Source organism: Borostomias antarcticus (genome assembly GCF_949987555.1).
Source record: "Borostomias antarcticus genome assembly, chromosome: 3".
Classification (NCBI taxonomy): domain Eukaryota; kingdom Metazoa; phylum Chordata; class Actinopteri; order Stomiiformes; family Stomiidae; genus Borostomias; species Borostomias antarcticus.
This window is the reverse complement of record NC_140236.1, coordinates 30,099,289-30,171,377: the sequence shown is the minus strand read 5'-3', so window position 1 is coordinate 30,171,377 and position 72,089 is coordinate 30,099,289. Positions and strand designations below refer to the sequence as shown.

Below are 72,089 nucleotides of genomic sequence, written 5' to 3'. Positions count from 1 at the left end.
GACTGACCAGATCACATCGCAGAACACTGGGCCATGTAGGTTGTTGACTACCTGGACCAGGCTCTTATCTGCCTCTCAATCCTCTCTCAGCTCCTTCAGGGATGATGTTTGTGACACACACACACACACATGCATGCACACACAAGTCTTCGAGAAACACTCATGTCACTGACTACAAATTTGTATGCTCAAACACATGTATTGCCAACATGCATGTGCACATACTGTACAAGCAAGTGCATATGCAAGCACACACACACACACACACACACAACTGTAGACACATTCCAGGCTGCTGTGCATATGTACACCCCTGAGACTGACTGTAAAATCCAGCCATCTGTGCTAAAGTGGAGGTGAGCAATGAAGAGGGATATGAGAGAGACGTAAAAAGAGAAGGGTAAAGAGGAATGACAAAACAGGAAAAACTGTCATTCATACCAAAAAAACTGATGATCATCTATTATACTATGTGAAGTGCCTTTGATGATTGTGAATCTCTTACATTTTAAATATTTCATTGGTTCAGCCAGAGAACAAAATTAACAACCACCTTTTTTTTTATGTGATTAAATAGTTTGTGTATTACGCTCTCTTCGATGTCCACCCTACAGTCCTTTCAGATTTGCAATGCGTTTAATTTGACGGCTACAAATTATTCTGAAAATAATGAGCTGTAATTGCCATAGCTAGCTGTTGAACTGTTGAGTCCTGTCATTGTTCTTTACTGGCCACCATTTCACCGGTAGATCAGTCTGGCAAACTGAAAGCAATCTACATGGTGGTTAACGAGGAGTGTGTAGGGACAGGATGTGTACTCTCTCTTCCCATCGTTATCAAACACAAAGCACGCATACAATAAAAGTATTGCTAACACTTGATTTTATTGCCCGGTTTTAGATGAGGTAAATACATAGGAAAATAATTGTATTTTTATTGTTTTAAGCACCAACTACTGTGACTTTACAGTAAGAACAACACATTTACTGTATGCTTTTTTTAAGTTTTGCAAGTATCTGATACTAAGATTTTAAAAATAAAATAATTACGATATAAATACTTCTGGGTCCTTGGTATTTTATTTTGAATAATTACTATTCAAAATTGGGCAGTAATATGAAGCATTACCTGTATTTTGTAGTGTATCTTATATATACCGTACTGAAATAAAAATGTATCGAAAAATGTTTGCTTTGCCTTTTTTTGACAATTGTAATTGTCATTTGTAAAAAATACTACTACTACTACTACTACTAATCCTACTACTACTACTACTACTACTACTAATAATAATAATAATAACAATAATACTACTACTACTATTAATACTACTACTACTATTAATACTACTACTACTACTATTAATACTACTACTGCTACCAATAATAATAATAATAATAATAATAACTACTACTAACAATAATACAGAAAATTTCAATCAAGATATACGCAGTACATTTATTTCTAACGTATGTACCAGGTTTCACTGGAATGTGAACAAATATTACACGTGTATTCTCTGTCCTACATTTTTTACCCCACCCACACATGCCCGCCCGCCGCAAAATCTTACCCAGAATGCAACAAACATTGTCCTTTGAATGACCCCATCTGCAGTGATGTCACAATGTCGCCGCAAGCGGGGTCATATATAGGTCACTTTTATCCAATCAGAATCATCTGTGCTAACTCTGTCTCTGTCACTGGTGTTAAGCACAAGTCCGCCAACGCCATTGGTGTAGCGCTTCTGAAGAAACGGATGTAACGACAAAAAACAGTCCTAACATGGCCAGCCTCCCGCTCGCTAGGCTAATGAAAGATGTCCCACTTTTCTTCCATCGTTTTGCTTCAATATCCTTTGTTGGCGAGAAACGCTTCGCTTTCCCGCTGTGTTTGCATCATACTCAAGGGCTGTTTTTTGGTCTGCTGCTTTGTTTTCGTGACACGGCTGGCATCTCGTAGTGTTTACAGGTCATTGGCGGTACGAAGTGGTGTAGCCCAGTTTGTAATGAGTCCGTAATGACACTTTGGCGACGACAAAAACATCTCGCTGGTTGTCCAACTAACACAGCTGCGATGCTTAAAAAAATGTTAACACATTGGCCGACACCCCCTGTTGTCCAAGCATTTGTTCTCGGCCCTAGCCTTTGTTTTCTTGTCACCTGCCATTAGGGAGGTTTGCGCCGGACATGTTGGAGAGCAAGGAGACTGCGGAGAGCCAGGGACACCTGTCAGTGCAGAGCATGTTCATGCTCCATACAGCCCAATTAACTTTCAACTGATGGCCCTATTGTAGGAGGAAGCACCTATACATCAGCTGTGTCAATTCTCAGCACAGGCTATAGGATCAAGCGACAGATTTATTCGGTCTTGCAAAAACCGCCGTTCAAGGTAGGACTCTGTATTTGAAAGGTGCTCAAATTACTGTAAAAATATACATTGCAAGGACAATGATACAATACATGACCAGTCAGTCCCTTGTTATTTCTTTCTTTAAAAATGAGTTTGTTTAGAAAATTGTGTCAGCAATCAGCATTCCAACATGGGATATCTCCTCCGTTTTTTAAATCCCTGTAGAAAGCTATGGGGCCAGATTTAAAACTGGTTTGAAGAGGGTTTGAAGTAGTTGGTGCAGGACCTGATGCTCTTTATTCAATCGTCTGTTTTTGCTGTTATCTGTTAGGACAGATGAAGGTGCACCTGAGAATGTGTGTGTGTGTGTGTGTGTGTGTGTGTGTAAATTTTTGCACCAAGGTCTGTGTTCATATTCAGTTCTTTGGTGTTCATACTCAGTATTTCCACTGCCCTCACACAGTCGTCTACCCCAGCAGAGGGTTCTCTAACCCCCCTATCAAGGACGGCGAGGAGGACGCAGCATGATTGCTTTCTCACCCAGGAAGTAATCACATCGGACCTGCCACCGCTCTGATTAAGACTGATAAATATCGATGGTCGACTAATGAGATGTCAAACAGAAAATACCCCCCCCCCCCCCCCTCCGTTCCCACCGATGCCCCCGACCTCCACTAAGCAATGTCATGACTGCCTTTCATAGGTGCACCACACGGGCAATTAATTATCCTTAGTACATAACATTACGCAGATAGGCAGAGACGGAAGTGGCTTTACCTCAAGCGAAAACTCACCAACACATGCTTTATGGAAGGTAATTCTTCATGATTATGGTTGTAACGTGGATATATTAATATTATCACTGATATCTCAAATCCCATTTTTCCCAATTTACAGCACAACAGCCCATTGTGGACTGATCAGAAAAGTGTCTCAAGGTCAATTTGTTAATTACAAGATAATATTCCATGTTTACCTCATATCAATTGAATGAGAGCACATTCGACCAGATGTCCCACGCAAAGCTTAATGTCTATGAGTTGCTGAATTGCTGAATCGCTGTAGATTAGAGTTGGATACTGGGTGCATACTAAAGGATAACTGGGCGGATTTTGAAGCCGATTCGTCTCTCCTGATAATTGTGGGGATGTTTCCGATTCTACGCTGGTCTGAACCGATTATCTGCCCAAATGATCGTGTGGGGGGCTCACAGGCCTCGTCTCCCTGATTTCAAGTCGTACATATCAAACATGTTTGATATTAGGGACAGACATGTTTGATATTAGGGACAGTCATGTTTGATATTAGGGACAGACATGTTTGATATTAGGGACAGTTTGATATTAGGTGCAGTGCCCACTATTCTTACGGCGCCACTTCTACGGCTTAACAGCCACGGCGGGTGTAAGAAGGACATGCCTGCTATTAACCTTAGAGCTACATGAGATAACTCGGTACTTTGGCAACCTCTCTGGTCGTGATAGAATCGGCACTGTGTTTTAAGAACCACACTTCCCACAATCCCCCACTCACTCGCTGTAACGATGGGAAAAATTGATAAGAAACGTGCGTGGAGCAGACTGGATTGGAAGATTGTAGCTACTTTCTGGAAGGATGGCTTCAATGCAGGTAAATACTGGTATTCTTTTATGTGCATGTAGATTTCGTTTCACGGGGCGAAGTGTTTGTTGTCTTCCTGATATTGTGACACGCAAAACCTGTCACTTCCATTTCCACCACAAGATTTCCCGCCAGTGTACTAGCCAGTACACAGAAATTCTAAAATAATAAATTCACAGGGTCTCATGCAAGTCTCATGTCACTAAAATTTTTGGGGTCTTGCTAAGGCCAATTCATACACTAAAAGCAAGTAAAGGTGAATATTGAACTATAAAAAAGTTATCTCATTGAGCTTTAACCCAAATAAGGTATTTATTCAAAATGCTTGAAACCGGTAGTTTCGGATGCCGTACGAATAGTCACTGTCTTGACCATATTGGGGAGACTCCGACCCATATGATGTTTTTCTACCCAGCATTTGACAGTAGGCTAACCTTCGTACACGGACAGTGCACAGTAGGCTAATGTTTCACTCTCCCCACCACCTGTGTACAAATAACATTATTAGCTTGTAGCAGTCGATTCTACAGTAAAGGTTTTGCTCTGAATTCATGTTTGATTTGATTGTTGATCAAAGTGATGATCGAGTTTCTGTGAGATTCCAAATCCCTGGAATTGTCACTCCTGCATGTTGACTGAATTGTCTGTGTGTATGATATTAAAAAAGCAGTTAAAACTGATGATTTTCACACTTTCTAGTTTTTATGCTATTTGCATAAGTGGGCATTGGAGAAACATGGAGAAAGTATTAGGCCTACTATGTTCTTTAGTTTAGGCGTGTTCAATTTATCATCCTATTTTCAACCAGTACATTCTCCTCTAAACACACCTCCCCTGCTGCCCTATCCATGCCACGTCAGAAAATGTCTGCTAGCCATAATGAACATTTTTGCTACTGTATGTTCAACTCCATTCGCCAAAAACATTAGTGATCGGAACAGTATCAAGAATTTAGTTACAGAAGAAGAAAACAAACACAATTCAGTCAATCTGCCCCTTTTCAGGACACAAGACTATTTCTGGTTATATTCATTCATATATTCATTTAGCTATAGTTGCTACTGTATCATAAGGTAACGTTATCAATAACGTTAGCTAGCTAGTTACAGTAGCTAGCAAACAATATTATTAAAGTCAGCATCCTTACCTTAGCTATCGATACTTGATATAGGCCCTACTAAATTAGCTAGCTTGTGAAAATTCTCAAAAGATGAGTGCATATGTGTATCATGGAGGTAGCTGGGTGCACGGTCTGTCAACCATAGCTAATTAACAATTCTTATTACCACGCCCAGACAGTTTGGATGAACGTTTGTAGTGGGAAATGTAAGCATTTTAAAAATCTGTTTTGAAATCACTGAATAATAAAAAAAGCACATTTGTTTTGTTGTTGCCTCTAGTGTGCACCCAGCAGGGAGATCACACGGAATTTGATTACTCTGATAATTAATACAGCACCCTGTTTCCAGCACACCAACAATATCTCCACCCCCCCCCCAACACACACACACACACACACACACACATCAACCACCCACACATACTGTACACACACACACATACACACACACACACACACACCACCCACACATACACAAACACAGGCCCAAGAGACATTTGTTGAACGATGATGAGGGCGTGAACTCAATGGGGGGTTGGAAGAAGCATGGTTCATTATCTTGCAAACCATCTTGTTTGTGCGGGTGCATGTGGCTGTGTTCCATTGTAGAGTATGAAAGTCTCTCATCTCTATTCTTTCATATTAATTGATTTTACTTGTATCCTATCAACCTATTTGTTGCTGTGCACATTAGGGATATGCAACACATATCTTTAAAATCATCAATCCTGCACATGAAAGAACCCTGCTTGTTTGATACAGCAAACACACCAAATACATGTATGTATGTATATATATATATATATATATATATATATATATATATGTGTGTCCCTCAAGATTAATTTCCACTGATTATTCATCTTTGACTGAGGCCTCTCAGCACATGCCTGTAACCCAGTCAGATGTGTTTCCTTGGCGGGGATAGCCACCAATGGATGGAGAGACCCACCAGAGAAGGAGAGACCCACCAGAGAAGGAGAGACCCACAGCTGCAACCGAACACCCAACAATGGGAGGCTTGTTCTGGCGCAGAGAATGCAGGGTGCCCTCTTTGGTGAATCAAGAAGGAGGGGTTTAAACATGTGGTTTTTCTTTTTCTTTTTTGGAATACGATAATCCCTTGTGTGTTACCCTGAATAGAAGAGAGGGACCCAGACCTGGGTGTCGATCGGAGAAACGCTTGTTTGTTAAGGACATGACACCTATGTAGATGCATATCTTTTGCTGTATATAATTGTGTATGAGTTTAGCAGGTTTTGAATGAAGTTCCAATGCCTCTGATACCTTGTAGGATATAGAAAGGGGCAATTTTGAATGTCCTTCAAACTCATAAGGAGATGCATGTATTAAAATCATCCTTGGTTCATGGCAGGTCATAAATAAAGGGAGGAGCATGTCTTTAATGAATACCACCCCACCGTCCCCCTCCCTCCCTCCCACATTGTCAAGTGTGGGAAAGATAGCATAATGAAACACTACATAATAAAATTATAATAAGACCAAAGATTTGTGACTCTGCGGTCCATGGGCTGACATCTTGCAGATGACTGCTGGAAAAGCAATTAGAAGACTTTTATGACACACATCTCCTCACACATGTAGACAAATTTCCCTGATGGATTAGTGCATATTTCATTGTGTTCAGTCTTGGCTTTTGGTTGCTGTTGCAAGCTTTCACAGGCCTTGACCCTCCAAACGAACACATGCACATGTGCACACACACGCGCACACACACGCAGATGCACACACACACACACAACACAACACAACACAACAAAACACAAAACAACACACACACCCTTACCCTGGTCTTTGTGGGAATTCTTCACCAATTAGCGAGCTGGGCTTGTGGAGCGGTAATTACAGCTTCCAGTTTGTTGGTGTCTGTGCACAGCTGAGCTCAGACAGGTCTGATGCTAAACGTTACGCTATTTGTCCGGCAATTATGTCCGGCCCCCATGTCACCGTATAGACGTGACCAATTAGCAACACCAAGCAAAAGAGAAAAGAAAAGGATTATAGCAGAAGAGGGGGGAGAGGGAGAGGGAGAGGGAGGAAGAGGGTCTCGGGGGAAGGAGAGAAAGTGGACGTTGGAAAGGGAGAGAGGACGCAGGATGTGTGGAGAAGCGCTGGTCCAGAATGTATGATCATGCCTCACATTGATCCTCTTTGCCACCAACTGATGTGTTCATGCGTTAACAATGTTTATGCAAATGTTGTGAATGCAACAGCAGGGTGAGAAATGAATCTTTATTGACATTGCAATGATTCTCCATCTCATTATGATACAGGCTTGTTGAAATAGGTCCAACGCAATCAATATGCCCAAGCTCAGGGGAATATGAAATGATATCAATACCTATAGGGGAGTATACAGTGCCTTTTTAGCCCATACACCTCATACTGACATGCCATGCCATACGTAAAACACTTTCCTGAAGGAGTGCTGGCAATTGGTGTAATCAAAACATTTCAGTGTTGATTTAAATAGCCTATTCTGCTTCCCTGTATTTGGTCCCTTTTTGTCTTTTGTTCTTTTTTACAATGGTTCCTACAGTGTCCAAGCCTCTATAAACCCATGGTTCTTACAGAGGACACTAATAGCAGCCAGTTACAATTGCAAATGAAGAGCTAGACAGTGCCAGGCCTGTGTGCCTGAATTCCCCTGCACCAGAGCGTCCAGAGCTCTGTGAATCTATCCCAAGAAGAAAGACAAAAAGCTTGGCTGCAAACTAAGTGAAGTCTGGTGTACTTCTCTCCCCTTTCTGATCCGAGATGAGAAATGTATTCTGCCACTGCAAAAAGACAAGAAAAAAAAGAAGCCTAATCCTCTATTGAGACTTTTCCAAGCGCATCTAGTGACGGGTGTTCAAAAATATCTGCTCTGCTCAGACACCGAGACCGGCCGAACCAAGTTGTGTTTTAATTGGACAGGGAAGGCGAGAGGGAGCCAGGGGAAGAGGGGGGGGGGGCAGGGGAGGAGAGGAGGGGGCAGACAAGAGGAACACATGATCCAGAGCACTTCCTTTTTCTCTAAATCAAGAGTATTAACTTTGTTTAGGTGTGGAGAGATGGCTGGGTGGATCGTCTGTCAGGAGTTCTTCGTGCATCTCAAGAGTATTAGGGACTTTTATTTGTCATATTACATTGTATGTGTTGGAATTTGTTACCGGAACTTGAGGCCAAACAGTTAAGCTTAACTTTTGTTTCATCCTTTGTTTCATCCACAGTTTGTGTTTGAATATGATTTGTATCATTTTATTTTCAATATTTTTTATTTTCATTTCACAGTATTATTTTATGTCATATAATATTCCAATTCCTATTCCCATACCTTGGTAAAATCACTGAATGGTTTAGTACTATATTGAAGGTACTATATTGAAATGACAATTAATTAGCAGATGATTAATGCTATATAAATATAACTTTTTCTATGGATCAATGCCCACTGGTCGGGTGCCTCCAGCTACAGTACCAAAATAAAATATTTATACCAGAGTATTTAATTATTCTAAAACATATTTCACAGACTGTAGTCAGGCTAAAATATCCTGTGCCATTTCCAAGAAAATGGAAGGATTCAGCCTTGACCAGTGTGGAACTGAAACACAGGCAGAGGGATGTGGGCGTGTGGGAACTCACTGCATGCTCCTGGTGCACAGGGCTTGGGGGCCATTTTGAAAAGTTAGGTCTGCGAGTGTAGTGTGCTTATTTTAAAGCAGATTCCTGTCTTGAATTTGAAGCCCTGTTGCCACTATAAATTCTGAACACACAATTTTGAAAACATAAGTGCTACAAAATGTGCTTGTGTAAAATGTTGGGAATGGTTAGGGTAGAAGCAAATAATAAGTTCAGTCTATTGATGGATTCATGCTATACAGTATGAAATTGTGTTTGGAAAAAAACAACCAAATGTTTTACTGGTAAAATGAATGAAAAATCAAAATGAATTCATCTCACCATACAAAGACAGAGACAGGAAAGTGCATCACATTTCTTAAATAATTTAATTGCAAAAGGGCCTTTTAAAAATATTTCTACAAGAATGCATCTTTTTTAATCAATTTGTTGTTTATGTCTGCACCATTAAATACATCTCAATGCTTTCAAAGAGGAATAAACAATAGCATTTCCCAACGGTTTCTTCCTTCCCTACTATACATGTACAGTACTCTTAAACATCTCACTCCTTTTCTTTAGGGGTTTTGAAAGTGACGAGAAGACAGGCATGTTAAGTGAGATTGTTTTTAAAAATTCGGTATATGCTTTTATAAAACAGTGACAGATGAAGAACAAAAAATGCAAAAAGAAAAAAAATCAAGGGAAAGAGTTAAGGGGCCAGAATCATGGAGCTGGATGGGGGCTCAATGGGAGAGACCAAGGGAATGCTGGGAAAGAATGGAGCATCTCTATACAGAGAGAAGGGCTCGTTGGCACAGAGAGAAAGAGAGAGAGAGAGAGAGAGAGAGAAAGATACTGTATCTAACATATGGTAGACTGCTGATCGGAACGATTTCCGTGAACATGATAATACTAGAATATTTATCCATACACACGCACGCACGCACACACACACACACACACACACACACACACACACACACACACACACACACAGGAACACACTGATTTCATCTTCATGTCAGCAGAGAAACCGGTTACAGCTACACGAAACAGAGAATAACCATTGATTCTTGACAACTGAAGGTTATAAACATGAACCATCTGGGAAGAGCAACTCCCTAAAGTGTGAATAATCCATTGGAAGAACTTTCCTATTCTTTCAGAGTTCATCTGCAAGCAGTTGTATCAGAATGTGTAAAAGTGTAAGAGCTCATCACTCACGGTGCTTGTGAACTGAACCCAGGACCCAGTGCAGCATATGCGCCTCGTCAATAGTTCATTCTGACTCTGCACTGCCATTTTTCATGAGTGGGCATGTCTGCCATCTGATTGTATTTAGACCAGTATTTTTTTTGTTTGTCTATCAACTTGTTTTTTGTTGTTTTTTTGGCTACGTGCTTGTTTGTAATAGTGGAGCTTGTCTGATTTTGCAGGGAGATTTCAGTCAGTGAGTTTGTGATTGCACACAGTATTCATTTCTTCTCTTCCCATCTCAGACAGATGTCTTCATCATGCATCCATAAACACACAAAAGCGACGTCCATTTTGTGGAATAGCGAGCGAGCTTAACTATTTGTAGACTTGCTGTAGAGTCAATGCTTGTTGAATTAGCATTTGAAATTCACTCAACATGAATCGGGAGATATCAGTACTGTTTATCGTAAGCCATTACGTCAAATAACAAAGCCAAGCCTCAAAGCCGAGCCATAGATGGTGGCTGAGCGATTATGACAAGACTTAATGCACGGACACTACATCACTCTACCATTACACACACAACTAATATTATTCACATATTGCATTGATTAACTCCTACCCAGACACACCAGGGTCCGTCTGGATCATCTGTAGGGCCAGCACTGTGGATAGCTACCACCTCCTTCCCCACTTTTCAACACCCCCACGGTTGGTACACCATGTCCCTCAGTCTACCCCCTTTTCAGAGAACACCAATGGTACGGTCTAGGTGATGCAGCTGCTATCGTTTACAATGCGGGCTCCAGGTTTTGCCTGTCTCCAGGCCAAGGTTGTTGATCCTGCACTACACTAATCAGGACAGAGCCAGCACTGAGACAGGATGATTGCAGGATGGACAGGAAATAAAGACAGATAATCACGGGCCGGCCGGCCGTATGTCTGCGCTGACTGTCAATGTATTTCCTGGAAGCAGCAGATTGGCTGCTGCGTTAATCAGCCTGATGGGCTTGGACCAGTCAGCCACTTGTCTGACAGCAGTGGACCGGGCCCAGCCACTGAGGAGCAGGCGGAGACCTCTGAAGGAGCTGCCTCCCTGGGTCTTTCGAGGTGAGGGGCAAACTGCATGAGGGGTCAGCAGTCGGGGAGTGAGTCTGGCTAGGAAGGACTTGAGATATCCTGATATTATTCTAAATGTCCAGTAACCGTCGGGTACGTTTGAGGAATAGGCAGGGAAGGCAGGAAGTGTTGTTTGATAAAGGTGCATGGAAGACGACTACCGACAGCTTCACAGGGCTACACAACATTATTCCTCTTTAAGTAAGAACGAGAGTAGGGCTGGTACAGCTAGAGATCCAGTCTTGGTCGTAAATATAAAATATTGACCTGAAAGCGCACACACTCGACACGCCCACTCGCACACCTACATACACACACAAGGGAGGGGGTGGGAGAGAGAAACAATGAAGTTGGAATCTGGAGCATCTAAACTTCTTCTGGTTGGATCATGGTACAATTATTCATCCCTCCTCTCTACCACATTATAGCACTGTTTTTTTTTACACCTCTCCTGTGTCCCTCACCCTGTGCCTAATCCACTCAGAAGCATACATCTCACAACAACAACAGCAACAACAACAACAACAACTTTTCAACAGTTTCTCAAAACACCATTCTGTTTCATGTTATTTATCTTATTTTTTTTTTGTTACAAAACATGTACAGGCTGTTTAGAACAACAACAAAAATACAATATCCAATTCTATATGCAATTTCTTATAATCAATTCACAATTGGCTGAATCTTCTTGGGTCTCATTTTCCTCTTGATTGTTCCTAGTATGCATCCACAGTTCAAATGGCCTACAGTCCCATGGGGGATTCAAATAAATACATTGTGGGGGCCTTGTGAAATTAAACTAGAATTTGATTATTTGTAAATCCAGATAATAGTAAAAAAGAAAGAAAGCGTGGTGTCTTTCATGGTTGCTTTCAGTTTATTTATATATATATATATATGTATATATATATATATATTTCCAAAGTTTTGGATTTGATAAAAAATGTTTATGTTTGTCCACAGAATATAGTGTAGTGATTGAGATATAATTGTTCCTTGTCACGGGTCAGTTCATGCGTAAATTCTCCACGGTGGCGGGTAGCTGAAGCTTTATTGTACAGTATTTGTGTGCAACTTCTTACGCTCGCTCATTCATACACTTAGACTAAAACACACGCACTCATGCACACACATCAATGCACACAAAAAGGCCAGGCGGTCTTTGTGTTTGTGTTGCCACAGTCCTTGTCTCCCCCATCACATAAAGCGTCCAGCAGGAGTACTCAGAGTTTGACCGGCCATTTTGAACCACAAATGTCCCAAAAATGTCAAACAGAAAAATCAAGATGGTGGGTTGATAAACAAAATAACAGCAATTATCATGGTAAGAAAACACAGTTGATGAGCCGATATTCCCAAGCTACGGTGCTATCCTGATGTGCCTCAGGTCTCTGTAAGAGGTCAATCCGAGATGTTGGACCCGTTGGCCAGTTCAGCTGCTCCCATTTGATTTCTTGACCTCTGTGACCCTCTGACCTTTGACCCCTAGTCCGTCTGCCTCCTCCTAATCCCTCTTGGGCATGTGCCCTTTTACATAGCACACCTTCAATATGAAGATGGGAGAAACACACACACACACACACACGATACACAACAACTCCTGGCATGGGAAGGACTTTCCTGTACCTCCTCAGTGTCCAAAAAAACATTTTTTTTTGTGTGTAAACGCTAGTTCACTTTCTTTTTCTTTTCTATTTTTGTACTCAGTGTCCATTCTTTCATTTAAATCTGAAGTGTCTGTTGGGGGCTTTAAGGGACAGATTCTGGGGGGTTAAAGGAGGTCAGGGAAGATGGCTTTCACATGTTCAAGTTCAAGATGAGGGTGGTTCACTCCCAGGCTGACTTCACAAAAACACACGTACGCATGCAAACGTCGCCCCACGCTAGTCCTGGTGAGGCTCGCATGGGATATGGGAAATATCTTTCTTCTTCAAAAAAATGTACAAAGGAATCCTGATCAATGTCTCGTCGGATGGAAAGCAACACGGACTAAGTATACGGGGGGAACAGGGGAACAGGAAATGGTGGTGAAAGAAGAAAAGAACATAAACTAGTCTGAGGCACTGCAAGCCAGTCTGATTGGCAGAGATGGTCAGGCAGCTAGGGTTTCCCATTCGCTCTCTCTCTCTCTCTCTCTGGCACAGTTCCTCCCCTTCCTGTCTGGATGCCTGTCTGGGTGTCCATGTGTCCGTCTTAGACCTGGACAGGGAGTGTTTGGTTCATCTGTAGTCTCATGTCCTGAATGCTACCCAGGATCTTCTTCTGGTGGCCGGCCAACGTCACTCCTATCCGAAGCAGGTCTCTGCGGGGAGAAGACGAGAAAGAGGTGGGTCAGTTATGATGAAACGAAAATTAATGTCCGCACTGAGACTCACAAAGTGCTGCCAACCCAGAGCACACTTCAGTTAGCTATGTTCACCGCTGTGGATGATAAAGCGACAGCTTCCTCCTTCCCAGTTTCAGTCATAAACTACCATAAAGGCCACTCGATACCATACTGAATTCAAGTGCACATCTCGGCATGTTTAAGTAACAGCAAACACAAGTATCCCTTATGTGGGAACAGAAGCAGGTGTGCATCTCCGCAGTCGTCCATTAAATGGCTTCCTGAGGTCAGGTCAACAAAATGGTTGACAGTGATACGAGTGCACTGATAGCTGGGCCTAATGCAACATACTAACTTGACCTGGAAAGTGGGGAGAGTGGGGGTTGAAATGGGAAGTTAATAATTAATAGAGCTCGGTGCTACTGTGGCACAGCTGGTGCACTTCACCGCAATAACAACGGTGCCAGACCACCAGAATGAATTGAGACGCCGAGAATAAGCAGGCAATCATTTATGAAGTGAACTGAAACTAAGCTGACTAAACTAAAACCATATATTAAAAGTCTCTAGTCCTAAACAATGAATAAGCAATTCATGCAGCAAATAAGGTCGGCTGTTTGGGTCGACCTTTTAAGTTTCCTAATTTGCTCGCTTCGTCGCTTTTCACAGGAAAGCAACAGCTTGGGAATGAACATGTGGACGGAGAAGATGAAGTGTTGTCTAGCAGATTTGAATGAGAAAGTGCACCTGTTTGGTGGGTGACGGTAATCTAATCGTTACAGTGGTGTTGGTTTAACACCGTGGCCTCGTGCATTGCGCTGTTAGGAATAATATCACGAGGACCTCTCTTTTCCGCTCTCCTGTTTGCCTTCCCCTGCCGATAACCGAGGAGAGAGCCAACCAGAGCAGGCGTCTGGGAGAGCGATTAACGAACCACCAGGGCCCCCGTACACACACGCACGCACACAGAAACACACACACACACACATACCCGTACAGACATGCACACAGGCACACACACACACACACATCAATTGAATTTCCCTCACAGACACCATGCCCTCTGCTTGTCTCTGAGGTCGTTATGCCTATCCATTTGCACATTCGCTCATTCCATGGGCAAGCACCCCCCCCCTCTCTGTCACACACACACACACACACACATACACACACACACACACACACACACACACACACACACACACACAAACACACACACATACACACACACACTCACACACACACACACACACAAATAAATAGTGTTCCCCCTCTCTGTTCACCGTTCCTATCACTGCAGTGACAGAGGATAAAATGATAATAAATGAGAGACATCAGGGGAATTACTGGCCATTAAGGACGAGAGACCCACTGCAGTACGTCACACCTGTCCAACTGCCCAATTGAAACAAATCACCCCCACCTCTGTCTCCTATTACTGTTCTAATGAGGGCGATATATTTATCATTATTATCCTAATTCATTTATTTGATCATAACTGCCACGGTTTCCATGGCTTCCATTCCTCCATTTCCTCCATTTCCTCTTTGTGCATACTGCAGGATGCTGGGTAGCTAACAGTGTGTGTCAACTGCAGGTCATTTTAATGAGCTGTGCCGTGAAACACACGGAGGCAGAAGAGGCTGCATTTCTGTTTACTATTTCCCTGATGCAAGCTTGGCCATGGTGTGAATGGTTGGTTGGCTTGGTTGGCTTTTGTTGGCGCCATCTTGAACCAAAGGAATCAATCAATCACAACGTTGATCCCTGATGGCATTTGGAAGTCATCTGAATCTGATTCGTCGACCCCACCCCACGCTCACGACGCCGTCGTCGGAGTCATCTGAGTCATCTGAGTTGTCTGAATCTGAGTCATCTGAGTCTAAGTAATCTGAATCTGAATCGTCTGAATTGAGTCATCTGAATCTGATTCGTCAGCCCCCCCCCCACTCACTCTGCAGTCATCTGGGCCACCAAGTCGAAGGAGGCGAAGCCAGCATTGAGGAAGTTGTCGCGGTAGCGATTCATCTTGATGGCGTCCAGCCAGTCTCCCACGGTGGTGAAGGTGGTGTAGTCGGGGACACAACGGTCCAACAGGGGCTGGGACGCCCTACAGGGGGAGGGGGGGGGGGGGGGGGGGGGGGGGGGGGGACAGAGAGGGAGAGAAAGAGAGAGAAAGAGGGTTAAGGTCAAGCCTCGCCTCCACCACCTGAACCTCACCCCCAAACCCCCCCAGACGCCACCTCTCGTCCCCCCAACCCCTCCGCTGTAGGGGTCAGCCCCCTCCGACTGACACCACCTTCAGTTACCGTGGAGACGCAGCTGGAGGCTTGGCGGTGGACGGTGGATGTCGGCACACACCTGGTTGGGTAAGTGTGTGTGTGTGTGTGTGTGTGCGTGCGTGCGTGTGTTCATTATGGTGTGACGAGCGAGGTCAGTCGATGGGTGCAATACAACACTGCAGTGGTGGAAGGACATGTACTGAAGAAACCCAGAGACAGCGGAGAGATATTTGAGGAATGTAAACAAACCGCGTGAGTGTGCGCGTGAGTGTGCGCGTGTGTGTGTGCGTGTGAGTGTGCGCATAAGTGTGAGTGTGCGTGTGAGTGTGCGAGCGTTTTTTTTTTTTTTACAGAACCAGTACCAGAATCCGTCCCTGATCAATAGCTTAGATATAGGGGGCCACCTTGGGAGTTTAATAAAACGTAGACTGTGGAACTCAGATGGAGAGACGCAAACGGGTGCAGCGAGGAGGGAGGAGGGGAAGAGGAGGGGAAGAGGACAGGGGGGGGGGGGGGGGAGAAAGAGAGCCACTGTCTCGCTCCACTCTCTGCTCTGCTGATCCTTGTCTCCTTTTTGATGGCATTAGATTCATTAACAATTAAAGGGGATGGGAGGAGGGGGGGGGGCGAGTTAATAAGACAGATACAGAGGCTCCATTGAGGAGTGGGGTGCCTGTGGATGGATAAGAGGGAGTGATTTTTTAATAAGGACTCTGCTTCAGGGCCTGCGGGCTTGAGCAGTTATTAAACCCAAACACAGCCCTCTTTTAGCGTTAGCATTGTTAGCTTATGAGCATTGTTAGCTCCCGCCGAGGTCTGCCTCTGACAGGTCGTCAAGGCTGCACAGTGTTTCTTGCCAAACGAGAAAGCCGGAAAGCAGTGAAGGTAGGCAGGTTCAGGCTGTGTTATGATTGGAAGCCGCCTGGACACGGATGAGAAGAGGCCTAAAAGTTTTCAGTGTTACTGTTTCCGAATAAGCACTTTGACTCTGGGGTAGTGTTTGCAGAGAGTAGGTTTGAGCCGATATGGGTGACTGGGCCTTTATGGGTCATTGTCTGTGTGTTTATGGAAATAAGTGTGAGGGCACATATAGGAAAACGCACACACACACACACAAATAGACACACACACACACACACACAAATACACACACACACACTTCGTCACAGACCCAGACAAGCACATATAGAAAAACACACACACACACACACAAACACACAAATACACACACACACACACACACACACACACACACAAACACACACACACACACACACACACACACACACACTTTGTCTCAGACCCAGACCCCCCCACCACCAACAAACATGTGCGCTCGCCCTGGAAGAGCAGTGCGTGTACACCGGACACAGACAGAGTCCAGTAGCAGGTCTCTGACCGCAGCAAACATCCATCTCTCTACCTCCACGCCACCCCTGCGACAGCCACATCCCTCACTCCTCCCTCGTTAGGGCTCGGCGGGAGGCCACCTCTCCGCTGTCCCGTTTAAAATCTCGTTAGTGGCTAATTAAAAGCGCTCCGTCTTTTTTTTTTCTCCCCGCGCTCGCCCTAATCTAGATAATTATCCGCTCTTAATCTTCTCAGCCGTCACCGTACAGGCAAGTTGGGTCCAGGTCCCCCGAGAGACCTCCACCACCCAGGACCGTCTCATGTCCTCTCCCCCAGGATATGTACCCCCGAGGCAGGGACAAATAGGTAGGTCACACCCGCCCCCCCCACCTCCAGCCTCAAGGTTCCAGGTAAAGCCAGTGTGGAGGAGTGTATCCCAGTGCTAAATGTAGAAGTGAGATCACTGATCTACCTCTTTTGCCCTCGGGTGCTTTATAGAGCAGTGGCAATATGCATCAGCATGGCATCGCATGCTAATGTTAGCTAGGTATACGGTGGTAGAGAATCAGACTAGCTGAGTCATTGCAACTCACCTGCGATAAATCAATTTGGAGTTGATAAGAGTGTTTATTCAGTGGAGAATGTTATCAGCGGTCTGAAATATCGGCATATCAGGGAGAATTAGCACAGTCACGACACCTTAGTCACAAGGACCAAATGTGTATGCACAGCAGCTTAACATTTACTTGGCTGTGTTCAGCTAATAAATCTCACTCTAAGTGATACTGAAACCTCAATACAGCTCTCGGTACAAAACATTTAAGGAAACTTCCTAATAAGTCAAACCAGAGGGAACAAACTCTAACTGTATTCAATGTTTTTTCAACGCTACAGCCCTCAAGGCTCGAGGATCACCAACGGTGGAATGTCGTACCCATGCTATGAAACGACAGAGCAGCTGCCATAGCTGCAGCCCAGTAGCTGATGCTACCTTACAACGCTAGCTTGTCCAAGCGGCTAGCTAACCGGCTAGCTAGCGCGGCCGACGTTTCAGGGGCTGATGCCGTGCGCTCACCCGGACTGCGTGCTGCTGGTGACCACCTTCAGGCTGGCGGCGTTGCGGATCAGCTTGTCCAGCGTGGCGACGATCTGGGAGAACTTGGGTCGCAGGTTCCTCTCCTTCACCCAGCAGTCCAGCATGAGCTGGTGCAGGGCTGTGGGGCAGTCCATGGGCGGGGGCAGCCGGTAGTCCTGCTCCACCGCGTTGATCACCTGGGGGGGGGGGGCAGGAGAGAGGGTCAAACCAGCAGCGGGGGGCAGGGGGGGGGGGGGGGGATGTGGAGAGGGGAGCGAGAGGTAGGTGAGCAGGTGAGATAAAGAGAGAGATGATTATAGTCAGTAAAGGGGAGAGAGGGGGTGGAAAGAAAGAGAGAGCTAAGAGAGGGTAGAGGTGTAAAAAAAAATAAAAAAAGAGCGGATGAGAGAAGGAGGGGCCGAAGAAGACGGTGCCGGGGGCATCACTCACATCCTGGTTGCTCATGTCCCAGTATGGCCGCTCGCCATACGACATCACTTCCCACATGACGATGCCGTAGCTCCACACGTCACTGGCCGAGGTGAACTTCCTGTAGGCGATGGCCTCCGGGGCCGTCCAGCGAATGGGGATCTTCCCTCCCTGTGGATATGCGAATGAGTATGTGAGAGTGAAATACTGGGGATGGAGTCACACACAAATTCACACAAAAGAGGGAGAGAGAAACATTGAGTGATACATTTGATGATAATGCAACAAGCAGGGTTAGCAGGGTTAGGGTTACACACGCACGCACACACACTCGGGGCACACTCACCAGTGAGCTGGTGTAGGTGGGGTCTGTGGGATCGTCCTCGAGGAACCGCGACAGGCCGAAGTCGGACACCTTGCACACCAGGTTGCTGTTGACCAGGATGTTGCGGGCCGCCAGGTCTCTGTGCACGTAGTTCATGTCTGACAGGTACTTCATGCCCGCCGCGATGCCACGCAGCATGCCCACCAGCTGGATCACAGTGAACTGCCCGTCATTGAGCTGCCGCAGAGAGAGAGAGAGGGAGAGAGAGGGAGAGAGAGAGAGAGAGAAAGGGGTCAGATTGCATGTTCATCACTTGTCTAATTAAGCACATTCTCATTTCTCTCTCTTTTTCTTCCCCCCCACTTTCTGTTTTCCTGTCTCCGTTTTCTCTCTTGGCATCAATCTACCTCACGCCTTCTCTTCCTCACTCCCCGAAATCACCCTCCTTCTGTTGTTTCCCTCCCTCTCCTGCCCCCTGGTTGCCATCGTGTTTGATATGACCTGGAACAAGTCACCTGGAGGCAGGATGAGCCCTCTGTAAATGTCAGGGACGCCAGAAGACAAGCGTTCGTCAGATATTAACTACCGCCTGGCCGCGGGTCACGCCCCTTTTGCTCAGACACGGAGAGTGTAGGATGAGGGGAAATTAATAGGTAGATTAGGGAGATTGGGCTCAATGTCTTCGCTGAATTGCGTTACAGGTACGAAAAGAGACGTGGAAATAACGTACTTGTCACCTGTTTGTTTGCGGTACATATAATGCCGGTCTACTGCAAAGCAAGCCTGTGTTGGCATGGAGACAGCTATCTCAGGTTATCATGAATATTCATGACACATCTGTAACATGTGAACCCGAGCGTCACGGTGTCAAATGTCCAACCCTCAGGACCATGACAGGTTGGTTTTGTCATTGACTGGATATATATATATTCTGTGTATTCTATCCCTGTGAATGTCCCGTCAACCTTTCAATCCTCATTCCATATCTGTGTGTGTGTTTGTGTCCGTGTGTGTGTGTGTGTGTGTGTGTGTGTGTGTGTGTGTGTGTGTGTGAGAGAGTGGCTCCACCCTTACCCTGAGGAAGGAGTCCAGCGCTCCGTTCTCCATGAACTCTGTGACGATCATGACCGGCCGGCTCTTGGTGACCACGCCCTCCAGACGGATGATGTTGGGGTGGTCGAACTGGCCCATGATTGATGCCTCGGACAGGAAGTCCCGCCTCTGACGGTCTGTGTAGCCCACCTTCAGAGTCTTGATGGCCACGATGATCTCCCGCCGTCCGGGGAGCTTGAGGCGACCACGGCACACCTCCCCAAACTCTCCTGTGAGAGCGGAGGGGGTGGGTGGGGGGGGGAGGGGTGTGGCGGGGAGACAGCCAGAGAGAGCGGGAGACAGAAAGAGAGAGAGAGAGAGAGAGAGAGGCGGAGGGAAGACAGGAAGGAGGGAAGAGTGGGGGAGAGTGGGGGAGAGGGGAGAGGGACAGTTATTGGTTAGAACCAAGGAGCCAGGGGAGGGCAGCGGGGAGGGGGAGGTGGGGGGGGGGGGGGGTGGGGCTGTTTGTGAGAGAAGCCGGGAGCTGGGGGGGGGTGCCAGTGTGTGTGCGGTGTCTAGGAGCGGTAGAGTCGAGGGAGAGAGAGATGGGGGAGGAGAGGAGAGCGGGAGATGGGGGCTAGAAGCACAGAGTTTGTCGGCCTAGTCGGGCGAGGAGCGGGGGGCTGGAAGAGATGGAGGGGGGTGGGGTTTTTTTTAGGGGGGGGGGGGGGGTGGGGGCGGGGGGGGGGGGGGGGGGGGGGGGTTAGGGTTAGGCTTCTGAGGGGCGGTGGGCAGGGCCAGAGGAGCGGGAGGGGGGCGTGAGAAGCTTGGGGGCCTTGGGTGTCGTGGGCCCTTTGCGACGAGGGCCTACGGAGAACGTACGCGACAGAGCAAGAGAGATCGAGAGGCAGAGAGAGAGAGAGAGAGGGAGGGAGGTTGCGTGTGCGAGGGAGAAACCAGGGGAGCGTGAGGGAGAGAGAGAGAGAGGTGGGAGGAGACCCAGGGATTGAGGGAGGGAAGAGGAGGACAGGGGTGGGGCTTCGTCACTTGTGGTGGAAGGCTGGGAAGCGGCGCGTTTCAAGTAGCAGCAGTAGATGTTAGGGCTGTTTGGAGTAGCAGCAGTAGATGTTAGGGCTGTTTGGAGTAGCAGCAGCAGCAGTAGTAGTAATAGTAGTGGTGGTGGTAGCGAAATGGGGCCAGCTGCATACGACATGTCCATCCCCATCACAATGTCCTCACTTCAGCCCACATATAAAGTCCTGCAGCTTTTTAGCACAAATATTAACTCAAAAAATATAAAATACTTGAAAATATATACTATTACATTAACGCATACATCAAAAGTAGATTTGGGAAGGGAGGGGAATGAGGGTTGTTCTATAGGAGCAGGAAAAACGACCACACATGGAACAGCCAAGAGGTGAGGAGCTTAAAGGTTAAAAGGACCAATAATAGGCCAGGCAGGGTCAGAGTTGACCAATCACGGGCTGGGGAAGCTGTTGTTAAAGTTAAGTGATTCAAGTAGGGCATGAATAAATTGAAGAGTTTGTTGCTTGTAAAATGAGAATCATTCACCCAACAAATGAAAACAGCAATCATTGCACTAAGGGGACCAACCTAGAAGACCTGGGACAAATTTGTATTTCAAGTATTTGAAACAGCTTTTTCAAATAGCTTGGGTGAGTTCAGAACGTTGCAAAACCTTTAGTACTTTGCTACTTTTTCCAGTTTGAATTACATGTTTTCTCTGAGTCCCAGCACACCACTGTTTAACGTTTACTACGTTTTGTCGGGGTTGAACGCACCCCTTGTCTTTCAAGTTTACCTTCAAATGATTGGATGGCCTACCGACATGTCATACCGACATACTTGGTTGGATTTTCAAAATCTAGCTTACTCTTCCTGATACTTGAATAGAGCGAGCGAACCCAGTCGGATTTCTGACGAGAAGCAGCAGGATGAAACATTTTGATTGGGACTTATTCATTTACAATATGACTGAGAAGCACCTTTCACGCTGGTACTTCAGAACGCTGCTGTTTGCACGACTCGCCCATTTGATTTGATCAAGGTAAGTAAATCTAGCTTACACTTCCTGGATCGCCGTTGAAGTCTTTCAAACGTCAGAAATATGCATTAGGCCCAGGTCTGCATATCTAGGGAAGGTTATAAGTGAAGCTGTTTAGGGGAGGGGGCATACTTTGCAAGGACGGTGCGTTCGGAGTAGAAGGAGGCTGGAGAGCTAGCACAGAACGAGGAGGAGGAGGAGGGGGTAGGAAAGTCGGGGTTTGAGGGTGAATTGAGTGAAAGTACCGCTTGGCGTGAAGTCCTCTAAGGGTATGGCCTGGAGGTGACTAGCATTCTTCCCCCTGTAGCTCAGGAGCTTTGGTTGGTTACCTGCGCCGATGACCTCCTCGATCTTCACACAGGAGATGTCGATCTCTTTGGCAAACTCGCGGACGGCCTCGTTGGGGTCTTCATAGGTGAAGGGGTCGATATAGACCTTCATTCCCGGCGTTACTATAGGGGATTCAGTAGTGAGAAGAATAGCCCACATGAATCGACGCCGTCAATCAAGACTAGCAATCGAGAAATTTCCAATACAACACTGATTGGTTGATCAGAAAATAAATTGTACCAGTCGAATCAATTCAACACAAATGTAGTGGTGATTCTTTCAACTATAGCTATATTTTGCATGCTATTCTAAAGCCTGTCTGATGACATCATCGGCTTTTCACAACCAATGTTAAGCCATGATTGTCTCTCAACCAAAAATAACTACAGCAGCTAATATCTGGTTGTATGACATGCACGCGCTCCTGACTGTAATTCCTATAATCTGGGGGTTTGGAGTAGAATTGTGGATGGTGCGCGGCAGGTGATGGTGGCCGAGCCGGAGAGACTTACTGTACTGCTGTAGTTTCTCTGTGTACTCTGACTCGGAGCCATTCCTCTGCTTCCTGTTGGTGAACAGACAAGAACAAAACGCAAACTCAGCGACGTGTCTTTTACTTGGTCTGTGGTACAATACTAACAAAGGTATGTGTGAGGACTGAGCTGAGAATTTCAGACAACCATGTCGGTGCAGATGGAGGAGAGACCATGGTAAGAATACCCAGTAATTTATACAGTTGCAATATGCACCAAAAAAATATACAGTATTTATACAGTGTTTCTATCCAAAGCCGGGACATGGAGATTGTTTACCAAGACGCACAAAGAGCAGTAATTTGGTGTGGAAACATCGATTTCCATTTCTTTTGTGTGAAATGGCAGCCGTGTAAAAACGCGCACACCCACGATACCCTGGAATGAAGCTTAGAGACAAAGCTCGGATGGTAGCCGCAGCTGCCTGCCTCATCGTCCCTGCGCTGTTTCAGACGGTGCCCTGTTCATCTCACTCCCCCTCTCTCGCTCGTCCTCCTCCCCTCTTCTCTTTATCAGTCCATTAATGCGCGGAGGGGGCTATGCCAGGATGGGGTGGCGTGGGGGTGGGGATGTGGGGGCGCAGTTGTTGAAATTACATGTTAATGTGCTTCCTTTGTTGTCTAACCAGTAACCGGGGCAATAATACCCGCTGGTGATTTGCATCTTATTTCCAATTCAAATTAAGTTCCGGAATATACCGAGACTCTGTGTTTTTTTTGTGTCTTTCTTTCTTTCTTTCTGTCTCAGACGCTGCGGCTAAGCTAACACGCTGAGGAGACACAATGTAACGGTGAGAGAAAGAGAAGGCGAAAATGAGGGGAGCGGAGCCGAGGCCGCGAGCTGAGGAGATTATTATTCATCCTGGCGTGACCGAGGCCCGCGCTTGTCAGACACGGGCCGCTCCGAGGCCAGACCGCAGCGCTGCCAGGGGTGGATGAGTGCCAGTCAAAGGGTGCCAACCTCGCACCCTCCCGTATACCAGGCAGACTTCCCCTCAACAGACAAGCGGCAGAGGAAGATGACTAGCTCAAAGCCTCAGTGTAAGTCAACGTTCAGACTTATGCTCTGAGTCAAAAGGGTCAGTTCTTTGTGGTCGGGCAGCAGCACGGACGCCTCTGAGTGCGAGGGCAGTGTGCCGCGAGGGCAGCCCTATCGGCTTCGGCAGCTGGCCCTCATGTGTCTGCTGAGCGTGTTAGCTTGCTAGCGGTCTGGAGAGCTGCTGTTTACCATTCACAGATCCGCAGAGCTAATCGTTCACTCACAAGCCTCACGGGAGCTGAAGCTGAGCTCCATACTATCTTCTCTAATGCAGTTTGAGGGACATAATTACAAACAAACTTGACATTTCAAAATAATTTCTCAATCCAAATAAGGAAAGACTGTGTGAGAGGACGGTGGCTGGATGGTTTTATACAATCAAAAACACATGTTCATACAAACAAGTAGGTTAAGTCATTGTTAGTGAGTACAGAAATCATTTTGTTATTTAAGTAAAACCATTTGGGATAAACCTTCTCATATTCTTACCTGAGGCAGACGATGGCGATGACCACTACAGCAATGATGAAGACCAGACCGGCTGTCGCTGATCCCACTATGAGGGGCAGCTGCTCCTGCAGGGACTTCTCTGGGTCGCCTGGGAGTCAAGAGGTCAACAGTTAGGGCAGTGTCAGGAAAGAGGTTACCCAAAGAACCTGTCGCCAGCACACACTGTAAACACACCCACACGAGCCTACTGTTCCAGGAGCCAAGTTGTGTCTTGATCTGAGCGTCTCTCTCCTGTATGGACTCGTACAGGCTTCTGCCTCCCACACTTACTACAGATCAAGATGCTTATGTAATGAACTAACATGCCATAGTGTTCTCGCTGTAACGAGGAGAAGGCGGAATATGTTTGATTATATACTCTGGCTCGCTATAATACAAGTCGGAATGTGAACCGAATCATGACAGACATCTCCGTGGGTTCAGAAAAGACCAGGGAGTTTGTTTTTTCTTCTAATAGGACTAATCTAGCAAGCAGCTGTATCAGTGTGAGCATGAATGAGCCTTGTTTTACAGCTAAGACGTTACATTTCGATATGAGGTGGATGTAGAAAAGCCTGGATGTTCCAGAATGCTGAGGCTCAATGTTTTCTCTCTTTTTTTCTGTCTTTCTTTCGAGGGGAGCGGAGGCCAGGCCTGGAGTAGAGGCTACTATTATCCAGTTGCAGTTAGCGTGTGAGCTACACGACGTACTTTGCAGGTTGGTGCTGAAGTCTGCGGGGCTGCTGTAACGGCCGTACCCGGCCACGGTGCGGGCGCGGACCTGGACCACGTACGGCGTGCCCGCCTTCAGGCCCTCGATGCGGGCGGAGCTTCGCTGGGCGGTCATGGTGTGAGCGATGGCCTCGCCCTGGTCCTGCCAAGCGAGAGATAACACTCGTAAACACCCAGGCAAACAAACAAACAAACAGACAAACAAGCCCCTCTCGTTCATCATCCGACCCCACCGCCACCAAATACTCCCGGGTGCCACAGCCAACCTATCTCCACACACATGCGCACCCACTGTGCCAAGCGCACACACACACACACACACACACACACACACACACACACACACACACACACACACACACACACACACACACATCCAAGAAGCTACAACACGACAAATGGAGCTAGATATGCAGTGTTTGTTCTCTCCGCTGCTTTCGGGCCCCCTGCTTGGGTTATGAACACACACACTTTCAAGTGAGAGAGAGGGAAAGAGCTTGAACCGAAGCGACAGATCAGACTGAAGATAAAACGGAAGGCAATACAGAAGGGAATAATAGAGGAAGGGAAGAAGCAGGGATGGCGTGAGGGAGGAAGAGAGGAAGCAGAGGATAAATGTGAGGAGGAAGGAAGGAATTTAATCCCAAGCCTGTATTCAAACATGCTGCTGATGCGATTTGTGGTGCCGTGATTCGTTTCCTATGGGACACACTAAATCTTGCAAAAAGAGATGGAATTAGAAGCGTTGACTTACATTGCTGCTTACCTTCTCATGGTACTTAATCTCGTAATCCAGAATGATTCCGTTGGGTTTCTCTGGGGGAAGCCAGGAGAGGCTCATGGTGCTCGCTGTTGCCCCCATCAGGTGGACCGTGGGGACTGCAGAGGGAGCTGTGGGGGAGGGAGGGGTGGGGGAGGTGGACAATTTAATTCACTATTCACTGTGTTATGTGTTTCTAAATTCTACTCTACTCTTGTCTATCCTTACAAGTCTAAGACCTTCATTGAAGCTTTGTGAGGCTTTGTGGGGGACTGTGGCGGTGTACTTGGTATGCAGGCTCATTCTCTGGAACTCTCCCTGGCCACCTCCTCTTAGAGACAAGAGATTTGTAATTCCTCTGTAACAAGGGAATCACACCGCGAAACCGACAGCTTAGTATCTGGAAGATCCAGCCCGCATCCCTCTGTGCCTTGCGCGCACACACACACACACACACACACAAACAAACTTGTATACAGGCCACAAACACACTAGCAGAGCTACCTCTTACTAGTGCCAGCATCAAGCAGTCTGTCTCTCTCTCTCTCTCTCTCTCTCTCTCTCGTTCTCTGAGCCACGACCGTGTTGCCAGCCCCGCTCCTCGCCTCTCCTCCACCCTGTCATTCCACCTGAGCTGGCGTCTCATTCCTTCTTCCACTCCTCCCGACGCCAGTTTCATCCCTCCCTTTTAGGTTCCGCCATCCTTTCATTTCCCCCCTAAAACAGTGTGTCCCTCACTCGCTCCTTCTCTCTCTCCCGCTCTCTCCCCATCTCTCTCTATCTCTCTCTCTCTCCACCTCCCCCTCTGTCTCTGTCTCTCGCCATCTCTCTCTCCCGCTCTCTCCCCATCTCTCTCTATCTCTCTCTCTCCACCTCCCCCTCTGTCTCTCCCCATCTCTCTCTATCTCTCCACCTCCCCCTCTGTCTCTCCCCATCTCTCTCTCTCTCTCCACTTCCCCTTCTGTCTCTCGCCATCTCTCTCTCTCTCCCGCTCTCTCCCCATCTCTCTCTATCTCTCTCTCTCTCTCTCCACCTCCCCCTCTGTCTCTCCCCATCTCTCTCTCTCTCTCTCTCTCTCTCTCCACCTCCCCCTCTGTCTCTCGCCATCTCTCTCTCCCGCTCTCTCCCCATCTCTCTCTCTCCACCTCCCCCTCTGTCTCTGTCTCTCGACATCTCTCTCTCCACCTCCTCCTCCTCTGTCTCTCCCCATCTCTCTCTCTCTCTCTCTCTCTCTCTCTCTCTCTCTCTCTCTCTCTCCGTCTCCCTCTCTGTCTCTGTCTCTCGCCATCTCTCTCTCTCCACCTCCTCCTCTGTCTCTCCCCATCTCTCTCTCTCTCTCTCTCTCTTCCTTGTTAAAAGCGTTTTAATCCCCAGGTCCGGTTCTTTGATCCTTTCCCTTGTCCTTCTTTTCGTTCCTCCTCCTTGTCTTTGTCACCCTTCCCCCAGACCTCTCTTTCTCCTCCTTTCCCAACTCCCACCAACCAGCCAGCCCTCCCAGACCCCTCTATACCCCAGGGGACAATGCCTCCTGGGCAGATCCCCCGGGTTACTCTAGCCCGGGGATTAAGGGGCCTTCTCCCAGCTGAGGAACCACAGAACCTGGCCTCCCGGGCTTATCGCCCACCATATTTGTCTTTGGTCTTAAAAGGTGAATGTGTACGCTTCACGAGTTTTGCAGCTAGCTAGGGGGATAATCTGATCAGGGCGGAGCCCCCCTCCGATCCTCCTGACCTGGGCAACCGTGGACGGACGGGAGTCCCTGTCATAGTGGTGCCTGACCCCCTCTTAAAACAATCGGGGCCTCACAGGGCGCTGTGGACCCCGGGGTGCAAACAGGAGGCATTCCTGAGGCTCTTTTAAAGGACGAACAGAAGAGAGAGAAAGAGAGAGAGAGAGAAAGAGAGAGAGAATGATAATCCTAGGGGTTGTCTGAGCCTGCCTATATTGCAATCTCAACACCCAGTCCCACACACAAGCCTCATAAAGCAGGCCTAACTCAACATAGAGACTCACAAGTCATTTGACACTGGCTCAGACGGGTGTTCATGATCATTCCAAAACCAGATTATGTTAGTGCAACAGTGTTCCGTTTGCATTACAGTCAGGCAAACCACCGAATGAATGGACCCGTATAAGTCGCTGTGTCCTCATAGAAATGTAGCCTAAACTTCTCTGACGGAATGTATTGCGAATAGAAGATTAAAAACCCAGCAGAGCTGCAGGCAGATTGTCCTACATTGGCAGGACTTTGTAGATGCAGTGGGCAAGGAGAGAGCAGTGGGTTGGCTGATGTGGGCAGAAGACCGTGGGTTCGGTGTTCTGGTTCTGGACACTGACTCGCTGTTGCTATTTGCGTAGGGATATACGGATCAATGTAAGCGAGCGAAACAGGTCTGTCTCCCTACGCTCATTTGGATGATTGTTTTAAAACCCTTGCAGATCCTCTTTCAAAGGATGCAAAGCATGTTACACCTTCCACTATGTACTTTATAAGGACAAAAGAGGAAGTCCGCCTCTCCATCTGCCTTGGGAGAACAACTGGTTCTGTACAGTGTTGCTCAATATTTGACTAGGAAAAGCAACCCAGAGAGGTGATGAGGAACATCCCCTCAAAAGAGATGAGGAGTTTCTGAAGCGTGAAGCTCGGAAAACCCCGAATGCTGTTAATGCAGATTTCCCACTGTTGGCCGGCCACAGAGGAGGCGGGGCCTGGTGACCTACCGGCCTGGTTGGTGGTGATGTTGACGGCGGAGAACTGCGGCGTGTACGGGCTCTTGTTGGACACGCCGTTCACCGCCTGGATCTCGAAGCTGTACTGGGTGTGCGCCTGCAGGTTCCGCACGGCCACGCGGCGCTGGGTCAGGCCCAGGTGGCGCGGCGAGATGTCTACGTTGTCGTCGCAGCGGGAGCACATGCCGCGCTCGGGCAGGCACTTCTTGCAGATGACGTTGTAGAAGATGTCGTCGCGGCCGCCGGAGTCACGCGGCTCACTCCACTCCAGCACCAGCGACGTCTCGTTGACGTTGGAGATGACGTTGCGCGGCGCTGAGGGGACGGCTGTAGGGAAGGGGAAAGGGGAGTCGGGTTCAGGCGGGTTTCGTGTTGGGATTGCTACGTCCAAGCCGGCATAGTTGGTTAATGTCTTTTAAAACTTGGTTTGGATTGAGTGCATTAACATGGACTGTTAATGAAAAAAGTAATCCTGAATATATTGGGTTCATTAGGTTTTGTCCATTCAATGCCTCAAATAGCTCAGAATTCAGTACCATCAATTCAATTGTTTGTATACAGTATGTACATATTGACAAGAATAAACTGTCCTCATGATCCTCTCTCGTCAACGAAGACAGGAGTTTGTTTGGAATTGCATGGTTGGTTGGTTGGTGTGCACCCGGTGTGACTGTGAACACTGCTAGAGGGGCGAGGGACTGTATTGGCAGAGACAAAGTAATTCTTATCTGGTTACTTGAGCCTTATCTCTGGCCTGCTCTGTGGGAGAATCAAACAGACCTCCAAACTACAACAGAAAAGAGTCCTTCCTGTCGCTCCACTGGCAAACGGATTAGCTGCCATGTGTTGTCTTTGCGCTTAAGCGAGGCATATCCACTAGATACTGTAAATCCCTCCACTTTCTGTCACACAGTAACAGCTGCGCAGCGGGATAGGCCGCATGGGGGAAAGTCGTCTGATAGCGTTGAGATAACGTTCAGATAAGGTTGTGAGAGCGGTGCTTTGTAGTACGTGTGGCACAGTGGGAACTTATTCAGGGCTGGGTGAGAAATGGCGGATGTTCAACGTTCCGACTGATGTTTCTCAGAGTCCGATTAAGATACTCTGTGAACAGAGAATCTGCTCCACACTTTAGCGGGCGATACACAGCGGAGTCTGACCCCTAACGCTCACACACACACACACACACACCGTCGCGCAACGCGACGTCAATGCCACGCTCTAGGGTTTGATTGGGATTCTATTGATGGTCATCGACGGTGCTGTCCACTTACTGGTGCAGGCCATGTCCAGCGAGTCGGTGTCGGAGCGGAAGTAGCCGTTCCTGCAGGCGCACACGCTGGCGGCGCTGGAGCTGGCCCGGCTGTTGGGCGGACACGGCGCGCAGAAGCCCTCGCCCTGCTTGGACTTGAACGTGCCGGGGCTGCAGGCTAGGGGAGGAGAGGGTGGAAAGAGCGGAGAATGAGAACCACAGTATAAATATATAGGGTGGGCGTCTACGCTTAACAATTGCACAATTTAAGCATAATTCATGATTCAAAATGCATTAATGGGTTGCCTGTAACCACTATGAGATGAGTGCTGTTTTTCTCGTCTGCTGAGCCTCAGTAGATGAAGACAGTGCTGCTGCTTTAATCCATGACTGACGGCTCTCAGTTGTGTGCCCTGTGCCCCCCGGTGTGTGTGTTTGTTTTGGTTTGTTTCTGGAGAGCACCTCCTCCACAAACCAGAGAGGAAGAAGAGGTATAAAGCAAACCATAGAGGAAGAAGAGGCTTTAAGCAGCATGTAGCCGTTTGGATAAACCCATGCACACACTGTCATTCCAAATTACATACACACCCATCAGAAGAAACATGCAAGTGTGAAGCCTTGATCTGAACTCCCTCTCGCACATGTGCTTACACACACACACACACACACACACACACCACACACACACACACACACACACACACACACACACACACACACACACAACCCTTACGCGACACCAGCACAATCACTTCCCAGTAATGCTCTGAATACTAAGAAGCTTCTCTCCATCCATCCACACTCTCAAATCAATTACTAAACCTGCCCTAATATTTTATTAACTTGGACATGGCTCTGAATGAAATGTTCTTGGGCGGAAGCACATAATCATTTGTTTGATGAGGTCTGCGATAACAATGACCGTCTTTGTAGAGTCTATTCGCTTTTACAGGGGTCTGTTTGGAAGTTTATAACTTAGGTGATAAGTTACGAGCGAGCAGCGAAGCACTGACTACAGCACTGTGATCCAGAACGTTATGGGTGGCTTTTATCTCTTTGGTAAACTTGTCTTGTTAAAAGATGAATGAGGCCGCAGAGCGCTTGATAAAAGAGGACAGCAGGTGAAAGAGCCAGGTTTTACAGGGGGAGCTGATTAGTGCCTCAAAGTCAAGGACGGGGCTGCTCTATTTTTCTGTCCATAGTAATAATTATATGCTGGCTTCTGGGTTTATGTTTGGTCCTTCTTGAAAATATTGACAGTCAAAGGTCAAAGCTAGCGGTGCAGTTGTTGTTCTAATCACGTTCCGCCATGCTTCTTTCCTTTCCGGAGGTTCAATATTAGCACACAGCTACATTAGTCCACTGGGCAGTTTACATTAGCACTGACTCTGTTTGTTCTTCCACCATTAATCAAAGTGGTGCGCACCAATGGCTAACGGGAAGTGCTAACTGATAACCTGGCAAAAATAATTGACCTACCGTTACCTGGTGGAACAGTTATAGTGCATGGGCTCAGAGCAAGGTAGCTCATTACAGTTCATAACACAACCTACAATGTAAAATTAGTATTAAATGGGACTTCAATTAATAAGCTATTGTGAGACCAATAGGTGTTGTATTTGGGTGTGGTGTGCTCATAGAAAGGACACTGGCTTCCCCTTTAATAGAGGTAAGTTGCTCTATGATGGATTGAAAGTGCTGATCAATCGCTTTGAGGTACTGTAAGAAGTCATTCCTTCCCTTTCATCCTTCTTCCCCTCAGAACAGCACTACTGAAAGAGAGAGAAAGAGAGTGAGAGAGATAGAGAGAGAGGAAGAAGAAGAAGAGAAAATGCTAATCCCTGGACTCTTTTTTGCAGATCTCTCTCTCTCTCCATCACTCCTTCCCCTCCCTCCGCCTCTGACTCTCTCAAGCAGAGCGCAGGGCTTAAGGAACTGATTAGAGTGCATGTTGAAAATTGGAAGTGCGGAGGGGGGAAAAAAAGAACGAAGGAGTACGAAGAGGGAGGAGAGGAGGGGGGGAGGAGAGGAGAGGAGGGGGGGGGGGGCTCTCATGGATTAATATTCATGCAGTTGTCCTCTCTGTTCTGGCAGAGTATTAAGGAGAGCTACGGCCTTCAGGTGAGGTGGAGGAGATGGAAGAGAGAGACAGAGACGGACACGGAAAAGCCCGGGAGGAAGAGAGAAGACAAAGAGGGCGGGAGAGGAGTGTGTGCGAGAGAGTCGGGGAGAGAAAAAAAAACGAGTTTACCTACGTGAAAGGTTAAGAAAAACTGAGGTGAGGGAGAGAAAATGAGAAAGAGGGAGAGGGAGGGAGAGAGAGAGGGGAGATTTATCCCCAGAGGTTTCCGGTAGGCTTGATTAGAGAGGTTTTTATCGGCCCCGACGCCAGGACTTTGACCTTGAGCCGCCAGAGGCAAATAAATGAGTTTTTAACCACACACCCAAGCACTAGATTTACTCTGTGCACTCACACTCCCCCTCCCCCCCACAAATGTGGGCACACATTCAATATTCACCACTCGCCAAGAAGCTGGCAACATGAAGAATACCCCTCTCTCTGTTCACGCACAAACAGATCTTTACAGGACCAGCAATGTCTTGCTTACTCTCCCTCACACAAGCACGCGCACACACACTCACACACACACACGCATCGCAATCAAGCCCACCAACCAATAACTCTGACAGCACCTGCCTCTCATGCTCCCCCTACTCTCCATTTGACCTATGACCTCCAGTGGTAATGTTCCGTACACCACCCCCCCACCTGTCACCTGCACTCCATTGTATCCGCCAGCGCCTGCTGTTCTCACTCACCTTGGGCTCCACCTTCATGAACCTGTCATGTTCTCCATCAGACCCTGCCCTCCCAGCCCACCGGGTCTCATAGACCGACCGCCGCGCAAACACTTTCATCAGCTCACTGTCTGGCCATATTGTGGTCAGAGGGAATAAACATTTTACTGCCAGCTGCCGCTGTAAGGCTGTGTGCTGTATGGATTTGTGGTTGATCCATGTAGACTTAAATATTGGCCAAAAGAAAAATAAATGTATATGGCTGTATATGAACTGCATTTTAACTCATCGTATTGACCTATAAATGCTGGGTTGTTGCAAAATGCCTGCCAAAACTAACCTTGGCACTGGGTGTCCTTCATCGCCGGCTCGAACCCAGACGCGCAGGTGCAGGCACCGACGGGAACCATCCACTCTCCGTCCCCGTTGCAGTAGAGCTTCAGTGGCACCGACACCTCCAAGGCGTTAGGGACGCAGGTCCCCGGGGCGATGACCAGAGACGTCGCCTCGGCTCCCGTCGCGGTCTCGGGGAACACGGCGAAGTTGGCGATGCTGGTGGAGCATTTCTTGTAGAAGACCCTCACCGATATGAGCGACATGCACGCCCCGAGGTCCTGGAAAGCCAGGTAGAAGCCGGCCTTAGAGAGAGGACCGAAGCTCCGGACCTTGGTGTTGACCCTGCCCGTCTCCAGCTCGGAGAAGCTCTCGTCCGGCGCGATGGTGTCCACCTTGACGTACGGGTTCTCCATCCAGAACGGGCTGGTTTCCGTGGCCGAGTCGGAGTCGGACTCGTAGTAGAAGAGGTTGAAGGTCTCCTTGCAGGAGCCGGGGATGTTGGGGATGCTGTTGCAGTCGCGTACGGTGAACTTCATCTCCACGTAGACGCGCAGCACATCCTTGCGCGGTATGAAGTCACTGCGCAGCCAGTTGTTCTGGTTGAGCTCGCGCACGTTGCACACCTGGTACGTCCGGATGGGGTTCATGGCGTCGTCATAGCCACTCACCTCCTCCCACTGTCGAGGAGAGAGAAGGAGAAAGAGAGCAGCAGCATGTTAGCATACGTTCGCGGACACCCTTGCACACGTGGATATTCCAAAATAGGAATTCGGAATAGGAATTTGGAAATAGAGTTCTACTGAAGTTGAGGTACAGAGTGTGGCCAAATCCACTCTGATTTTCAGTCTACTCCTCTAAGATGTCTGTCTACATGGGCCTTTGGTATGGATAGCAGTGAACAGCAGACTACATTTCACAGGTGCACTGTGAAAGAAACCTCTTATGTGATCCTATAGCTTGAGATAGCCCACTAACATGACACGACCAGGGGAAAAGAGAGGAAGGTCTGGGAGTGTAGGACTTTGGAGGGATGAAAGTAAAGGTAAATGCAAATGCATTTTGTGCTTTCGGGGTTTGTGCCTTTTCAATTATACCACGGTCGGTGTTGCAAAGTCAAGCTCCATCCCCCCCTCCCCGCGTCACGGCCTTTCATCTCTGGTTACCGTGGCGATGAGTCAGGGAAGAGGACAGCGGATTCATCATAATTACGCCGGAGTGCTGAAAACCCCTGGATGTTTACCTCGTCTCTGTTCTCGCTTCACAACAAATTACACTTAATTTACAGAAGGCTGGTGGCGGGGCCCTCTGGATAGCTGGGGGAAATGAGCACACACAGTGGATTACCAGGGCTTGGGTTACCAACAGCATGAGGAAACTACCCAACCCTCAAAAAGTGTTATTTTTTCCACAAGGACAGCCTGTCGTTTCTGGTACAATGGCACGTATCTGAAATCCATGTATTTCTCAATAGATGTCACCTCCTGACACTTGACTGTTATGGACGAGCATAATGATTACCTCTGTCGAAGCAAAGTGGACCGTTTCAGATTGGCAAGATGGCGAAAGCATGCTTTTCTTTTCATTTCAAAGAGCTCCTTAAGCTTCTGGTCTCTCCCCTATCCTCCCACATAATGAGCCCGCCATCACTTGGGACAACGGTTCTCAGGGAAAGACTCACCAAGTATAAGCAGGCAATATCAGTGAGTACTCAGAACATGTAAGGAAGTTTGCCTCAGAACTTTGGATGATTTTGGAGACAAAGGGGGTAAAACACATATTTTTCTAAAGCGGTGTGTTTTCTCCATGCAGCTTAGGGTCTTAATTAAGACTCTGGTATGGATGCAGGGGAGACAGGCTATTCATCCAGCCAGACCCTGGAGACCGAGGGGAGAGGGGGCTCAGCCGAGGCTCAGGCCCACCGAGAGGAGGGGTCTTGGGGGGGATCGATAATCACCAGCCAGGTCAATGGGACTATGGAAAGTATGAAGTGTCAATGGGTATTTAGTTCACTGTAATAAATTGCCTGGTACAGTATGTGTGTTTGTGTGTGTGTGTGTGTGTGCGCGCGCTGTGTGTGTGTGTCATCCCCATGAGACCACGCAGCACTGGCAGGATGCTTGGAGCCAGTCCGCTTACTAAACCTGAATGAATTAAGTAGGTTGAGGGTCAAGTTCTTTGGCATCGATTTCTAACAAGATGAATAGTTATGCGAGCTTTACAAGTCAACTCCTTTTTCCCTTTGTCCTTTCCAGTCAAAGACTGATTTTACTTTCAGATGCAGCTGAACCTTGGTGCAGGTGGGACAGACGGAGGGACGGGTGTTTAAGCTTAGATTTAAATCTACACCTTTTATCCTGACCTTCATCCCAACCCAGACAGATAGGATTAGCATTAAATGCTAACTATGATGCTTGCCAACAAAAGATCACATGGCATGTAATACTGTCAATTGCTGAGCTTGCCATGGGATAGTCTTGCATGCGTGTACTGTAGCATGTACAAACCTGTAAACCCACAATCTGATATTAGAAATGTTAACAACTGTTAGTGCTCTGGGCCCCAGTATGCTACAGGCTTACTAGTGCTATCTTGTTATGGGCGTCTGTTGAACACCCTGGAGGCAGTAGAGGTAGCCCAGGGAGGGCTATTAACCTCTGAAAGTGCGGAATTCCCCTTCCAAAGTCCCATCTGTTTTGGTGGAGGAGTGACTTCCCATATGTGCACAAGCATACCACACATGTGTCCTTGCCAGCCATCAGATATCGCCTCCTCCACTGTGCAACACTTGTCACCCAAAACAATAACAGTCTGCCACGTTCCTGACGAGCGACCGTGAAAATGAATAAATAAACATGCGCGCGCCTCGTAAATAAATAAGGAAACACAAAGCAGGGGGTGGCGGAGGAACGTTGCCAGCGGAGACAGCAGGCCCCATATTTCAGATGAAAATAAAGCAGAACGGGAGAAGAAAAGGATGAGGGGAAGAATGTTCTGGGACAACCACCGTCTGTGGCACAGTCCGCCGAGAGACAAAACATGAGAGGGAGATCTACCGCCATGTGGACGACGGCATCAGCCAAGCTGAAATTTTGATGGAGAAAATCTGGAGGGGGGCGGGGAAGGGGGGCACTGTATCTGCTGAAAAGGAGCATCTGCTAGGGTTTGCCTAGCGGAGGGACGTTAATGTGTGTGTGTGTGTGTGTGTGTGTTTGTTGGGGGGGGGGGGGGTTGTTTAGTATTTAATGTCTGCCATCCATCCTTGGACTGGTGGGAGCACTGGTGAGGTTTTTGAGGGGGGGGACGGAGGGATGGAGCGAGGAAAAAGACAGGAGGAGGAGGACGGGGGACCTGCTGATTGTCGTGGCTGAGGTCAGTCGTGGGCCTCCCCGTATTAGTGCTTAGTTACTCGGAAGTAAAAGCGGAGGGGGTTTGGGGGGGGGGGGGGGTGACCGGGAACAGCTGGGCCAAGCCTGGCGAGGGGCGGGGCGGGGAAGAATGGGGTAGATTGAAAAAGGAGAGAGGACTTAGACTCCAAAAGTCAAAAGACAAGGGGGTCCCCCCAAGTCAGAGGGCCAGACAAAGGCATAGGGGAGGAGAGCGGGGGTCTTTGAAGTAAAGGGGGGGGGTCAAGGCTCTTGTCCTCTTTGTAGGAACCACATGGGAAAGCCAAGATGGTGCTGTCAGCGGCACTTTGTGCGTGGGAGATATGGAGACTGGAACGTACAGCAGGTCAACAACAGGACATTTTTCAGAATCTTTTGGGGTTAGCTCACGGGCGCTCTTGGCATTTTTCAAATTTTTTCAAGTATACGTTGGTCACAGTGAACGTCTGTGATAGGCGACCCGGTGTAATCAGATCAGGCATGTATCTCATACATCTTATGTGAACTGACATGCATCCTGTGGCACGCTCACACATATCCTGTGAGAACAGATCTTCTTGTTAGTGTGCTCGCACGCACACACATACGCACGCACACACACACACACACTCCGATCTCTTACCCCGGTTTCAGGATGTGCAGTCCAGGCTAGTTCTGTTGTGGCCCACTTGGTGTCCATCAATGTTTCTGCAAAACAGACAGGAAAAAACAGAACATCAGACAAAGAGCTGCAGATTCACCGACATCAATATGGCCTTCAACACATTCGCAGGCATCATAAAAAGGCAAGGCAGTGCCTTCCTAAAAGTTAACTTTCAAGATAAGAAAAAGTGGCTTAGACGTAAACTCTTTTGACCTGACCAAAGTATGCTTGAACCAGATAACCAGCGCAAGGTGAAGAAATAGCTCAGTGACAGGCACAGCATGAAATACCTTCTAAAACGTAACAAGTTGCTCGACAACATATTCATTTGGAAATGGCAGTCAGGATGTGAGGAGGACATCTAGCTGCTGCTGTTGTCATTTTATTGTGGTCTTTGTAGAGCTCATTTGTTTTAATTAGCAGTGTTTTTATAGGGTGAAGAACCATCCATGAGTGTCACTGAGAGACTGTTCCGCTTCCCCCAGGACACACACACACACACACACACAAAACACTTTGGGGGAACAGGTTATAAAACTCCCAAAGATATATAGCTGAACAGAAGGCTAGGCTGAGGGTGCCATAAACTTCAGTAGCACAAAAGAAAATCTCCTCACCCTGAACAGAGGTCAATATACTTCAATCTCGCGCGCTTTGCCCCTTTTCTTTCTCAAACCAACCAGTCCTCACCCCTCTTTCTCCTCACTCTGAGTTTCCATTGCCTAGCAGGCAAATTCTGTCGATGAACTCGTTTTACTACCTGGCACTTTGGGAGCGGTGTTTAGCAACTGCCATCATTATCCCACCAGTACGCTGTTCTACAAGATGATAAAGATGGTGAAACAGCCGCTGTGCCAAAAAAAGTGAGCCAAGGCTTTGCGTGCTGGGCCTTTACCAAACATGGCCTTTCCCAAACATGGCCTTTCCCAAACATGGCCTTTCCCAAACATGGCCTTTCCCAAACATGGCCTCGGACTGTAAAAAACGGAGCGATGGTCCTCGTTCCCTGACACAGCAACCTCTATCCTTCCCTCTGGAGAGCTTTTTCTGTATTCTACCCATCCTCCTCAGCTTACTTCTTCACAATCTTGTTCTCTACTGCCAAGCCCCCCCCCACACACACACACCCTCTCTCTCTCTCTCTCTCTCTCTCTCTTCCTCCCTCTCTTCTACAGTTAGTGATTCGGGTGAATTGACGGGCAATTTGACATGAAAAGGGGGTAGAGCAGCTACAGAAAATCTGCATTCCGTCTGCAAATACTGGAACATGTGCTGAAACAAATGCTGACAGAGGCAGATATTCCAGTAGGAAAATGGAAGCCCCCCCCCCCCCCCCCCCCCCCGGCTGTGGGTCTGCGGTACGGCTCCTTCGGATAGACGTTTCCATTGAAGCGTCCTGGGTTTGAGTGACAGTGGCAGTATTGTGGCAGTATTGTGGTAGTATTGTGGTAGTATTGTGGCAGAGACAGTCTGTGTGTCGACTCACGGCATTACAGTGTGTTATTGAAGACCTCTTACAAGCAGGCACACAGAGAGATGATGATGTTGAAAATGATACACCTCTACTGTACCTAGCCTATTAAACCAAGCCTCGGGCCCCTGACCGTCTCATTTCTGCTGACCTCACTGATAATGACGGTGTGCACTAACACGCACACACACACACACCTCTCTCTCTCTCTCACACACACACACACACACACACACTCACACACACGTACACAAACAAACATAGAGACAGCTGGAGCCTGACTGGTGCTAGCTGTGGAACATTCGCGTGGGCTCAGGCAGCAGCGGAGCCTGTTCATTCCTGGGCGTGGTGTTTTGTTTGCGCTCTCCGGGCTGTGTGTGTACTCCTGTAAAGCCCCGCATTGTGCCCTTGATGGGGGGCCAATCCTGAGTCAATGGGCCGGAGCAATGCCACACTGACCCCTTCATAACCTGCGTTCTCAACCCCCACCCCCCCCAAAACCGCACACACACACACACACACACACACACACACACACACACGCAATTCCCACAGTTCATGACCACTATGGAAATGGAGAGGTGATCATGATGACCAAACCAAAAAAACTCCCCAATTTTTTTTTTTTTACCAAATGAATGACAGAAGACAAACAATATGTGTTTTTTTTGGTTATTAAATAGCCACCCTCACCTCCCTTGACGTCAGACTAGGGAGAGAGAAAGGTTTTAAATAAAAGCCACAAGCTTCACAAAGCGCGCTGGCCACCTTCCTAGTAGGACTCCAAAAACCGGACGGGTGAGTCTTGAAAGAAGAAGAAGGAGGGAAAAAAAAGGTGCAGCTGAAATCCTGGCCTCTCTTCTCCTCCCTCTCTTCTCCTCCCTCTCTTCTCCTCCCTCCTCCCCTGCTCTGTCTACCTCCATTTTAGCCTCCTCTTTGAAGAGCTTTACTGCGGGACACCGCAGCCCCGAGACAGAGGGATGAGGACGGCGGGTTGGAGGACGTGAGACGGAGGACAGGGAGAGGAGAGACAGAGGGAAGCTACATGTATAAAGCAGGTGTCATGAAGCTCAACGACATGAAGCTAGGCTACATAAACCGGCGCGGTCGGCCGCAGGCGAGCGGCCAAACTGAAATTCAAATGCGCTGCGGAGAAAAGGCACGACACGACCCGGGAGGAGGCCGGGGATCGACACACAGACGCAGCAGCGCCTCCTATCCTCCTCTCCTATTCTCCTCTCCTCCTCTTCTATCCTCCTCTCCTATCCTCCTCTCTCTCCCTTTGTCCCCCTGGCACTCTATCAATCTCCCTCATCCCCTCTCATGCTGTTTCACACACTTTCCATCTTCTCTCTGTATGTCTCTCTTTCTCTCTTTCTCTCTCTCTCTCTTTCTCTCTCTCTCTCTCTCTCTCTCTCTCTCTCTCTCTCTCTCTCTCGCCCTTCTCTGTGTATCTGGGGATTTGCCTGTGTTTTCAGCCCGGGTAATGATGGATGTTCGTTCTGGTCAGAGGTAATACTTTTCAGCTTCCTACTGTTTATAAAAGACGGCAGATTAGTGACTCACTGTTTGACTAACCTGGGGTTTGCCCACGTAAAGTGTTATTTATGATGTGGGTCAGATGTACCTAGATCAGCACTGCTCACACTGGGAAGGTGTGTGAGGAGGACACAGAGAGTAAACGGCATGAGCAGAACTCTAGTGAAGCCGCCCGTTCGTACACTGAGGTTGGGAGCTATTGAAACACTGGCTTTCAGTAATGGTGCCGTGAGAGGAGACACAGACACATATCTCTTCATTCAACCAGGGAAACGAGACACACACACACACACACACTCAGACAAGGCTGGTCCATACAGACTAATCCCCTAATAACAGAGCAAGGCTAATAACAGGGGCCATCACTGAAACACTCATCCTTACTGCATCCACACACACACACACACACACACACACACATACACACACACACACAAACACACACACAGTGCCCAGGGTTACAAGCCTCTTAAAATATGTCCTTTGTTCAAACAACCAGACTTCTTTAAAGAGAGAGAAGAAGGAGGAGTGTGCTGGAAGGGGGGGGGGTCCTTATTGACACTCAGGAATGTGTGCTCAGCTCTCCTGCCATGCCAGACAGGTAAGAGATCATACCGCATCTCGCAACAGCTACTTTGAGCTTAGTGTGTCTTTCTCACGTTTGACCCCTGGGGACACAACACAATAAAAACACAATAAAAAAGACCAGCTGTAACGCAAACAAATGTGAGTGGATGTGTTCGCTCGCTCGCTCGCACGCACGCACGCACGCACGCACGCACGCACGCACGCACGCACACACACACATTATTAAGTCCCTTTCTTCTTCTTCTTCTTCTTCTTCTTCTTCTAATTCTCCTTCCAGTTACTTGTTGTGGTCCTCTCCCTGGTAGTTTTGTTCCCTCTCATATCTCTTTAGCCCCTAAAACAGTGATATCTGTCAACAGCGGACGTGGGGACCCCAGGTTCCGCTCATTAGCGCTATTAGCCTGATTGCTTTGTGGATACTTACTGCTGCTCGCTTTTCTGCACCTCAGGAGGAGGGGAGGCTTTGAGGCAGAGAGAGTGAGAGAGAGATGGAGAGGAGGAGGAGGAGAAATTCTATTCAAATTCAAATGGAGCGAGCAGCCTCTCTCCTTTGTACAGCGCGAGAGTGTGATGATTAGGAGAACCCCCTCCATTTTGTGCCGAGCCTCCCCGCCCGCACTTTCTCCTGGTAATTGGTTGATGGCAGCCTGATGCAGCCTCTCAGAGGGGGTGGTGGTGGTGGTTGGTGGTTCCTCTGAGGAATTCCCTCTAAAGAGAGACCCCCCCCCCCCCCCCCCCTCTCCCCCAAACCCTGTCCCCCCGCTTCCCAGGACACCGCAACCACCCCCCACCCCCCTCGCCACTCGCTGTCACTCATCCCACAATGGCTGTCATGAGGCGCTGGCCTCTGTGTGTGCTGACAGGGTCCACTGTCACGGCTCGGCAAATGAGCTCTCGCCTCCTCTCTGTGGCTCTCTCCTCTCTGTGGCTCTCTCCTCTCTGTGACTCTCTCCTCTCTCTCCCTCTCTCCTCTCTCCTCTCTGTGACTCTCTCCTCTCTGTGACTTTCTCCTCTCTGTGACTCTCTCCTCTCTGTGTCTCTCTCCTCTCTCCTCTCTGTGACTCTCTCCTCTCTGTGACTCTCTCCTCTCTCTCCTCTCTGTGACTCTCTCCTCTCTCTCCTCTCTGTGACTCTCTCCTCTCTCTCCTCTCTGTGACTCTCTCCTCTCTCTGACTCTCTCCTCTCTCTCCTCTCTGTGACTCTCTCCTCTCTCTCCTCTCTGTGACTCTCTCCTCTCTCTCCTCTCTCTCCTCTCTGTGGCTCTCTCCTCTCTCTCCTCTCTGTGGCTCTCTCCTCTCTCTCCTCTCTGTGGCTCTCTCATCTCTGTGACTCGCTAATGAACACAGTCTTTAGGGCCCCGGCGTTTTCACGGCCCTCATTTGCCTCCTTGTCAAAAGGATTCTTCTCAGAATAATGGCTAGAGGGGGTCTGTCTGTACCCCCACCCTGGATTTACTCGTTTTGTCTGGGTTTTCTAATGAAAAGAGTGTTTATAAAACAGTATGTGGAGACCTTTTGCCAAGTAGATCAATGTAAATGTAAACTTGATGATAGTTTAGGATAATTTAGCCGAGGGAATGAATGGCTGCAGAAGGGGTCTGGATTTAGTTTTTCACCTTAAAAGAGATTGGGGGGACAAGTGGGGCTCTGAGTCACACACACATGCAGAGAGGAGTTGAGTTTTAAAAGAACCGGGGCTTTGATCGTCGCTTTTGTAGAGAAGATGAAAAATGTAGACCCCCTGTAAGAAAGTAAAAAATACTCAGCTGGTGATGTGTGCATTTGTGTGTGTGTAAGTGTGTGTGTGTGTGTCTGTGTGCGCCTGCGCGTGCGTGTGTGTGTGTGTGTGTGGTTGTGGGGGTGTAAGTACTTCTTTCAAGAGCTCATGAAGTCTGAACTAGTTCCTGTGTTGCCAGCGGAATGGGTCTCTTTGTCTACCCCTCCCTCTTTCGTTTTTTTTTCCTCCTTTCTTTCTTTCTGCCCCCCCCCCCCCCCCCCCAACCCCTCCACTTCCCTCTCCCCCTCGTTCGCGAAAGCTCATAATTACAGGGCAGAAAGGATCTGACGAACAGGTAGCCCTCAGGGATGCTGTCTGCAAACCAGGTGTGCCTGTCTGTGTGTGTGTGTGTGTGTGCGTGTCTGTGTGTGTGTGCACGTGCATGTGTGTGTGTGCTGTGCGTGTCCTTGTCGCACGCAAGAAACGGTGCATCATACGCCCCTTGCATGACTACACGTGTGTGCGTGTGTCTGTATGAACGAGTGAGATCAGCCTGTGTGTGTCTGTATGAACGAGTAAGATCAGCCTGTGTGTGTCTGTATGAACAAGTGAGATCACGCGTGTGTGTGTGTGTCACGCTGGTACGTCCGTGTGTCAGTGTGCAAGCAAGCGGGATTACAACAGGCCGTGGGGTTTCCCCGCCTCTTCTCTCATCCCATCCTAAGAGGGACAGCCTAACCCCGGCACAACCCCCCACCCCAATTCCCGCATTCCTAAGTGGATGTGTTGGATGGTGTATTGAATGAAGGTGTGTGCGTTCAGCCCTATAGAACAAGTCTGGACTAGGGGTCGTTGGCTGAACGCACACAAACATGCCAGTGATCCTGCATGAATACGCATGCACACATGCACACACAAACATGTGCGCGCTCACACACACACACACACACACACACACACACACACTGTTGAGCTCCATCAAGACACACTCCTAGGGGGACAGAACAGTGTGTGACTGGCCACTATGACTGTCAAAGATAATCTACTATAGATTTCTGTTGGTCCCATTCTCTGAGCACATAGGCTACTGTTTTTCCACCAAAATGTGTGCGTTTGTGTGCGTTTGTGTGTGTGTGAGTATGTGTCTGCCTTTCATCAATCTACATTTCATCTGAACTGCTGTTTCATCAGCCAATTGTGTTCACTGTTGCATTAAGAGCAGACTAGAGTTTCACTGCTCTAAAAGTTACACTGTCAGAACAGGTTCAACTGCAGCAACACTTGGCCATTGTTAAGCCATGTAAGTGCTTATCAGCGAGCGCTTTTCAGGTGCGCCATGTCTACGACACGACGGGGAGCAGCTTTGAACTGTACCGCTGCTGGGCCTCGACTCCAGGTTTGACCTTTAAACCTTCCAGTTACCTGTCCATTTCCCAAACCGTTAAACCACATATGTTCACCTCTCCCTGCCCTGTGTGTGTGTGTGTGTGTGTGTGTGTGTGTGTGTGTGTGTGTGTGCGTGTGGTACTGCTGATGCTGACGGTATCGTGACAGGGATTTAATGATAGTGTTCTTGCCCCCGTCGAAAAAGACTAAGTGCCTTTATGGCCTCGACTCACCGTGAGACGTGTCGTTACCGGGCTGCGTTCCCTACACCGAAACCTCCCAGCCCTCGGATGGCGTCACCCCCCCCCCCCCCGACTGATTTACGAGACTCAAAACCCGCCTTGTGATTCTCAAACCACCATGAGCCGCCAGCGTTAGACAAGACTTACTGGAAATCACACATTAGACTGGATTTTTCGAGAGAGCAGAAGTTTCCGAACTCTCACAAAAACATCCCCCCTTTTCGCTGGAACAGATTTTGAGAGGAATCATTCACTCTCAAGTGATTAACTGTTTTTTTCTTGTCTATCTTTGGTTTTTGTGCAAAGATATTTACAGAACATTTGGGTCTGTTTTGTTTTTTTTGCCACAGAAATGTAGCAGTTCCACGTCCACTTCCTTAGTGAAAAGCAAGCATGCCACAACATGTCTCCAGTCATCAATCACACGTTAAATCTCACCTGTCTGTCTGTCTGTCTGTCTGTGAGTCAGCCAGATCCCATCATTTGATATTCTTAGTCATGACTCAGCAGCCTAGACTAAAAAAATGCTCGTATGAGCAGCTTTAGCCTTGGCCAATAGCATCTGCATATGGAAATAGGAAATGTGTGTGTGTGTGTGTGTGTGTGTCGGGGGCGGGTGGTGGGGGGGGGGGGGGGTATGCATACTCGTAAGTGCAGGTGCTGATATAATTCAGTATCCACTCCCACTATCTTTAAGCTACAAGACCAGAATTCTGATTCTCTCTCACTCGCACTGAAACCACAGCCCGAACTTGTTCTGACTGATTTATGGCTTGCATAAAGGAAACAAGACAACCACAGTCACTCAGGTACATGCTCCTAAACCATTATAAAAAGCCCTCTGTGATACAGACAAGAACAAGCACAGGCTGCACGCACCAGAATGTCTAACAGGTCATTACATAGCTCTCCAGCCCTCCTATTTATAACGCAGGCCCCCGCCCCACTGCGCCATTTTAACACCATCCTATTACTTACTTTGGCAGTTGTTCTCCAAAGGTTCACTTTGCTATGAAAAAATTGGTTTGGTGATTTTAAATGTGTTTCCAGAAAGGGGGAATAGAGGTGCTGGAGTAATCTATTTGATAAGGGCATAGTGATATATTCTTTGATTTGTGTCTTTGTCTGACCAAACGTAGCAGGTCTGTGATGAATCCTCGGGGGATCTAGCTAATGAGCAAAGCTGCAGGCAGTTAACAAGGCAAGATAAGAGCCATATGAGGAAGTGTGGACAGAATATCTATGAGGGCCTTAGGGCCCTTGGGCTCTGTGTGTGTGTGTGTGTGTGTGTGTGTGTGTGTGTGTGTGTGTGTGTGTGTGTGTGCGTGTGTGTGCATGTTCGTGTAAATTCACCTGGCCCCCTCAGTCTCCAGCAGGGATTTTCAGCTTTAAGACGGCGGGTCAACACAGTGACAGTCGACTGTCAGATCTCAGTAACATAACCCAGACATGTTTAACACGCTAACAAACACACTAAACCAACTAATAGACTGGTGGAGCCAGGAATCTGTCCCTAATTCCCCCACATGTACCCAAACATGTCTTGGTCTCTATCTGGCTTTACTCCCATATTGACAAGGGGGCAGGATGGTATTCATCAAGAGTGAATGCCAATAGTTGACTAGGAGCGAGGAGGAGCACAGATTGGAAAGAAATTTGCAGTCAGAGAGAGAGAGAGAGAGAGAGAGAGAGAGGAAGAGAGAGAGGGGGAGAGAGAGAGGAAGAGAGAGAGAGCGGGAGAGAGAGGAAGAGAGAGAGGAAGAGAGAGAGAGAGGGAGAGAGAGAGAGAGAGAGAGAGATTTTTGGAGAGAGTCTATGGCACATATGCCAAGCTTTGGGTGTGTCACATTTGGGGCATTTAATTTAAACCAACATTGTTTACAAGTCCCTCTAGATCTCAGAGAGAGAGAGAGAGAGCGAGAGAGGGGGAGATAGAGGGAGAGAGAAAGAGAGAGGGGGAGGAGATGGGAAGGGTGGTAGAGGAGAAGAGGAAGGGTGGGTGAAGGAGAAAGAGGGAGAGATGCTCAAAACGAGAGACAGAAGGTGGAACCACAACAGAGAACATCCAGGCGAGAGGCGAGGGACTGGGAACGTAAGGGGGAGAAGAGGGTGTGTCCAAAAAAAAACACTGACAGGAAGAAAAGAGAGGGAGGGAGGGAGGGAGAGAGAGGCTCTTTCTGGAGTTTGCCGGTCTGCTCGCGCCTCTCGCTTTCTGGCGTGCCAGGCGAGGCGTCCCCGAGCGTCTGCGCTGAACGCGCCCGTCGACGGGGGCCGGCGCTGCTCACTAGCGCCCAGGGACCCGTCGCTCCCCTCGAGTCCCGATGCGCCCGAGCATCGTCACTCTGTCGGCAGCGTGGGGGGGGGGGGGGGGCATCATTACAGCAGGCCGAGCCGAGGCCCCTCAAGTATATAAGGCAGCAGCGGCGGCGGCGGCGCCCTCGGGGAACGGCGTTTGTGGATGTAGCGCCGGGGGAGGATGGTTCAAATCTGATTTGGGTGGTTGTGTTGAAAGCACACGTGCACGCTCACACGCACACACGCACACACACACACACACACACACACAGCATCCTTCCTCGGGAAGACTTTGGGTACTGGATGTAGCCTGATATATACTGTCTAAGGAGGTTACCTCACAGCTTATGCTAGGTTTCAACAGCTTTACTGTGTCAGCAGCTAACACAACAAAACAACGTTGTGTAAGCTGCTGACACACACGCCGTATGTACACACTCGCAAACGTAGTAAAAAAAAATTCTCACGGACACAGTACAAACCCTTACAAACCCTTACACACACACACACACACACACACACACACACACACACATACACACACACACACAAGACAATGTGACCGAGGCCCGTTCACACACACACAATGAAAAAATCCTGCTCGTTCAGTATGTACGGCGCGGAAGGCTCTGGAAGCGGGCAGGACATGAAAGCGAGCGTTTTGAATGGCGAGCCGCGGCGGAGGAGGGCTTAACCGTCCCGTTGTGAAGCGCTGGTGAGTCTCTCTCTCGCGAGCGGCCGGGTCCCGCGCTCAGACTCTGACAGAGTCATCAGCTCGCATAAACATATTGGATCATCTTACAGTGCACTTATACAACACTGCGTAGTGATTGTGTTCTAATTAGAGAATGCCGCTCGGCTTTGGCTGTGCAGCTGGTTGTCTACAGCGGGTCGGTCAGATGTGGGCGACATTTTCCACATACCGGCGGCTTTCAATTACTTTATAATGGTTGAAAATATACCGTGGCAAGACCAAAGGACCTTGAGGTTTCTGGGTTTTTGTTTTTTCTACCGGCCCCTCTCAAGTAACATAAACAACACACAACAAGAGTCTCTCCCTGAGGGAAAAGGAACGGACCGAACCGGTTCAAGAGTGTCAGTTAACGGGGACAATGACAGTAATTTATTAAGACCTGCCAGATAATTCTTGAGTGAATTATTACTGTGAGCTAAGTCAATTTCTGCGGAATTTACTCGTTTCTCGTTTACCTGTGGGGGGGAGGGGGGAGGGGGGGGGGAGTCAAGAACACCTAACGGATCCAGCTTTAAAGTCGCACAGAAAGGGAAGTTGGAGAACATCTTGCTTCCGTACTTTGACGTATTTCCACCTGAAACAGGCTGCGAGGGCGGGGCATACATTTAGATTAATTTCATTGGAACGTTATCGAGCGGGCGGGATAATCAACACTTGAGGCAGCAGAGTAGGCTAGTTGATGTTTTGATTGACATGATGGTTGTCTTGAGATTATTGGCCTAAAATCTAAGGTACCTGGTGTCGTAATTGCACGTGACCTACCGTTTTCCAGGAAGTAAGAAACGATATACTTTGATATAAGATTACAACAAAAGTAGAATTTTCTTGGCATACATCGTTGAATAAGTAAACACTATGACCAATTATGTGAACCAAAATGGGACAGAATGCTTTTTTCATTTCTGTGCGACTTTAACTAGAGTGTAATAGATGAGTAATTATACATTATACTTTTTTTCTTTTCAATTTTTTTCTGTCCTCCTTTCTTCTCAAACGGCGCTAAGCAGCTCCAGGTGTGGAGCGAGCCCGGGGCACGCTGGCTGGCTGGGCTGAGCTCCACTGTCGGTTCTCACGTTAGCTCGTTAAGGGAAGAAAGAGCCCGTTAATGTTTACCTGCCCGCACATTAGCCAGTCAAGTCAGCTGCACAGCAACAAGGCCAGGCTAGGGAAGGAACTGACCTGAACGCAGCCTGGTCAGGGATCTGTGTGTCTGTGTGAGTGTGTGTGTGTGCGTGTGTGTGCGTGTGTGTGTGTGTGCGTGTGTGTATTGACATATACACACAACCATGAAAGTATGAAACCAAATGAACGCACACGGCCACAGTCTTACCAGTGCAAACTACATAACACAATGTGCTACACATATGATCCACATGCACACTCACACACACACACACACACACACACACACACACACACACACACAAACTCGCAACTGGTGCCGATTAACTAAAACTAGGCAGGGTGCCCGACCTCTCCTTTCTCTCTGTCTCTATCTCCCTCCCTGACTCTCTCTCTCTCTACCTCCCTCCCTGAATCTATCTCTCTCTCTCTCTCTCTCTCCTTCCTCTCTGCCTCTCCCTCTCTTTGTGACAGATTATTTCATTCAAGCACGGGGTCGCCTCCCTTTCTCCCTCTCCTCCCTTATCTGGCTAACAAACCTGAGCAGAAGTGGGCTTCAGAGACACACCAACCTCCAGTCTCTCTCTCTCTCTCTCTCTCTCTACCTCCCTCTGTGCCTCACTCTCTCTTTCTCTAACTAACAAATATGAGCAGAAGTGGGCTTGAGAGACACACCAACCTCTAGTCTCTCTATCTCTCTCTCTCTCTCTACCTCCCTCCCTGAATCTCTCTCTCCCTCTCTCTCCATCTCTCTCTACCTCCCTCTGTGCCTCACTCTCTCTTTCTCTAACTAACAAATGAGCAGAAGTGGGCTTCAGAGACACACCAACCTCTAGTCTCTCTATCTCTCTCTCCCTCTCTATCTCTCTCTCTCTCTCTACCTCCCTCCCTGAATCTCTCTCTTCCTCTCTCTCTCCATCTCTCTCTCTACCTCCCTCTGTGCCTGACTCTCTCTTTCTCTAACTAACAAACATGAGCGGAGGTGGGCTTGGCACACCGACCCCCAAATCTCCCTCTCTCCCCCGATCATCCCCTGCTGGGTCTCTGTTCCAGCGCAACACCTTGGCAGCTCTCTCTCTCTCTCTCTCTCTCTCTCCAACATTTGGATCCTGAGGCCACCATCAACCCTGCTTTTTTCATGCTTTATACCGTAACCAACTTTAATGGCCTATGATGACAAACAGCTGTGGGTTAATTATGAGAGATTTATATATTTATATTGGGTCTTTTTTTGAGGACTTTGGGCTGGCAGAGAAATGTGTTTATTTGCTATTTGGCATCATTAAGTGTGGGTGGTGGTGGGGGAGGGGGGGGGGGGGGGGGGGCAGGGGGGGGGGTTATTATTATTTATAGCTGTTTGGTTTCTCCGTGTCCCAAATGGCTCGGTGAGATAAATCACGTTGATTTGTTGGGAGCCGGGGAAGCTTCCTCGCTCGTTGGCCCGCCCGCTTCACACCGCTGTCTTCCAGGAGATTCTTGTCGGCAGCACCCTTAATCGCCACTCAGTTAATTAATCTCACACTCGGCTGCGGTAATAACTTGACTCGCTGGACCTTTTCTAAAAGGGCTTCGTCTCCTTGGCACTTTGTCGCCGAGGGGGAACATCCATTAAAATTTGCCAACCAACAACACAACAGGAAAGTAAACGCTTCACAACCTTCCTCCGATGACATTGCGGAGCGGAGGGAAGGGGTTGGCTCAGGAAGAACACTTGTCTGCTCGAGTTCTGTCCCGTTACCTGTTCCTCAATCAGCACTATCTCATCTGGCGTCCTGGAGTGGGACCGGTCTAGTCCCTGGTCTCATCATGTATGAGTGTATTTAACCTGTAGTGAAGACACGGTGCGACACAAGGCTGGGGGGAGTGGGGGGGGGGGGGGGCGCACTACTACAGTTACATAAAGACGGATGTGCGTTGCCGTGACACACAGGGGGCCCTGGGACTGTAGGGAGACGGGGAGGGATAAATCGCACAGTAGTAGAGCCCAGACACACACACACACACACACACACACACACACACACACACTCACACTCACGCCAATCCAGACAGCTTCTGCCTGCAGTGTGTGGTGTGGTTATATATGTGTAGAACGTATATATGCGATTGTGTTTGTGAGCTGTTCCTCTCTGTCTGTCTGTCTAAATACGTGTGTGTGTGTGTGTGTGTGTGTGTGTGTGTGTGCGTGCGTGTGTGCGTGTGTGTGTGTGTGCACGCGCGTCTTTGTCCGCCTTTCTCCATCTGCCGGCCTCTTTAGCGGCCAGCCATCCTGCTGCTGTGTCCGGCGGGTGGTCAGTCACAACCTACAGTTTATTACCACGCTCTGTCTGTCCGTTTGGAGACAGACTGGACGGGTGCTGCTGGCGGCTGTCGACCCCGTGACCAAGGACTCTCGCGCTCAGACACCTCCAAGCAGAGTCAGTCCACCGGCGCGTGGATTATGCATCACTCCCCCCTCTCATCTAACCCACCTCCCGGTGTCCTTTAGCCCTTCGACAGAAGCATCAATCAGCCTGGGAAGACGACGGAGATCTATCATCTATTTATATTGGTAAAGGATGAGGTGTCCGGGTTGGTTGAGACTTACAGACATACGTTGTAAAAAAGGGACTCGGTACTTATTTGTGAGTGTGTCTGTGTCTGTGTGTGTGTGTGTGTGTGTGTGTGTGTGTGTGTGTGTGTGTGTGTGTGTGTGTGTGTGTGTGTGTGTGTGTGTGTCCGTCCACATCCATACAGGGTAGGGCAGGGTAGGGTAGGGTAGGAGAGTAGAGAGTGTTCAGTAGGGTTGGGTAGTAGAGAGTGTGCAGTAGGGTTGGGTAGTAGAGAGTGTTCAGTAGGGTTGGGTAGTAGAGAGTGTTCAGTAGGGTTGGGTAGTAGAGAGTGTGCAGTAGGGTTGGGTACTAGAGAGTGTGCAGTAGGGTTGGGTAGTAGAGAGTGTTCAGTAGGGTTGGGTAGTAGAGAGTGTGCAGTAGGGTTGGGTAGTAGAGAGTGTGCAGTAGGGTTGGGTAGTAGAGAGTGTTCAGTAGGGTTGGGTAGTAGAGAGTGTGCAGTAGGGTTGGGTAGTAGAGAGTGTTCAGTAGGGTTGGGTAGTAGAGAGTGTGCAGTAGGGTTGGGTAGTAGAGAGTGTGCAGTAGGGTTGGATAGTAGAGAGTGTGCAGTAGGGTTGGGTAGTAGAGAGTGTTCAGTAGGGTTGGGTAGTAGAGAGCGTGCAGTAGGGTTGGGTAGTAGAGAGTGTGCAGTAGGGTTGGGTAGTAGAGAGTGTGCAGTAGGGTTGGGTAGTAGAGAGTGTGCAGTAGGGTTGGGTAGTAGAGAGTGTTCAGTAGGGTTGGGTAGTAGAGAGTGTTCAGTAGGGTTGGGTAGTAGAGAGTGTGCAGTAGGGTTGGGTAGTAGAGAGTGTGCAGTAGGGTTGGGTAGTAGAGAGTGTTCAGTAGGGTTGGGTAGTAGAGAGTGTTCAGTAGGGTTGGGTAGTAGAGAGTGTTCAGTAGGGTTGGGTAGTAGAGAGTGTTCACTAGGGTTGGGTAGTAGAGCGTGTTCAGTAGGGTTGGGTAGTAGAGAGTGTGCAGTAGGGTTGGGTAGTAGAGAGTGTGCAGTAGGGTTGGGTAGTAGAGAGTGTGCAGTAGGGTTGGGTAGTAGAGAGTGTGCAGTAGGGTTGGGTAGTAGAGAGTGTGCAGTAGGGTTGGGTAGTAGAGAGTGTGCAGTAGGGTTGGGTAGTAGAGAGTGTGCAGTAGGGTTGGGTAGTAGAGAGTGTGCAGTAGGGTTGGGTAGTAGAGAGTGTGCAGTAGGGTTGGGTAGTAGAGAGTGTTCAGTAGGGTTGGGTAGTAGAGAGTGTTCAGTAGGGTTGGGTAGTAGAGAGTGTTCACTAGGGTTGGGTAGTAGAGCGTGTTCAGTAGGGTTGGGTAGTAGAGAGTGTGCAGTAGGGTTGGGTAGTAGAGAGTGTGCAGTAGGGTTGGGTAGTAGAGAGTGTGCAGTAGGGTTGGGTAGTAGAGAGTGTGCAGTAGGGTTGGGTAGTAGAGAGTGTGCAGTAGGGTTGGGTAGTAGAGAGTGTGCAGTAGGGTTGGGTAGTAGAGAGTGTGCAGTAGGGTTGGGTAGTAGAGAGTGTGCAGTAGGCTATCCTGGCTAATGTATTACCCCTCCTTTATTGATGTGTAACTAAAGCCGGAGGTTGGGAAGAAGGAGACCACTGATACCCCCACAGAAGCCCAGGCCACAAGGCCGCCAGACCTCGATTGATTTATATGCTGACACAGGCACAGGCACACACACACACACATGTCTGTGTGTGTGTGTGTGTGTGTGTGTGTGTGTGTGTGTGTGTGTGTGTGTGTGTGTGTCAAGGGACTGAGAAGGTTGTCTAGGGATTTCAGCGCAGCCATACCCGTGTAACAGAGGTGCCACTTTATCGCAGTCAAACAGCAGCTCTGGTCATATTTGTGTGTGTGCATGTGTCAGTGTGCATGCTTGCATGTGTGTGTGTGTGTGTGTGTGTGTGTGTGTGTGTGTGTGTGTGTGTGTGTGTGTGTGTGTGTGTGTGTGTGTGTGTGTGTGTGTGTGTGGCCTCCAAGGCAAACATCCAAGGGATCCTGAAACTACTTCTGGAGGCTAGTGTGACTGAGATATAGGCTGGAGAGAGAGAGAGAGGGAGGAAGGAGGAGAGAGAGAGAGGGAGGAGGGATAGAGGGATGAGAGAGAGAGAGGGAGGAGGTATAGAGGGCGGAGAGAGAGAGAGGGAGGAGGGATAGAGGGAGGAGAGAGAGAGAGAGAGGAGGGATAGAGGGCGGAGAGAGAGAGAGGGAGGAGGGATAGAGGGAGGAGAGAGAGAGAGGGAGGAGGGAGGGAGGGAGGAGAGAGAGAGAGGGAGGATGGATAGAGGGATGAGAGAGAGAGAGGGAGGAGAGAGGGAGGGAGGGAGGAGGGATAGAGGGAGGAGAGAGAGAGGGAGGGAGGAGAGAGGGAGGAGGGATAGAGGGAGGAGAGAGAGAGTGGGAGGAGGGATAGAGGGAGGAAGGAGAGATAGAGGGAGGATGCAGAGGGGGAGGAGAGAGGGAGGGAGGAGGGATAGAGGGAGGAGAGAGAGAGGGAGGAGGGAAGGAGAGAGAGAGGGAGGAGAGATAGAGGGAGGAAGCAGAGGGGAAGGAAAGATAGAGGGAGGAGAGAGAGAGGGAGGAATGATAGAGAGAGGAGAGATAGAGGGAGAATAGATAGATAAGAAGGAGAGATAGAGGGAGAATAGATAGAGATTAGAAGGAGAGATAGAGGGAGGAGGGATAGAGAGGAGGGTAATAGGATAGAGATCTTCTACAGGGCTGGACGGAAAACCATCAGAGATCTGAGAGAGAAGGTCATGGTCCATCTGCCCAATCAATCGCTGATGTATACATTAACCACAGTAGCTCTGACTGCTCACTTCATGGCGTGGAGTCAATATTGCCTGATCAGATCAGACTGGTGGATGGGATGACATGTGAGAGTGGGCAGAATGAGTTCACCCTCTGATGCGATACGGCCCCTTCATAACACTGGCACACACAGGGTGGAAACAGGACCTCACATAGAGCACCCAGGTGTGGTTTGAAAGCCTGACATTGAGACAGAGACGGCTGACAGGTTTAAGTGCAACCGGTCTCATCTGTCTCTTTTGTAAAATTACCTTGCACTCTCTTTGTCTTTCTCTCCTTTAGTCTCTCTGACAGGCACAAGCCTAAACACACACACACACACACACACACACACACACACACTGCCTGGAAACTTGTTTGGCAGTGACAGTCATAATTATAGCCCTCTTGACCACACCCTCGTCTCTGTCAGTCAGTCTCGTCTCATCAGCAACGTTAACTCTCGGCGGTTTGGCCCCTGCCTCCGCATGATCACTGTACCCCTGCCAATGGCTAAATATGTTTATCAGTAACCTCGGCACCAGCAGTACAACGCTCAGCACTCCAGGGAATAAACTATTCTGTTCTACTTCCCTCACAAAAAGAAGACACAGAATATACTGAATATACAAAGTCTCCTGAGGAATTCACAACCTCCCAGGTAGAGACACACACACTACCTTTCACGGACCCACATGCGCAGGAGAAAGAGCTCTTGGTGGTCTGAGTTAGGTGGGGTTCGTATGGGCAGGGTTTTTTCTCCAGACCACAGGGTGTGGATCCGCCCCAGCCCGATTAGTCATCTGCCCTGACCCAGAACCAGCTACGAGTGGCCAGAGCTCTAATGAGGCCCCAGTGCCCCAGGCTAGTAAATATGACTCAGGACCCTGTGTTTATGTCTTTCCAGAACCACAGGCCACATGGCCCACGGACGGTGGACAAACTCCTCGTCCACACACGGCGGAGCACAGCTGGCATTGAGCTACTGACGCAACTCGGATGTTACTGGAACTAGGCCTGGTTAGTTAACGCTTAGAAGGTGTTATGAAACTGGAGCAGTTTCCCCTCTCAGATGAAATATGCACCTTTAAAAAATGGATGCACAACTTTAAATGATCTTGGATTGCTTTCATCTTCCCCCGAAGGAAGAAGAGAATATTTCACCACCTGGAAGTTTATTTTCCGATTAATTGCTAGCGTATTCCTTACCTCATTTTTTTGCATTGCATCAACATATCTGAAGCTCTGTAAGAGGCCCCTGCCGTACTTATAAGAATCTCATTCACGATGTCCACCCCAAAAAAAGAATAGAAAAATGTTCCCTCCACCGAGACGCGACACCAGACGATGGATGAGAGCGTTGAGTCAAGGTCGTCGGAGTGTTATGGTTTTGTTTGCAGAGGATAGCGCGGGCTTGGCGGTCAATGTTTAGATCGTATGGATCGCTCTAAGTGCTCAGCCATTAGTGACGGGCTAATTAGGGGACCAAGTGGTCTCTACTGCGCCGATCGAAGCCAAGATTCATGAATAAGTAAGAGATCGGTCGTTTAATTAACAAAGCGGAAAAAGCGCCGGTCCCAGGAGAGAGAGCCCCCCACCCTAAGCCTGATTTTAAGGGCGGGGGGCTATCAGCAGTTCCCCCGTCTCAACCCTCCAGTATTGATTGACGGAGAGCCAAATTGAATGTCTAATCATCACCACCCTTTTAGCCCTGGGTCCCGGGGGGCCTCACTGGGGGCCAAAGTGGCTTTGGGGGTAATGTTTTAGGATCCTACTTCTGACACCAACGGTGCAAACATGGACCCCCCCCCCATCTGCCCGGGGTGCCGTCCGACCCCACGCATCTGCTCGCCCTCATGTCTCCGACGGTTGTTTTCGCACTTTGCAGTGTTAGAGGGCCAACACCTCACGCGCCTCTCACCGAGACACCCAGCACCACGCAGAGCAGCATACTGGGTTACAGCCTATTGAAGTCCTCTTGGGTTTCCTCCTTTTCGGATTGGCGCTAATCTTTTTTTTTTGTTTTTTTTTGTTCAGACTGACAACCGGGAAACCAGTTTTCTTTTGAGAGCGCTGAGGGCGACAGCAGCGTCTTGAAAGGGAGCATGCGTCAGACCTGTCGTGTAAGTGTCGATGCTTGAGCTCGCGTCTTTTTTTGCATACAGGCGCACCATTTGGCCTGACTCTTCCCCGGGAAAAACAAAGCCGCCGTCCTTCTCACCCCGGCGCCAGACCGCAGCGTCCTCTCAAGTCTCCACGCGACAGGGGAAGCCGTCGGACGGTCGGCCCTTATCGAGTGGACGCGCCCCAAAGGGACCGAGGGCAGCAAATAGCCCCGTCTCCTCTCCCAGCTACATGCCACTGCTGCCCGGGGATTGATATCAGAAGGCTGCTAGATAACAAAGGGCAGGGGGGAATAAAACCAGGATTAGGACCTCTACTGCACCCCAGATAAGGGACCATCACTCGGTAAGGGGTTTGAAGTAGATCAGTAAGGAGGGAGATGGAGGAGAACGGGCAGGAGCACGGAGAGAGGGAGGGGTCTGGGACAGGAGGGGGGAGGACAGCAGATAGAGCGTGTGGGGAAATAGAAGGGTGGGAAAGAGCGGAGCAGTGGAAGGGGGAGAAAGGACAGAGAGAGGACAGAGAAGGACAGAGAGGACAGAGGGAGGACAGATAGGACAGAGAGAGGACAGAGAGGACAGAGAAAGACAGAGAGGACAAAGAGAGGACAGAGAGGACAGAGAGAGGACAGAGAGAGGACAGAGAGAGGACAGAGAGAGGACAGAGAAAGACAGAGAGGACAGAGAGGACAGAGGACAGAGAGAGGACAGAGATGACAGAGAAAGACAGAGAGGACAGAGAGAGGACAGGGAAAGAAAGAGAGGACAGAGAGAGGACAGAGAGAGGACAGAGAGAGGACAGAGAAAGACAGAGAGGACAGAGAGGACAGAGAAGGACAGAGAGGACAGAGAAAGACATAGAGGACAGAGAGGACAGAGAGGACAGAGAGAAAGACAGAGAGGACAGGGAAAGAAAGAGAGGACAGAGAGAGGACAGAGAAAGACAGAGAGGACAGAGTGATGGGGAGGTGGTGTGAAGGAAGGGTAACAGAGGAGAGAAAGGGAGACATTGTCTGTGGTGGCCTGTTTGAAGGTGGGCTGTTTGGATGGGAGTTAGTGAACCTTTGGGTTCTTCCTCTTTGGTAACCCACAGCGCCAGGATGTCTGCCCCACCCTGCCCCGCCCTGGCTTGCTCTCAGGACCCTCACGAGTGCCCGCGGAGTTGCCTGGCCATCTGTGTTTTGTTCACTCGTTAAAATGACCACAACAGATATAGAACATGTCACTTCCTTGATTTAAGTTATAGTAAAAGTAAAACATTGAGTTCCAGACATGCACTCTGTCTGATTATGTCAATCTGCTGCAGATGATTTAAGCAATTGACCACGAGAGGCAATGGGTTAGCTGTGGTAAAATCCCCTGTAACCCACTGCCTCGAGTGGTCAATTGCTTTTCTGCAACGGTTACTACATATATATATTCACAAAAAACACTCAGTAGTAACATTCAATCATTTATTTACTGATCATTCTTATAATTTTAGTATTTACAAAATCTTCCGCGATAGGCTATAGTTCTGAATTAAATGGTTGCCAGGCAACATAGGCTATCTCGCCTATTTCGGTTGGCCTTGTTCGCATAAACCATAAGGCATAATTCGGGTGGTTCACGTTTATTTGAATATCTCCAGCCATGGTGCAGTTATTAAAACAGCTCTCCAGAGCACTCGTTTTTGCAGGTAGGGGAAGTGTTGGAGTCGGACTGATGAGTGCGTTTTTGTAATAGGATACGAAAAAGGCGAGGTTGCTGCGAGTGGTTGCTACGCAAAGCATAGCCAACCGCTTGATTTTATCAATGGCCTCGTCAATGAGATTGACGGCGCATTAATACTAATTGTTATGCGGTCGCAGCAGTGGGTTACAGAGTATTTTACCACTGCTTCTAGCCAATCAGAATCAAGTATCCAAACTCTCTGTTGTAGAAACTAAATCTAATCACACAATACAAGATTTACTATATAACCTAGTTCATGAATCCTGATCATTTTAATGATAACCGGTTTATATAAAAAAAAACAAACAATGTAAGTCAATAATTGTTTCAGTTATTCACTTATTTTTCTTTTCACCTGTGGTCTGTCCTTCTGTCATCACGTGTCCCTTCCTCTATCAATCTCTTGCCCCCTGACATCACAAAGAGATGCTGTCTGTTTTGAAATGGTGGCACATTGTTGCCATTGATCGGTACTTGTCAGATTCATTAAAAACCCTGGCAGATTTACTCCGGCAGGCATCAGAGCCCAGACATTTCGTCTGGAAACTGTGTGTGTGTGTGTGTGTGTGTGTGTATGTGTGTGTGTGTGTGTGTGTGTGTGTGTGTGTGTGTGTGTGTGTGTGTGTGTGTGTGTGTGTGTGTGTGTGTGAGAGAGAGAGAGAGAGAGAGAGAGAGAGAGAGAGAGAGAGAGAGAGAGACAGACAGACAGACAGACAGGGGGAGAGAACGATGGACATCTCAAAGATGAAGTTAGTGAAATTGGAGATGTAGGGGATTACTGTATGTGCCAACCATCCAAAACAGATGGAAGTCTACCCAGTCTCTCAGTCCCACCTTCCCTGAACCTCCCTCCAACTCTCCTCCACCATCCCTGAACCTCCCTCCAACTCTCCTCCACCTTCCCTGAACCTCCCTCCAACTCTCCTTCACCTTCCCTGAACCTCCCTCCAACTCTCCTCCACCATCCCTGAACCTCCCTCCAACTCTTCTCCAACATCCCTGAACCTCCCTCCAACTCTCCTCCACCTTCCCTGAACCTCCCTCCAACTCTTCTCCACCATCCCTGAACCTCCCTCCAACTCTCCTCCACCATCCCTGAACCTCCCTCCAACTCTTCTCCAACATCCCTGAACCTCCCTCCAACTCTCCTCCACCTTCCCTGAACCTCCCTCCAACTCTCCTCCACCATCCCTGAACCTCCCTCCAACTCTCCTCCACCTTCCCTGAACACTGTCTGGTGGCGAGGCGGGGGTGAAGAACGAACATGGCCTGATAGGAGGTGGGCACAGGTGATGGGAAGGGCAACGTCTTCACTGGCTCCGTGTGCCCTCCGAAAAGACATGTCTTTGATCCCTCTCTCCCTCCCTCCCTCTCCCTCGCTCTCTCTCTCTCTGGAGGGCCATCACAACACCATATTCATCCCGCAAGGATAAGTAATGAGGAGTCTTTGAAGTGTCTGCGTGTCTCAGGCTTGTGGGTCTGACACCCCCCCAGCCCCCCCCCCCACCCCCCCACCCCCCCGCGGGGACGGAGCAAGGAGCTGATCGATGGTACCTGACAGCTCACAATGAATGGATCCCATCTGATTGATTCATTACAGATTGGGGAAGGGATCTGGGGGCACTGACCCTAGCCCAGTAAGAGGTAGTGTGTGTGTGTGTGTGTGTGTGTGTGTGTGTGTGTGTGTGTGTGTGTGTGTGTGTGTGCATGTGTGTGCGCGTGTGTGTAATACAGGAGACAGGATTGGGGGGTCTTAAGGGTGTGATAGTGTGGGGGGGGGGGGAGAGAAGCAGTTTGCAGCCTGACGGGGGGGCACACAGGGAGGGGGGGGGGGGGGGGGGGGGGGTTGACCCATGTGTCCGGCCCTTTCATGTGCCACGCTGCAATTAGCCACTCACAGCCACTCGTCTCAGACGATCTTTTATGGCTTCCTGCAACGATACATTATAAACCAGGCTTTTAAGGCCCGACCATATGATTGATTTCCTTTGAAATTATACCGGCACGCTCATCACTAAAACATCCTCCTAGCAATGCATGATTACAACTTGTATTGGACAGAAAACCAAATGAGCGCATTATGAATAAATCACTAAAACGAGACTCCTCCGAGGCCTGTGAGATTAGCTGTGGAGGGCGGGTTCTTCTCAAGCCATTTCTCACGCATGTTGCCTGCGATTGCGTAAAGCAACTTGTTACCCACTTCGCCAAAGACGGGCGTTTGGCAACAATCGCCCACTAGCCCTGTGTGAGACACACACACACACACACACACACACAAACAGACTTCTTTACAGTCCCCTTGCTCCCGTGTCGAACCAAATGGAGGGGTGTCACAACAACGTGGCCATAAAAAGACAGCGTCAGCCTAGCGCCTTACCAGGTGAGCCTTTGCGCTGTGCTCTTTGTCCTTAAGCCTATTTTGTATACTCATTTAAGCGATGGTGGCATTGTGACTTATTCAGCGCTTCGCTGGTTGGATGAACACTCCCCACTGCTGGAGCAGCTCCGCCTGGAGGCCCGCAGCCTGGAACCATGGAGATTAAGAGAGCGACGCGACAAAAGGTCACGTGATTGTGCAGCTATCGCTGTCGATGTGCTGCACATTCTCCACAAGCTGAATCACGTAGTGTAGAGAGAGAGAGAGAGAGAGAGAGAGAGAGAGAGAATAGTGTGTGAGATGGTGTGAGTCAAGGGAGACTGAATGTGTGTGAGCAAGGGTGTGTGTGTGTGTGTCCATGGCATGGAAGTAGAGGGTAGAGAGAGAGAGAGAGAGAGAGAGAGAGACAGAGACAGAGACAGAGAGAGAGAGAGAGAGAGACAGAGAGAGAGAGAGAGAGAGAGAGAGAGAGAGAGAGAGGGAGAGAGAGAGAGAGACAGAGACAGAGACAGAGACAGAGACAGAGACAGAGACAGAGACAGAGACAGAGACAGAGACAGAGACAGAGAGAGAGACAGAGACAGAGACAGAGAGAGAGAGAGAGAGAGAGAGAGAGAGAGAGAGAGAGAGAGAGAGAGAGAGAGAGAGCACTGTTTAAGTAATTGAGGGTGATTCAGACTGGGCTGGTAAGTGGCGGAGGTTCTGGTTTGAGTCTGCTCCTGTTCCACAGAAGACAAAGAGAGAGCCGTGTGGAGCCGAGCCGTGTGGAGCCGAGCAGGGAGCCCCGTCCCCTGGGCCGTGTGCTGTTTGAAGTGCAGATGAAGTACAGGTGGAGGGTGTGTTTTAACATGGGGGAGAAAGAAAGAGCGGATGGAGGTTTAGTGGCCACTGTAACCCTCTACTTCCATGCCATGGACACACACACACACACACCCTTGCTTACACACATTCAGTCTCCCTTCACACACACTATTCTCTCTCTGTCTCTCTTTCTCTCTCTCTCCCTCTCTCTCTCTCACACACACACACACACACTTTTTTCACACTGTCCCAAATCAAAGCAGACGTTCACACCTGGAACTCTAGCTGTGACTTCAGCACTTCCCTTCAGGGCTCCCTATCATCACACCTAGTCCTCTTTACGATGGCTACTTAAAAAGGAGCAAAAGGTGTTTTGCCAGCCTCTCAGGCCTTCTCCAAAAACAACACGGTGCCTAGAGCTAAGCTTTTCCCGTCATCAACCACTCCAATATGGTTAAATTCAACCCATACCTTTTCCTGGCCTGCTCTATTTAACTCGTTCTCTAATATTTAACAAGACTTGAGAAAGCTGAAAAGAGGTGATGGCCTTCTTTCCTCCGGGCACTCAATTTGGACGGCCATACACTCCAACAGATGTGACTCCAGTTTTTAAAGACAAATATCAAAGATCCCTTTCTGCTCCATCGGCAAAATTTGTTACAAGGGCCTGTTTCTCGTTAAAAAAAAAAAAAGAAAAAAAAAAAAGAGAGAGATAGAAATGGAGAGCCCAGAAATGGATCAAACCGACATATGGGGAGAAGTCTATGGGATGCTTTGCCCCGCCCCCACGCTCGCCAAACTCTCCGCTCCGTGGTGTAATAGCCCAGGCATGCCCATAAAATACATTAGTCATCTCCCGCGAGCGAGCGCACCAGGCCGTACATGTGAATAGCATGTTGGCTGTGAGCCACTGCTGGCGGGGCCTGGAGCAGCCCTCAGCTCGGAGTGTGTGCTTGCGTGACTGTTTATGTGTGTCAACAAGCACGAGTGGCCGAATTGAGAGTAGTTTCCTGTAAATGCACACACCGGTTTCCGTTTTCCGCCTAATTTTATTCGGCATCGGATAGGAAAACCCAGAGGGCTTAATTGTGTTAGGGTGGCTATTGTTAGTGGCTTCCCAGTCTGGCTTGGTTAAGGGGGTGGTTTTCACCCCCCCCCCCCCCATGGAAAAAGGTCAAAGTGTGAGGGTCACAGTCGGCGGAAGCCTCGGCACGCCCACAGTTATGAACTAAGGCCGCTGTGAGACATGGTCATTTCAGCGGTGGGTTATGATCCTCCTCTGCGCCGGGGCCCATTAAAATGCCTATTCTGATTCTGATGGCCGTTAATATTATGTCATGCATTTCATCAGAATTGTGAAGTTCATTAATATGGCTCAGTGGAAACACAAAGAGACAAGAAAAATACTCAACACAGCACTTTGGGTAAAATGGTAGTAATACACACACACACACACACACACACACACACTCTCTCACTCACTCACTCACTCACTCACTCACTCACTCACTCACTCACTCACTCACTCACTCACTCACTCACTCACTCACTCACACAAGTATTTAAGTATTAACATGACATGTTTCACCAATGCGAGAGTTCTAATTATACATTTTATAGTTTAAAATTGGAAATGAGACATTACATTTCAAGCGACAGGCAGTAGCTGCCTCTAGTATAGGGCTTGGGAGACACATTTTGCTCTTTGCTCCACACAAATCTACAATTGGTAATACAATTTATAGTTAACCTAGTACCAAATTACTGATAATAGTGGGTTGAAAAAATAGACTACAACCAACTGAAAAAAGTCTAGGTTTTGTTTGGAATACAATATCAGCCTGTTCAGCAAGAGCACCATGGACATCTCGTGGAACAAATTCTGTATTTATTTTTATGATTATGGTTAATGTAGTTATGCTGGCAGTAGACTGCCAGCAGAGATTAGAAGCCAACAACAAAACATGTGAGTGAAAGTATAAAAATAAGTGATATGATTTCGGGAATAAGATGCCCACAAGCCAGAGAAAAGTGCACACATTTCAAAGAAGAACGGGCTGAGTCTTACAGTCTCTGCAGTGATAAACTCTCCCCACTAACAGCATTGACAGACTACATTTGTCACACCATGTTTGTCATCCTTCAAAGTCATCATTTCCATGCATTGTGGCTCTCAAACAACATGTTTTTTAATCATTATTTGTTTTATCTTAATGTCATAAAGGTTCCCGAGCCCTGCTCCTGTACCACCCCAAAACTACATACCACCATGTGACTTTGTTTGGGTGGCTTAAGCCGTCTCTGTCACCCACGGTGGTTGTCAAGGGGATACGCAGACGGGCCTTAAAAAGCTGTGACACCCATTTCTCTCTGTCTTCCCAAACCGAGTGCAAGACCAAACGTCTCTCTCTCTCTTTCTCTCTCACACACACACACACATACACTCTTCCTTTCAACCCCTCTCTGTCTCTCTGCCTCCATCTGGCTGGTTCCGCTCGGCTGCCTGTGGAGGGACAGGTCCGGTAGGGATTTGGCAGTGGGCGGGTCCAGACACATCCACGCCCTCCCCCGGCGCTCCCGGGACCGGGTGTCAAAGACCTGCTATTCTACTAGAACCTTCTATCAGCTGCCGGGAGGACCACTCTGAGGGCTCTCTGTTAGAACACACACACACACAGGCCTACAGACACATGCCAAACACAGACGTCCGCCACCCCGGTTTAGATTCAAAGCCTTCCTGTATTCATTTCACATCAGTTGTACCATTCAGTGCTCTCTACTGTCCCTTAAAAAGTTCTCCAGACGGCAAATACAGCATGCATGGGCCTGTGTGAAGTGAACAGGTCAGCTAGTTTCATCCTCTCTAACGGATCCTGGTGTGTGTGTGTGACGGCTGTCCCAGGCTATCGGGAGCTCGCTGATGTGAGCCGAACCATCCCAGTACACACGAGCACTCCACAGTCTCAGAGCATCTATAAGCCTCCCACCCCCCCACCAACCCCGCCTGTTCTGAGCTCCTTAGGGCAATCTGAACCAAAGACACTGTACATCTGTTCAACATGGCCTCTCCTTAACATGTGACCTCTCAGCCAGCTAGGGCCCTATCTCCTGATAGAGGGCAGAGGGGCCGACGCTCTCATTCCCATCAGCTCTCAATGGAACGCTCTTGGTGTTTTTTCACTCATTATTTTACAATACTCTGAAAATCGGAATTAATATTATCATATCAAGTTGTGACTCTCTAGAGGCAGTTGTGAGGAAACAAAAGTGTGACTGTTCATGTGATTATAATAATAACACTTTGTGTAACTATTGTGTGAAATGAATCAATGTGCTGTTATTACTTATAAAATACCTACAAGTAATTTCTGAATAAATAAACAATAGTGATTATATAAAAGGCTATTTGCCATTATATCATAATAATAATACTAATGATAATAATGACACTACTACTACTAATAATAATAATAATAATAATAATAATAACAATAATAATCATAATCATAATAATAACATTAATAATAATAATCATAATCTTCTTCTTCTTCCTTATCATTATCATTATTGCAGAATGTAGGCCTATATGTTAATCTAGACCCCACATAATGAAATCGACATACAAAATAAATAAAATACTACAAAGTCTTGAATCTTTTGTAATTTCATAATACATAGCCTAATACAAGCAGTGTATACATGAAATATAATTAAATTAGGTTTGACAATTAGGTTTGACAAAAAATGTGACTGCTCCTGGATTTGAATAGAAGAAGAACAAAGAACCTACTAATATACTAAGCCAAAGAATATGTGATCAATCACACATTAAATATCCACAATTTATTATTTATATTGCCATTTGATTGACAAAAATAAAATAAAATAAAGTTGTATCATTATATTGTATATTCCACTCAAAAGTCGATGAAGATGATTTTGGCCAATGTGAGCACAGCGGACAGCATGCAGTGGTCTAGCCTACGTGGCAGTTAGATGGGCCTTCTCAACCGTCAGTCCATTTTATTCAAGCCGCCCATTAACGAATTGCCTTATGAATTGGTAATTGCAATAGGCCTACTTCAGCGACATTCTCTGGTGGGCAAGATCTGCCCTCAAATAGTAATTGGGACTGGACAGATGTCAGAGTTCGGGTTTTGCTATAACCTAGCCCCCCCTCCCACCCTACAGCCACCCCCTACGCCCCTCCCCATCCCTTCATCCAATCTCCGGTTTAAGGTTAAAGCGGCTTTCACTGATCAATCAGACCACGTCAATAGCGACACTACGGAAAGAGGAGTTGAAATAATGAGTATCCTACTTCCAATAGCTTCCAATAGGTCACCATGGCCTATATGATAAACGTGCAAGTGGCACTGCAATGAGGAACACGCCAAACCAACGCCTGATAAATAAATCATGTCATAATTTTTATTATAAATTATTGACATAATTGTTAATGAATAATTTTATGACAGGCTAGGCTATATATCATATCGTATATCAACATAATATGTCAATGGGGCCTAAATGACTAGGCTATTTATTTAATTAAAATGTGACTTATTTCACCAGAGAAAAATAGCCTACATTTCTATAGGTAAGAATAGCCTAACCTATAGGCCAAGTCAAAATGTAGCTAAGCTAGATCTAATATGTTGTATGTTGCATCCCGGAAAGATCTCACTCGCTTCAGATTGTAGCCCCTTTATTTCGCAAATTCAGGTTTACGCCTCTTTGCCACCCAGCTTCCATTCAACTCTTCGAGGGGGTTTTGTTGTTATAGTTATCCTCGGAACTAATAGTTTCTTTTGTCCATCAATAATGACCATTATCCTTAACGACGTTTGTCCAAGCATTTGCCTTTCAAAGACATGCAAAATGGGTAGCTACTCAGGGGTGGGCTTGAACCACGTGGTCTGTCTGTAGAAGCCAGTAGCCTAGTGGAATAGTGCAATCTCAGTTCATACTCCAACGGGCCTTATACACACTGCCAATCGTTCTCTAGTGAAGCAAGGGTCTCAGCCTCCGTCACTTATCCCGGGACAAGTGTGCCGGACAAAATGGCCCCCGCTGCTTTTCAATGGAATAGGCAATAATAATGATGATGGTGATGATGATGAGGATTCCAGGCGCATGAAGACAGAGACAGAGACAGATAGACAGATAGATAGATAGATAGATAGATAGATAGATAGATAGATAGATAGATAGATAGATAGATAGATAGATAGATAGATAGAGAGAGAGAGAGAGAGAGAGAGAGAGAGAGAGAGAGAGAGAGAGAGAGAGGGGTGGGAAAGGTGGGATATTCGCCAACTGGAAAACAGGGACAGGAAAAGCCCTGCGGAGGTGTTATCTGGCGCACAGTAAAAGCATAAACTAGAGGCCTCGGCCGTGCGCGTTCTCTCCACACCCCACACGACCAGAAATAGCAAACAGCAGACAAACAGTAAAGAGCTTTGGAACTCTGACAATACAAGATGTTATAGTTTTCATGACATCTTCGTTGACTTATGCCGACCCGTCTGTTCTTCAGCACCAACTTTGGCAGGGCACGCAGGGCAGAATCAGATGCAGTTTTACAAACGATTGGACGTCTTTAAATATTTATTTTATTTTTAAATTAGAAGAATACCATATCGTCTCTTTCCACGATAGAGGTGACTGGCGTGTTTATAAAACTTCCAACACTAAGTAGATTAGGGTACAGTAAGGTGTTTGAGTTGGGAGATACGGAGGAATTATGAAAAATGTAGCCTACAAATGTCAAACGCATGCACTTCTTAAAACCAGAGTGAATGATGAGGATTGTGAGTTAATTGAAATATTAAGTTCTGAATATTGTTTGTGTTCTTTGCACTTCTAATGGATCTGCTTCCTTCATAGATATATTTTAGTAGCCTATGGAAGATGATCAGGCTAACTGATCCCACTGGGCACTGGAATGTCTGCCACAATTTATGTCGCTTGAGCAACGACTCCGCACCTTCTCAATTCCGTTCATCAAATGGCAAGTTGCATTACAGTAGGCCTATAATTATCAATTGTCTAATTGGCCAGTGGTCCATTTCATCCCAAGTTTTAAATACGTTATTAGAATAATACAAATACATATTTCCTCGTTCCCATTACAACAAAGCAACAAATCCAATTTGACATTCAGACCTAGCTCGTTCGTGCAAAATGAGGCCACACAATACACGGGGTATCAACTGGTCTCATCAGGAATTACTCATGTTCCATGAACAGCCTAATGTGGGCCTAATTCGAAGTAGCCTCTCATTGGCTAGGCGCAGACATGGTAGGCCTACACTCTGGAATTAAATGTGGCAAAAATAAGTAGGCTAGGCTATTTGCACAAATAGTGCAATTATTATTTGTGTTAAACCACCCCATGTTGGTAGCATCAAAACACAGGGGGGGATATGGCCATTCTCTAATTAATTGTCCTTTCTCAGACGCCGTGTGGCCGTGTATTGTTCCCCGGGTGGGCGCTCGCCTGCATGTGCCCAAATCACCATAAACTCGCCGTGGATCTCCAAGAGAAGTCTTCGGAGCCCGTCATAAATCACCTGGCCATATTAAAAGCTTAGTTCAGCCTCGAACCAGGTCAACTTGGAAATTTATGGCATCACTTATGTTGGGAATAGATTGTCCGGACGAAATGCATCAACTTCAGGCAAAAGTTACACCCAGAGGAATCTCAACTTTCCTGCGCTCACAATTCAGAGCTAGTGCAGCTCGGGCCCAACTTAAATAGGCTACAAGGCTCCATTTTTTTGGTTTATAATCTCAGTGTAGGTGAATAGACGGTTTTATGGGCATCGGCTATTCTACCGCTTCTCTGATGCGAGTTGGCTTCATCAAGACACTGATTGTACCAATACAAAAAAACAAAGTTGATCAGATAATCATTTTGACCCGCGGTAACAAGCGTATAGGCCTACCTCATTCCATAGGCTGCACCAACATTTTCAAACGTTAGAGAAACACTGCTGTAATCTTACTTTTCAACTCGTGTAGCCTATATAACCTAAATCAAGAGTTCCGAATGTGCAAGATGCAAAACTACCCCAAAAGCTCTGGGAGATAGTGAGTGAGCGCGCTGCACACTGAGACAGTGGCACACTGTCCTACTTCACAGTGGCAGCACAAGCCAGCCTTGACTTGCGACAGTGCGGACTACAAACAGCATACGGCCCAGTAACCGATTAACATCCCAGTTCCCTCCGCAAACACGGAATATTCAGAGAATGGGGGCAAAATAAATGGTTGAATATCATAAAAATATAAAATAAAATAGACATACTCTGATGAAGTAGGCTTAGTTGTCCACATAGGCTTTCCGAACAAACTCATTATTCCATGTAAACATCTCTCAAATCAACAGTGACAGTTTACTTCGCCTTAGTGCCAGACCTGTTCCTCTGGTCTTCCAGTGGCGACTATAGGCCTATAACGTTACGAACAGTTTTCAATAGGCCTATTCTCAATTGACAAGACAATGTAAAATAACGATTCAAACAAAATACAAATAGGCTATAATAAAATAAAAATGATCGATATTATATTAGGCTATAACAATGCAATGCATACATTTATAGGATGGAATATGGGCTGTAGCCTATTTGAACGTCGACAGTCATAGAAACAAATTGTCAAACTGAATTCTGCCTAGAGACCCTTAAAATGCGAAGAGCTGACTTCAGGGAAAGTAGCCGCGTCGCCTCGCTTGCCAGGAGAGCTGCGGCGTCGTCGACTCCCCGTCGAGAGATAGTAGGTTACAGTGTTTAGCTAATTTCCTTAAGGCGATAATGAAAGAGTAATCATAATGACAATGAAAAATCTTTTAGAGAACAATGCCCATCTATATTTGAATGAATAAGCCTGGCGTTGTGCATAACAAACGCGTGAATGTGTATTGAAGGCGATCGGCGAGACACTTTCGTTGTGCATATCTATATAGGGACAAAATCCCAAATTTTCGAAATAAAAATAGTGATTTCGAGCTTTGAAATGCTTCTTTTTTTTTATTCAAAGAAGACGATTTAAAAAGTCTCAAGATGAAATCATGTTTGATGTCGCTCAACCAAGCTACTCCAAATTACGCACCATGTTGACGGACCTCGGGAACCATATGAGGTAGACAGTAGGCTAGGCTATCCAAAAAGTAACCCCCCTAAAACATGTATATTGTGTCTTACCTTCAACAGCTGAAACCATGGGCAGCAAGAGGCTGCATAGAACCAGAAAGTAATCCATTGTCATAAAGCGCTCAGATCGGACATGAAACTAGACCCACGGGAGAGAGAGACAGAGGGAGATACAATCCGAAGTGTTCCGACGCTCCACGCACCCAGTCCCAGCCGCGTCAAGCCCCAAAACCCAGAGTTACCTCCATAAAATAACAGCGAAAACGGTAATAGTTGGGAGGTCTGGGGGCTTTGTGCAATAGCTGGCCCTCTCCTCGTTCAGTAATTTCCAATGTGCCTATGCCAAAGAAGAGGGAACGCATATAAATCGTTCAATCCGGAGCATGCCTCGCATTTGGTAAATCGTCCAGAAGACAAGTTGTCCCGTTGTCAGCTGCACAGAGGATATCTCCAGTAGGCCTAATATGTCGTTGATTATCGATAGGAAGGGAGATAATAAGTCCGTTTCACTGAGTTCGTCGGGAAAGATCCAAATAGCCTACTTTTTGTAGTCAAGACATATGAGGTCCGCGCACTCCTGTCATAACCATAACGTAGTCCAGTTATGCATGTTCACGCACACATACATATACGATCAAGTGTAATTCCCAGAAAGAGTCGCCTTGGTTTAGATAGTGTAAGTCCCTGAGCGAATGATCTGTGTGGTTGCAGCAAGCTGGTGCTCCGCTCGGTGTGTGCATTGGAATGACGAATGTGCAGAAACAAGGGAAGAGTGAGCGAGCGCGAGGGAGAGACGGGGGGCACAGTAGGAGGGGTTATGGTTAAAGCAGCTGTCAGTCTCTCATACGGTCACACCCCCGCAACTAGGCTGGAAAGGCTACGCTGCTCCAAAGCGACTGCCTTTCTCGGGAATCCCAGCCCAGACAGGGACACAGCGGTTTCAACGGGAGCATAGCGCCCCCCTGCGGGATACACACATTTAAGAGGTGGGTTTCAAGCGTATATAACGACGGAGTTTCTGCTTATTTTTATTAAAATAAAACGTAATTCATCGAGTTTGCTCAGCAACCAGACATTTGAGAATGTTAAAGGACAGATCTATGTGTTGCCCAGGCGTTAAAGCCCTACCACAAATGTGGAACCTTTCCATGAGTTCTCACTTCTGTAGTCTATTTTTCATTGAAATAAAGTTATTGGTGCAGTCACTTACTCAAATATAAGCTACTTAGCATACCTGTATGCTTCTTTGATGCATCTGTGTAAACAATGGTTAAACTGGTCTTTAAAACACGTGGGTTGAAGTTCTTTAAACATCAACAACATTTCCACCAATAAGCTATTGTGTTAATATATTATGATGTAGGCCTATCCTATATTATTCTACCACATGATGGATTGCAACCTATAGGCTACTTTAGCGAAGTTAACCACAACTGTTTTTGGAATACTAATTTGTAAAATGAGGTCATGCACTTGGAAAGCAGTCCGCCCTAATGGGCACACGGCACTTTTTCTTTTAGGCAATAGAACTGGAAGATAGTTTTCTTTTTCTTTTGAGAACCAAAGAAAAGAACATCTGTGTTGAGCATTCTGTTACAGCCAACTTCACAGAGTTTACAGTCATTTTATTGAGGTATCATTGCGTTACTGAATTCAAAGACTAGGTCATAAACAAAGTTATGCATCTGGATTCAAGCGAATGTGAATGATACAGCTTTATCTCCACATCATGTGAATAAAAAACGACTATAGATTATGGCCTATGACTATATTTTTGAAATGTTATAACTTCCACACAATGCAGATTGGTGAAGCAAAGTGCAATAGACATTTTATTGTACAGGGTGTTTTCACTGCTCTGTCCATTTGACTTTTTAAATGGGTTCACAACTGGGGCCTATACTCTCTGGGCTTTGGAGAAACATAGCTCCATATCTTACACAAAATTTTAAGTTGCCTAAAATAATGATATTCGTCACCACATATTTATACATATTTGGTACTGATCATCATTTTAACAATGAAATCCTCATTTAATGTTAAACAGATAAAGACTGATATAGAAATTGTCTATCTTTACCTAAATTGCTATTTGTTTTCCTTAAAATGTCTGATTATGAAACAAACAGCCTGTATATAATGTGTGTGTGTGTGTGTGTGTGTGTGAGAGAGAGAGAGAGAGAGAGAGAGAGAGAGAGAGAGAGAGAGAGAGAGAGAGAGAGAGGGAGGGAGAGAGAGAGAGAGAGCGGGAGGATTCTTCAGCTCTGGCTCCAGCCCAGCCTTGGCCTGGCCTCTTCCCGCTCCCTCTCCCGATGATCCCGCTGAACACCGCGTGGACCTTCCGCCGTCTGTCCGAGCAGCGCAGGTGTGCGAGGAGTTCCACGCAAGGTGACCACACACTCGTTTAGATAGATACTTACATTAGATAGATACTTTATTGATCCCCAATGGGAAAATCGTTACAGTATAGGGTAAGGGCAACAAAAAGGAACATTCAGGATTAAAACTAAATTGGTATACAAACAGGATGAGCAAGATAAACAAAATCAAAATATGAGTACAATAGCCTACAATAAACAGCAAAAGGGTATAGGCCTATACCAGTAGATAATGCCTGGATTGTGCAGAACAAAAACAGAAAATATAAAACACGCCTGTGCTAGGAATGGATGGAATGAATGGCCCGTCAGTGAGTCAAGTAGCCTAAGTGAATATGTCCCTTCTGATAATCAAATTAAGAAATAAAAATTCCTGTCCAAAGAGTCTTAGCACCCTGGGTCCAATCTTATTTATTGAGATATTCTTTAAATGTTTTAAAATAAACCACGATTTGGTCTCTGCACTGTTGCTTTGTTCTCTATTTGTAACAAATTATGATCAAACCCGGTTCCCCTCTCTCCCTCGAGGACGCACGCAGCAGAAGGCACGGTGCGCGTCTGGCTGTCATTTCCTCAGAAGTGCGAGCGACGGAGATAACAGTTGGGGAGGATGTTGTACCCGGACGGTCTGTCTGGCTCCACGTATTGTTGTTCCGCCGTGTTTTGTTGACACTCTGGGGTTAAGCACTGCCTAATCTCCGGGGCGAGTCTCCATTCCTCAGGTGTCCAGAGTCACACGAGCTGAGTTCTGAAAAGGCTAGACTACTAGCCTACTATCCTTCAGTCAGCGGCGAGCACCAATGTTGTCATATTTTTAGTCGCACAGCAGTGCTATTTAAGTTGCTTGAAACGTATTATTCCCTGTCCATTGCAACATAAATTAGCCAAACGAGTTTCTAAAAATGTGAAAATGGCGTGTTGTCCCAAACAAAGCCATGACTTGGTCTTATATCACTTGGATGGCCCTTAATTGGTTTCCTCACATTTTCATGTTCTATGGCTAATTTAATTTAATGCATGAATTATCTCATGTCTATGGGCCCGGCCATTCTTTGCTCCTCCACGTGTTTGTGTATAATTGTGATTTTATATGATTCTCTGTA

The 72,089-nt window shown here is 47.7% G+C and overlaps 1 protein-coding gene across 3 annotated transcripts; it reads right to left on the bottom strand.

Annotated features, from left to right (window-relative positions):
* Positions 1 to 13,228: 13,228 nt before the first annotated feature.
* Positions 13,229 to 68,759, bottom strand: ephb3b (eph receptor B3b; the record flags this gene model as incomplete). Of its 3 annotated transcripts, none has more annotated exons than XM_084435825.1 (16): positions 68,660 to 68,759; positions 36,927 to 36,991; positions 32,926 to 33,598; positions 29,809 to 29,964; positions 28,526 to 28,861; positions 25,811 to 25,935; positions 25,024 to 25,186; positions 24,313 to 24,421; positions 22,765 to 22,817; positions 22,252 to 22,386; positions 19,897 to 20,144; positions 18,844 to 19,059; positions 18,519 to 18,668; positions 18,069 to 18,265; positions 15,316 to 15,471; positions 13,229 to 13,337 (listed from the first exon to the last, which is right to left on the bottom strand). In XM_084435825.1, exons 1-16 carry the CDS (start codon positions 68,721 to 68,723, stop codon positions 13,229 to 13,231), a joined length of 2,955 nt encoding a protein of 984 aa, XP_084291951.1. In that variant the 5' UTR covers positions 68,724 to 68,759. The 3 variants fall into 3 exon arrangements, with proteins under 3 accessions (XP_084291951.1, XP_084291952.1, XP_084291953.1); XM_084435826.1 differs by having other exon boundaries at positions 22,252 to 22,374; XM_084435827.1 differs by lacking the exon at positions 15,316 to 15,471 and having other exon boundaries at positions 22,252 to 22,374; positions 25,024 to 25,180.
* Between the last annotated feature and the right edge of the window lie 3,330 nt (positions 68,760 to 72,089).